This window comes from Chenopodium album, chromosome 18 (genome assembly GCF_948465745.1).
Source record: "Chenopodium album chromosome 18, dcCheAlbu1.1, whole genome shotgun sequence".
NCBI classification, from domain to species: Eukaryota; Viridiplantae; Streptophyta; class Magnoliopsida; order Caryophyllales; family Amaranthaceae; genus Chenopodium; species Chenopodium album.
In genome coordinates, this window is record NC_137851.1 from 38,544,616 (window position 1) to 38,616,704 (window position 72,089).

Sequence of the window (72,089 nt, forward strand, 5' to 3'; positions counted from 1 at the left end):
TCTAAAATTGCTTTTGTGATCTACTTATATCAATGTCATAAAACAAAATAACTCATATCTAGCAAAATGAAAACAATTTATTACCTTGGTCATGGATCAACACTTGTCCAAGCCAAGTAAAAACAAATCAGTATTCAAACTAACACTGAAAATTATCTCATCAAAACTGGAAAATGTTCTAAAATCATGATAAACTGATCAGAAAATAAAACTGTGAAGCTATCTCTGGCCACTCGAACACTTCTAGTGCACCTTCAAGCTCCATTTCCATGCTAGCCTCACTTGTTTGCAGTTCCTGCGCAACATTTATAATGTTATGCACTGCAACTTGGTATCACATACCTAAGTGAAAGTTAAAATGTTTATAACATAATACCTGAGGTTAATGCTCCATTCTTTTTGAGGAAGTCAAGGTATTTCTGGCAATTGCGTTTCCAATGCCCCTTCTTCTTGCAGTAAAAGCATTCACTTTCACTTTGCAGCTTTGGGTTTTGGATTCGCCTTAGGATTCTCAGGAGCCTTGGAAACTTGCTTACCCTTGCTCTTGGCACTAGCCTCTTGCCCCTTTTTCTTGAACCCCTTTCCCTTCTGAATTATAAGAACTTCCTTCTTAGGTTCCTTAGGGATTTGCTTTTCAGCACTAACCAGCATTGCGTGCAATTGATTCATAGTCTTTGCAGTCACAGTCATGTTAAAATTCATGATAAAATGGTTAAAACTTTCTGGAAGTGAGTGGAGAATGATGTCTGTTGCCATCTCATCACTGTATGGGTGCCTCAGTTTCACCATACTTTGAATAAGGCCGATCATTTTGAAAACATGATCATGAACTGTGGCACCCTTCTCCATCCTACAATCCAGAATCTCACGATGGAGCTCATACCTTTTGACTCTAACTTGTTTCTTAAACAAAGCTTTGAGTTCTTGCATGATTGTGTACGCATCCTGATCCTCAAAACGCTTTTGAAGACTAGGTTCCATGGTAGCAATCATCAAGCAAGTGATAGGTACAGCTCTATCATGAGCTTCCTTGTGCCTCTTGACTTCTGCCGTAGTTGCATTTTCTGGCAGAGGTCCTGGCAATGGGGTGTCAATGACATCCTCTCTACCTTCAGATTTCAGAACGAGTCTTAGCATTCTTTCCCAAGTGGAAAAGTTTTCTCCTATCAACTGATCCTTCTCAAGGAATGGTCGAAGATTGTAAATATTGTTGTCATTGTGATTAAGGCTACCCAGCTATGTCAAAATAAGGCAAAGTTTAATAATTATGTTTAATTTAACATTAAAGTACCATAAACGATTAAATTGGTAACTTTAAAGCACTTTATTCAACATTAATTGATCCCAATTGAATTTTAAGTAATTCCAAGATCCTTTATTTGTGTAATAGTTGACCGTACTGAGGCCCTACCATCAAGCATTACATTTTCAAGGTGAGTAAACTCTTTACTGATTACAACTCTTGTAACTCTTGGTTGAATAATTAACCATCACATGCTTAATTATTACCCTTTTCTTCAAGGTTCTACACGCTTTAGGTAACCTTGTTGAGCATAACCAATTAAATATGTAGAGCGTGATCTACCCCAAATTACCCAAGATAACAAGTGACACTCTCCTGAGACCGACCCATCACTCACGATCGAAGGATTGTTGGGTATCTAATTGGAAAAGCAATCTCAATAATACTGGGACCTAGATTCATTTATGTTGTGATTATTTAGTGAACTCTTGTGCATCATCAATCAACATAAATAAAACCTGACATGCATAATCTACTAATGCAATAAAACATGACATAGTATGGCCCCTTAGTCCTAAGAAAACTAGAAATGAAAACCTCTCACTTGAATCATCATGGATCTCCATCCACCTTGCTCCTTTGGGCCTTCACTTCATGGGCTTCTTTGGACTAACAGTATTTAAATAACTAATCTATATACTTTAAATAAAAGTTACAAAAAATACTTAACGGTACGCAGACCGTATTTGGATTACAAAAATACATCACGATGCGCAGATCGTATTTTAGAATCTATGGGCCATACTAGTCTATATATAGCAACATAATATCATATATTATATAAAATGCCATATAATAAATCACTCAACATGCTTGTCTAAACTACAACATCGAATGGTTCATAATTAAGGCAACGCATTTCCTAAAATATCTTATATTTTAATCATAATTAGATAATATCGTATATTATTCATGACCAATCATAAAATATCATATATTTTAATTTAGGCATGAGATAGAATCAAATCTTATTTTAATCTAGAAAGATAAATCATATTTAATCTTCCATGATTATCCTAACAACTTTAGGAGATTCTATCCTAATTATTAGTCAATTAAATAATTTTAAAATCAATTATCCTAATCTAATTATGGGATAATCACATTATTTAAATCAATTATTATCCTTTTGGAATATGCTCAAAATATCCTAATCAATCTTATCCAAAATTAACCACTTTAATCATGGATAATTACTAATTTAACAACTTTCAATATGGATAATATCAAATAAAACAACTTTTGAATATTTCATTTTATCCTAAAACAAAAGATTTTATCCAAAATAAAACCGATTTTATCCCAAAATAATTTTGTATTTATCTTGAAATATTTTTCAAAAAATAGAATTTTTTTTTTTTGAAAAACCGTACACCACCAACGCCGACCACCGTGGTTGGCTAGCCACGGTGGCTGGCTGCCAACAGCAACCACTGTCGCAAGGGCAGCAGCGTGGCAGCAGCACTGGCAGCCGTGGCAGCAGCCATGCAACGCTTGCACGCTGCTGCCCACAGCCACCACGGACCTCCGCCCTCCCTTCCCCTCTCTCTTAAACCGCCACCAGGTCGGCAGCCGCCGTGGCTGCGCCACCCAGCCGCGGCTGCCGGCCTTAAAACAATTTTTTTATTTTTTGGTTTTTAATTTAATTAAAATAACTTTTATAAAATTAAATCAAATCAATCCAAAAATTAAAATTAAATCATCGTTCAATATTAAAATTAGGGTTCATTATAAAATTAATCCCAATTTAATTCTAACTCTTAAAATTAAATCAATGATCATACACAAAACATTTTTTATGCATAAATCAATCCGATTAAAATCATGAATCATAAAACAAATCGAATTAAATCAAAAATCAAGCACAAAATCATATTTTAGGGCTATGAATTTTCGAAATAATTCGAATTAGGGTTAGGGTATTTCGAAAATTCGACACTGGGGTTCTAGGGTTCAAAAATTTCGAAAAAAAAACAAGGGCTTAATTCGGTCCTCTTCATGGCTATTTTGAGCATAATTAAATCACATTTAATTCAATTCCAAAAGTTTAATCACATTAAATATAATAATTGAACCATAATTAAATTAATTTCTCCTTCTTAATTGATTATAAAATTAACATGGACTTCAAATTAATCGTATTAATATGATCAAGCGCGTTCATGAAAGAGGCTAACTGATACCACTGTAGGAAATTATAGGTACTACGTAGCGGAAAAACATGAATCATATTCATAAAAGTACCTAATCCCAAGATCACATGCATAACACACAAGACACATAATCATACCTTTGAAGCGTGAATTCCACATAGCAATTTGATTGACAAATCAGGGAGAGAATAGAGCCCCAAGCGTTGCTCCTCTACTTAGTCCACGAGCTTTGAACGAGCCGTCCACCAATACTAGATTGGTCGAGTGATTGAGGAAAACCGCGATCACCACCTTTATTTGACTAACCGACCACCACGATCTACCACCACCATGAACCACCACACTGGCGCCAAGGGAGGAGGAGAGAGCCGTGAGATAAAGAGGGGTTGGTCTCGTGTTTGCTAATTAGGGTTTGATCACATTGATCAGATAATTGCATACTTCTAGCAAACCCTAGGCACCTAGTCTATTCATAATCCCATTAAAATTAGATTAGGGTTAGGAAGCCCAAAACCCTTCAATCCACTCCATGTGGCCGGCCATACTAGAGGATGAGGCCCATCATGGGCCTTGTCCTCTCGTGCCCGATCTAGACCCTTTGTGTGACCTTATAGGATCCGTCCAATTGAGCTTTGGGCTATTTTACTAGCCCAAAGATCGTTAGTACCTCTAGCTATGATAAAATGACGACCCAAATGTCCAAACTTAATTATCTCCATAATTTGATCCATTTATATATCTAGTAATTGCACACGACGAAGACATAAATCCTTCAGAGGGTGGGGTGGGATTCAGTTAAGGGGGTGGTGGTCAGGGGTCTGGGTGGCAATGGTTTCGAGTCTTGGTTGGGTGGTGGTTTAGGGGTCCGAGTTCGAGTAGGGTTGGGGATAGATGGTGGTGGCTGAAGTAGTGTGGCTTTGACGGTGATGGTTTTTATTTAATTAGATTTGAAAAATTTGTCAATTGCAGCCATTTAAAGTTTGTATTTTGCAAATTGCAGCCATTTAAAAAAAACAAATTGCAAATTGCAGCCCAAAAGTTCTTATAAATTTTAAATTGCAGCCCGTTTCAACTTTTTCACTGGTTTACGTGTCGAAAGATACTCAGTTGAGGTTTTAGGGGCCATTTAAGTCTTAGAGCAGCCACAACGGTGGGGAGCACCCTCCCCACAACTCTCTCTCTCTCCTCCATTTGAGCTACCTCACCATTGTAGGAGGTGACTCATGGGTAACCCATTTGATGGGGATGCCCTCTCTGGCAAGTCACCGATTGCCTCGGCCCACGTGAACTTTAACGCTGCGTTTCATATATTTTTTTTGCCATTTTGTTGTTTTAACGTTGCCGTTTTGATTTTTTTTTTAAAAAAAAAATCAGAAAGTTCTGACGCCCGTCACGGAGGACGCGGTCCGCTGGATTTTCGCCATGTGTCCACTTACCGTTGTGTTGATTTAATTGAAGCCATGGATTTTATTGCTATTGGAGCTTATATTTTCAAATGATTTTTATCTCTTAAAAAACTTTCAACAGTAATAAAAAAAAAATCTGCTATGAATTTTAAAAAAAAAAATTACCAACAGCTTTTTTATATTTTTGCCTATAAAATGAGACAAATATTGGCTATGTTATTCACACTTAAATTTTTTACCATCCCTCTACTAACCCACAAAAGCTAGTTATATATTATCTAAACCCAAAAAAATAATAATAGTCCTAATTATGGATCCTAATATTCCTAATAATCAAGGAAATAATTTCTACTCCCCACATAACCCAAACCCAAATAACCCAAATTACCAAATTAATTCCAATTCTCCAAATTTTCAAGCTAATCTCCACTTTGATCCAAATGGTCTTACTAATCCAAATGTTCAAAGAATGTTATATTATAACATTCCTAATCGACCAATAATAAATCTTAATCAATAGTTTCCTAACCAGTTTCAACAACAGTTTCCTAACCAATTCCAACAACAATTCATGAATCAAATTCTCCAAGAATTTTCTTCTGGTTTAATGTTCCCAATGTCTCAACACGTTGAAAACCAAGTGGAGAATAGTCCAACAACTCCCGGGGGAGATGGAAGTAGTAACAAAACTCCTCCTGAAAGAAATACCAATGATGATGAAAATGACGATGATGACGTTGATGGTGAAGATCCGCAAGATAGCAACTCCACCTCGTCAAATGCAAAGTGGGGTGCACAAGAAGACGACGCACTTGTCTCAGCTTGGATAGAATGTGCGATTGAAGATCCGGAGACAGCAACTGATCAGAGTTTGGCTATGATGTGGAAATCCATATATGAGTTGTATGAGCAAGCCAGGGAAGACAATTCTTCCACTATCCGCTGCAGAAACTTAAGAGCTATGAAAGGTCGTTGGGGTACAATAAACAAAGATGTGAACCTATGGGTTGGGTGCTATGCTGCGGCACAACGTAGAAATGCAAGTGGTACCAACACTTACAATGTCATGACTGAAGCTCAAGAAATGTATAGTGCATCATGTAACGGAGCCCGGTTCACTTTAGTCAGCATATGGGAAGTGTTGAGAAAATCTGATAAATGGAGGCCAACAAACAAGCAAGTGCCGAATACCAGTGAAAGTGATTGCTCCAAAAGATCAGAACCAGATACTCCAACAGAAGTAGGTCAGCGTGGACGTCCAGATGGGGTGAAAAAGGCAAAAAGAAAAGGTAAATCTGTAGCTAGTTCTGGAATTAATATTTTAGATTCGTTTACTCAAGCCCTATCAGAGATGAATGTGATGAAGGAGCAATACAAAAGTGTTGATGAGAAGCGAGCTGATGTAGCGCAACAAATGTTGGATTATCAAAAGGAACGAGATGTCATCAAGAGACATAGGAAAGAGGAGGAAAAGAGGTTCAAGTTATTTAGTGTTCTACTTGCAAAACCAAACCTCTTTGAAGACGACCAACAACTGTTTCGGAAATTGAAAGAGGAGTTCAGCCACCTTTTAGGCTAGTTATTTATGTTGTTAGTTGATATTATTTAAAGTTAGTTTAAGCTTCTTTAACGTTTGCCTTAATTTATGTTGTTGTTCATTTGGTATGATTTTACAATTGTTTTCTAAGCATATGTAAAACTTGTTTAATTAATGTTGTTTAAATATAATTGAAGTTATTGACTTGTCAATGAAGAAGCTCTTCAATCTCATCTTCTAGAGATGTGTGCACAAACATTGGTTTGCAATTGGATGGAAATCTGCAAACTTTATCAGAAATCTCATCTTCTAGAGTTGCGTGCCTATATAATAATTTGTAATTGGATAGTAATCTGGATATATCATCAGAAATATAATCATCTAGAGTTGTGTGCCAATACATGCATTGTTTTGTAATTGGATGGAAATCTCATCTTCTACAGTTTTGTGCCCATACATTAGATCATCTGTAATTATTTTTGAATCATTTACAAATTTCTATATAAGGCTTATTCACTTTGTAGTTTAACACACAAACAAAAATACCCTTTCTCACAAAAACAGTCTCACACTAAACACTACTCTTACCGTATATACCCAAAAATGAATTCTGATTCAAATTCATCAAGTTCTGGTATTTTCGATTATATGGTGAACGATTATGTTGAGTGGCACGAATCAATTACTCAAAGGCGTAAAGAAGAGGAATTAATTGAGGAAGCGATCAATTCAGCTATTGTCCCCCTTGTCACCTCTACTTTTCAGGTCCCATTCACTCCCGGTCCTGAGAAGCAAAGGTGGTACGTACCAAGAGATCGTGAAGATGCTGATACACAGTTATATAACGACTACTTCAGTCCCAAACCACTTTATAATGATGATATGTTTCGTTGAAGATTTCGCATGCGTAAACACGTTTTCACGCGCATTGTTGAAGAGCTAAGCGAAAGTAACGAGTACTTTCGAAAAAGGCCTGATGCCACTAGAAGACTTGGTGCTTCGGCTTTCCAAAAATGCACTGCAGCAATGAGGATGTTGGCTTATGGTACAGCAGCCGATGTAGTTGATGAATACCTCAAAATCGCGGCAAGTACAGCAAGAGATTGTCTCCAACACTTTGTTGAAGGGGTTATCACTAAATTTGGACAAGAGTACCTGAGGAGGGCAACACCTGCAGATGTAGAGCGACTTCTTCGTGAAAGTAATGTTCGTGGATTCCCCGGTATGTTGGGGAGCATTGACTGCATGCATTGGGAGTGGAAAAATTGTCCACGTGCATGGAAAGTAATGTACCAAGGAAGAAGTAAAACTGCGACCATAATTTTAGAAGTTGTTGCTTCCAAAGATTTGTGGATATGGCATGCTTTTTTTGGCACAGATATAAATGTCCTCCAACGGTCGCCAATGTTCGATGATATTTGTGAAGGTCGAGCCCCAGAGGTGAGTTTTAATGTGAATGGAAATAGATACAATATGGGATACTACCTTACAGATGGTATATATCCAAAATGGGCAGCATTTATCCCAGCCATCAAGCTTCCATAAACCGCTAAGCAAAGATTATTTACGAGGAAGCAAGAAAGTTATCGCAAAGATGTTGAACGTGCCTTCGAAGTGTTACAAGCTCGATTCGCAATAATACGGCAACCAGCTCTTGCATGGTCGACAGAAATCCTATGGAAAATTATAATGGCATGCATTATCATGCACAATATGATTGTTGAAGATGAGCGAGAAAACTATTTGCATTACGATGCATCTTAATTTATCACTGATCAACCTCAAAATATAGCAGGATCTTCAAACCAAGATATTAACCAACCATTCACTGTGAGAGAAGGACGACTACGTAATCCCTCAGTTTAGCAGGTTACATGGCAAACAGAAATAATGTCCGAGACAGGGAGACTCATGTGTCATTGAAAAAAGACTTGGTTGAGCACGTATGGAGTCGTTTTGGTAATGAATGACGATATCAAGTAGTCGGATAATTATTTTCTTATGTAATGTTTTTTTTCATTGCAATGTTTTCCCGTGTTGTGAAACCTCTTTTCAGTTTCATCTATAAATTAAATGTGATATTGTTATTTTAAGAGTAATAATAGTTAAGTCTTCAATTTTTTTTTAAATAATATTTAAATTAATCATGTCATTATTACGAATACTTTGATAATTAGTACAAATAATTATTACGTAAACTAAATTAATGACAAATTCAAGAACTTATAGATGTCATTAGTTCAACTAATATGCTTATTAGAAGAATAATTAAACATAAACTCCATTAGTAGGAGAGAGAAAACATGGTGGGGTATTGATAAAAGTAGGAGAGAGAATGGTGGGGTTACTCACTATTGTAGGAAAAATAAAGGGAGTGACTCAAGATAGTGGAATATGATGTGGAGGGGGAAAAGTAGGGAAGAGAAAGTTGTGAGCCACCCCACCATTGTGGGTGCTCTTAAGGGACCGAATTGAGCTCTTAATTAGCAAAAAAATAACGTAAGTGTCTTGTTTTGCGTAACAAAAATGTATTGATTTGTGAGCAACTATTTTTTGCTTTAAAAATGAGGCATTTAAGTTTTTTTTGCTAATTCTAAGTTCGATTCGGACTCTTAAGAGCTAAAGTGGCCTCTAAAACCTTAACCGAATATTTTTCGACACGTAAACCGATGAAAAATTTAAAACGGGCTGCAATTTATAATTTATAAGAACTTTTTTGTTGCAATTTGCAATTTTTTTAAATGGCTGCAATTTGCAAAATACTAACTTTAAATGGCTCCAATTTGCAAATTTTCCATTAGATTTTACTTTCTTTTTTTTATTTTGATCAATTTTTCTTTTTCTTTTTTTTTGTGAAATTTTGACCAATCACGTGGTGACACATGTAAATTAAATATAAGAAAAATTGCCTACTTAACCTGTTACAGGTCACTAGAAACCATTTGAAGAACATTACATTAAAGGTCAAATTATTAAAAAAATAATCGAAAGATGAGAATTATTTGGGCGGATGCGGCAAAGGTCAAATTATTCCAGGCAATTTTTCTTTAAATTAAAGGTAAAATTTTGGTCCAAACCCTCAATCGGCTCTACCTTTCACACCTTGGTTTAAGCAAAGAGCCTTGAGTGTAGTACGAACTCCTTAGAGTGCTTAAGAAAAGTATGGCGAAATTACAATAATTGTGCTTAGTGCATAGTAAGTATGCTTAGAAATGACGTATGTTAGGAGAAAATTATGTGTCTCCAAAACTTATAGAACAGGTCCCGTATTTATAGGCTAACTAGTGTAAGACCCGTGCTATGCACGGATACAATTGAATTATTATTATTAATCATGGTCATTATATAAGACCTTTTTGTAATGGATTTTATTTTCTTTTTTTTTTTTATGAAAAATTGTTATAGGGCTATATCCATCTATAAGAGATTGGTTTTTTTTTTTTTTACGAAGAATTATATTGGAAGTTAAATTAGTAAGTGTTAACCATTCTTATAATCATATACTTTAATACATATATAAACTAATGAATCTAAAGATATCGTCACAAGATTGTTCTTTTATATAAGTTAAACTTTTAGATTCATATATAAGGTCGTGGCAGGTACATACTCCCTCCGTCCCTTATTGATAGTCACTTATGACTAATTTTAAGTCCCAAAATGATAGTCCCATTTGCTTTTTTCAAGTACCATTAATATCATTTTTTTACCAAAATTTCCTCCAATTTGAAACAATATTTGTGCAAATTTAACTTTCCCATGTAAATTTCTCTTTTCCATGTTCTTTTATTACTTTGTCAATCATGCATAAAAGTAATATTTAATGGTAAATTTAAACTATATTTAGATAGTATGTATTTTGGAGTATAAAAATAATATTGGAAGTTTGAAAAGATTTTATACTGCCTTTTCACATTATTTCTATTTTGTGAACGATATGGTTGATATATTTACTATGTATATATTTTCTTATATTAGTTTAATAATAATATTATGCAATAGAATCATACATAAATATTATATTATAATAATATATAAGAATATAAGTATATAATAAAATATAATAAGAAAATAAGGATATAATAATATTATAAAATATAATAATAATTAAATACGGAAATAATGAAATTGGCGGGAAAATAATTAATAAAATTGTGCCAAGTGTCATTATAGGTTCGCTTTTAGTATAGGGTCATAGATATGTTGGACGGATGCCTGCAATGGTAAAATAGCGTCACGCCTAAGGTTGTACCGCGCTTCGTCACAAAGTACTGCAATACCGTGTCACGGTTCATATGACACTTCAGTTGTCACATAGAGATAAACACTTTTGTCACGGTTCATATGACACCTGAGTTGTCACAGTCATAATTCTCCTTTGATGAGTTGTCACATATAGATAATCTAGGAGATAAATGGGGACTATCTCACTCTACAAATTCTTAAATGGACCTGGTTCACACTAATTTATTGTGAACCCCCAACATTAGAGACAATATGATTGTTTTATTAAGAAAAAAAAAAAAGGTCTCTAAATTAATATGAAGGTTATTATGTTGAAATAAAGGTTATTATGTTGAAAAAAAAGTTAGTGTGACATTATAAAAGTTATAAGAGGTTAATTTTTTTAATGAAATTTTTAATATAATGGTCAATATGAATAATAAATATCGTTATGTTAAAATTAGGTCACTATTCAACATAATGTCGTATTTTAAATTCATAATAACATTAAAGGTCACACAAATTTTTAAAAATGTGACTATATTAAAAATAAGGTTACTATATTAAAATTAGGCATCACTATGTTGAATATAATGTCAGTTACATGGGTATAAACCTTAGGTCCACAATAATATTATTATGAACCAGGTCCATACAAGATTTTCTGACCTCACTATACTACTTCCCAGACCTTTCTAATAATAATATATCATAAGCCTAATTTCGAGTAAATGAAGGAGATATAAGCAAAATACTAAGTCGGGACCAAAACCGACATCCTCGAATTATGTTAGCCATATCTTAAAACCTTCAAAACACATTGGTCTAATTGATTTAGAAAGTAGACTTCTGGTGCTTTCCAACTATATATATTACATGTCTTATTACAAGTTCACAATCAAAAGTTACAAAGCTTTAAAATGCGGTAAATTCAAGGCACAACGTTAAGACGCTCTTCTTTTTTTTTTCCCCCATCTGATGCTTCCCTATAGGCTATAACACAAACCCCCTTCAAGGCTTCAACATGTCAAGCTAATTCTACACAGATCCCCCTTCAAATGTACCCGTATCAACACAAGCTGGTACCAAACCGTCTACCCCAAATGACTCTACACAGATCTTTGTAATTGAAAATGCAAAAGTTGGACACAGAGAAATGAACATGAACCAGAAGCAAAAGCAAGTAAAATGCACATATTTATGGATCTCAAACAGAAATCCAGTTGCGAGTATCAGAAATATAATCTGCTATGTAATGGTCAACAAGTAACAAGGCGTCAAGGCTTCACAACTCAATCATACATTTGAGACCATCGAGTAAGAAAATAGCATTTGATATCTGGTCACTCCTAAATCTGATGATTCAAACAGAACACGAAAATTTCGTTGAAGTTATGTGCACAGTGCTGTAAAATAACATAAGCCAATGCCCCAGAATAAATCATGAAATGAGATGGATAAAAATTGCGGGATATTTCCCCAGCTCTAGAAAACACCAAACTGGAATCTCGTATCAGATTTACATTTGCTTCACAGACATCTTTTGGTGAGCATTCCACTGCAATGCCATCCATGTTATAGAAGTACCTGAATAAAACAAAGGTCAATTCTCACAAAATGACCCACTTCATCTATTTAATATTTGTAATGCAAAAAAAAAAAAAAAAAAAAAAGCAATCACAAGTGTTGCAACAGGTGAGTTATGCATCTTCTAATCTAAGTCAAGCATGCACGAATGAACAATATGTACCACAGTATGTCAAGCATGAAATCTTCTAGTCTTCATACTTAAGGCAGGGTGACAACTATAAGTATGAGTGCCATCTGACCCTGAACTGTTCAGCCGTTTAGAATCTCGCCCTCTTATTAGTACAGGAGATATTTGTGGGATGAAGGCCATTGTATTAATACAGTTTTGTGGGTGTAACCAAGTGGTGGATACAGAAAGTAGACTGGAAAAAACACTAAAGTATCAAACATAGTCTTTTAAAACTCAACCCAACAAGAGAGACCAAATCAGGTTGCTTAATCAGAAATCGAAGTCTCTCAGCTTACAAAGTATATAAACATCACTGAGGGGCTTAGGGCCTCTTGGTCGTATACTCATATTGCAATAGTATTTATACTAGTGATTAGTAGGGGTGTTCAAAAATACAAGTGCGGTACAATCACTGATTAGCCATAGTACCGCACTATTAGTTGTTGTCTGTTAGAGATTAGCTCTTAAAATATTTATTTAACAAATGCTCGGTAAAACTAGTTGGTTAGTTACAGAACAAAGAGCTCTATTCATCCACTTCCACAGGAAACTATCCTATACTTTATATACTAATTTTCAACTTTAACAGATTCAGAGTAGGCCAAAAATGAAGAACCTACATGAAAAGTTGTTGCCTATCAGAGCCATATTATTAGGAAAGTATTATAGAAATTGTTTTATTCAAATTATTTCAGAAATTTAGACAAACTCAAATCAGACCAAATATATTCATATCAAATTAACTTATAGCTTTTATTTCATCTACTAAATTTATGAAAATCACAATGAGAAATTTAACAAGATCCCGCTTGACTATGTTTTTTCTCATACATTAGTGTAAAAATGAAGTCAAAGATTAGTCAAAACATTATATTAAATCAAATCAAACCATAGCAGAAAAATTCAAACCAAAATACTATATTAAATCAAATCAAACCATAGCAGAAAAATTCAAACCAAAACACCTAATGAGAACAAGTCTTTATAAGACCTGGAGCACAAAAAGTCTGAGGTGATTTGGTCTTGCAACCACCTAAAAATGGTGAGGAATCTAGTTCTTGAGTTGAACATACATTATCATGCTTGCCAACACAAAGGTTATACAAGCTTTTTTTTTTTTTTAATGATAAGAAAATTATTAAGCTTTCAGCCAAAATCAACACAAAATATTCCTAGTAGTAAATAAATTGTGATTCCATTTTAGCATGAATTGAAAATACATGAAGGGTAATGCTATATATAAGCATTTAATATACTTCCTTTTTTAGTATTAAGTTGGGAATTTATCGACAATTCACGAGTAAATCGGTGTAATAAATGTTTATTTATTGTCAATTCTTTCCATTTTTAGCTCCTTATATATACCTTTTTCCTACATGAAATTCACAGTTTCTTAAAGAGGAGAGCATCTTGCACCTGAAGTGCCTTGAGTTGCCCGAAGGCGATCACACTCTAAGGATTGCACCTCAGGCAGAAGTGTTCATTCACCATCAATAGCTTTCAGGCCCATAGCAATAAGTGTATTTCAAGCCTTCGAAGATCTTGTTGTATAAGTTTTATTATTTAGTTGCAATGGCAAATGACAGCCTTTTATGCATGTTCAAATACAGATATTCATACCCCTATGATCACTAATACACTTCCATCTAGTAATTTAATCGTTTCTCCCAGCACTTGTTTTGCCTAATCACAAAAAGTGATTGAAGGTCATAGCTTCAACTAGTATAAATGGTATTTTGCTTCACTATACTGTGGATAAACTTTTGGAGTTTGACTTCAATCATAAAAAGCAAATTTTAACCTAAAAGAGTGACCGACAAAACTACTAGTGAAACTACTTTGCACCATAGAGTAAAAAAGCTAAATAAAAGCACTGCTGCTTTGACTAAGATCTTGATGATTTTAAAGCAGATTTGGTAATCGAAAATATGACCTCAACTCAAACTCTTTCTGAGAGATAAAAAAAGTTTGTCAATGTTTCTATGCTTAATATCAAGCATGTCTCCCCATTTTGAGCAATCACAAACTCATACGTCATAGATTTTTTCAACAAGAAGAAAACAGAAATTAATACAAAATATATAGCCCAACTACATATATATGCCAGCAAAGCATCAAATCGCAATGCGAAGACTACTGCTTAAAATTTTTGAACAAAAATAAGAATTATAGAAACAAAGAGAAACCCTTTTTTTAAAAAACTTGAGTAGAAATAAGATTCATAAAGCCAAAGAAATGGGAAACACAGTTAGAGATACTTTGAGAGCAAAAAAGGGCTTAAATTATGAGGTAAGTACAAAATTCCAGCTAGACAAAATCAGCAGAGATCATCAAACAAAACCATATACAGCTTCATCCTTAACTAACAAATAATTCTGCTTTTACATATAGAAAGGTTGTCAACCATAAGTTTATTTTTCTCACAGTCAGATAAGCAAAATTAAATGGGTGCCAATCGAGTGGTCCTATGTATTATTATGTAGTTGTACAAAGCACAAGGACTTGAAGCTCCTTTGAAAAAGTAGTTCTATTATACTCTTGCGCCACACTAGTTCATACACCATTTAAGCTCTAGAAGTTCTTTTCTTAAAAGAAGTTTTGACTCTTGATAGCAAAGGCAAATAACAACAATCTCCCCAGCATGTTTTTAATGCTATTATACTTCGTATATTCCTATGATTCTACCTCCAGCTAGTAACTAAATCGTTTCTCCCAACACTTATTTTGTATATAGAATACGTACTGCTACAAAAGGTGATTGATGACCTTAAGCTTCAACTACTAAAGATAATTTGCTATGCCTCTACTGAGGAATCCTCCTTTGAGTAGGATAAACCATCATGACTTCAATCACAATATGCACAGTACATTTCATGTGCTTATTTTTAATCAACCTAAAAAAACAAAACCTAAGAAATTACTCATACTAAGGACTTAGACAGCTATAGTAAGGCTAAAACCTTACATATTCTTGAAGCATCGTTGGCAGTGGAAAAAATGACCTCAAAATCTTTCTTCCAATTCTGAGCATTCACAAAATGACAAACTCATCTAAGGCAACAAAGCACAAAATAACAATGTGAAGACAACTGCTTAAGAATCTAATAGAAACTACGAATCATACAAAGAGAGACGCCTTTTTGAAAAAAAAAATTGAGTTAAATAAAATTCATTTAGTAAAATGAACTTAATTTATAAAAAAAACATACTCCAGAGTCAGCAGACATTAAGTCAGTATGTGATCATTAAACAAAATAATTTTGTGTCCTTTCCTAACAAATAATTTTACCTAGAGACGTTTCTCACAATCAGGAATCTACATTAATGTCAATTGAGATGTCCTGCATCTTAATCGGTAAATGTCAAATGGGTATGGCAAGAGTGCTTGTTGAAAATTCTACCATTTTCCAGGATATGATATGAGTGTCACTTCTCGGCATGCTCGCTATACTTTAAAGTTAATAGTTAGCACACCAATGCTCTATATTACATAGGAGTGGAGAAATAGGAAAAGGAGGGATAAAAAAATAAAAGAAACCCCATTATGTGGGCTACTCTAGTCCCCAAACAATGTTAAAGGATCCAAAGTATACAAATCCTTATAGCAGGCTTTGTAAATGTATAGAGAGACCTCTCCTATATTACTGTATGTTAACATGGGTGCGGCAGCTGGCAGGCCATACAAAAAGTTATCTCTAAAAAGCCAATAACAATGAAAAACATATCAATATCACAATCAAGAACCTTACATCAAAGTTTAAAAAGTGAAGAGGTTGATTAGACAACTTTTTCTACAAACATAAGTGCATAGGAATGCTGCAAATACAGAGAAAAACCGAAATACAAGGATGTGTGGCCTGGATGAGAAAATTACCCATTTTAAATCATAAATGGAATAAAATGTCCAAGGCACTATTGTTCATTCTTGTTATGTACACAAAAAATGAAATAAAAGCAAAGAAAGACAAGGCTAAATCGAATTATACCTGCAAAGAAGCCAACAGTTGATAAATTTGCTATCGTCATTGTGTGATAGATTAGGTATTCAGTCACAAAATGACCAAGAGCATAAATGAACGATAAAAATGTTGCCAGGTAGAGAGGCTTGTTGTCAAGATTAAAAGCACAAAGAAAACAGAGTGTGCAAGTCAGAAGAGTCCAAACTCCAAAGGTCCTCCCATGAACTTCAGTCACTGCAAAACACAAGTTTGGAAAATAATTGATTCGGCTTTATATCTAGAATATTAATCAAAGAGCGAACAAAATGATGCATGATCAAGTATAGACAGATTTTCTCCCCCAAAAATGAATATGGATTTTGAGTTTTGAGGCTCTATTTGCAGGTGGCAACAACTTTGATGTTTGAAGTCTTCAAAGTTGCAACTCCCACATATATATACTTACAGACAGTTTAAGAATCCTTCTAAGTTTTCTCTTCTTCAATAACAGCGTAAGAATATCTTTCATGTTTTCCATCCATTTTAGAAACATGTCCATGATTTAACGTTTTTAGAATTGATCCTGGTTATGAATAGTGAATCCCACTATCCCTGTCAGTAAGGTAGCATAAGCCATTAGGCCTGAGTGCAAGGAATGAAGCTAGTGAGAAATTGATGAAAACTCATGAAGCACACACACAAGGTTGTCAACATATTCAATCCTCTGTTCTTATTCTTGAAACACCATTGTTTTATAAATACTGGGAGCACATGAAATAGGACCTTAACAGCATATTCAAATTTTGACCACTTACTCTCTCTTTGATCAGATTTGTTGGGCCCTGATCATCCAACTTGTTGGGTTGCATGCTTACCTTGACTCCCTCATTAGTATGATATTGTCTGCTTTGGGCGCACAAATTTGTTTTTGATCACCTTCCCAAAAGGCCTACTACTAATGAAGTAGGTGAGCACTAATAAGCAAGTCATCACTTTCTCATTTCTTTTCAAGTGGGACTTGGATTGCATACCCAACAAAGCCTCCCCTTGAAGTTATTACTAATTCAGAAATGTCTGGTTCTTGACCCCAAACTAATACATGTACCTCTATTTCATATTTTTAGGAAAGTAATGTCTCTAAAAAAAACAACAATTAAAGCCTCAATTTCAAAGATGGGGTCGGCTAACTAAGACTTAATCTCTTGTACTCATTTATAATGATCCTCTCCTTCCATTGCCTATGTCCAATGCTATATGCTCCTACAAACCCAACTTCTCCGTGTGTTTCTCAACTCCTTCGATCCACGTCATCTTTGGATTTATCCCAACCCTCTACTTTCCTTACTAGTAATGTCTTTAATCGAAAGAGAATAAAGAGAAGACACTATATGACTATAAAGAAAGCTCTCAAAAGATCGGCAACTATATTGTTTTTCAAAAGAAGCATAAGATAATTTCATTACATGAATGTCCATCAGCATGAGTGTAATAAGTGGCTTTGAACTACACCAACATTCCCTCTATAATAGTATAATGTCTCTAAATGATCATGTATCCTAAATTATCTATTAATCACTAATGCAAAGGAAACACCTCTAGAAATCATTTTGCAATAACTCTTGCTTCTTACAGTAGAAGAGCATCAACGAAACTGGGTCATTATTTCTATATTACTAATATTAGGAGCTGACTTAATAAGTATCTAAATAATGTCATTGTCACAAAAGATGTTGAGGAGCAAACTGATGTAATCTTATAAAGTGGACTTGCATTAACTGAACAATATGAAAGAAACACTGCATCCAACATGTCAATCCAAATTCAAAAGCAAATCAAATCTCTCGCAGCCCACAAATGTAAGCAAGATTTTGGGATGAAAACGAGACAAATATTCATCAGCAAAGCATTAACAACATCGCGGAAGATATTCGAAGACAAACTGATGTCATTTTGCAGGATATTAGTTATTATGTACATAAAGAGGGCTTGAATCAACTTGAACAACATGAAAGAAGCATTGCATCCAAACCAAATCAAGTCTTGCACAAGGCACGGATCACAAAAGCAAGGAAGATTGTGGTTATAAAAACGAGGTGATTCATTTAAAAAGCAAAGCATTAATAACCCATCAAAATGAAGATTAAGTCCAGCATGAGCATAACATGGTCAAACTGGTGATCATAAAAGAGGGAATCAAGTTAAATTCTGAACTTACATCACAATATTTATCAAACAAATAAAATGGAACTATTCTTTTAACAGCCGGCAAACAGATTTTACAGCCACAGGATTTCTGAAGTCAATCAAATAAGATAATCCGCAGTTTAAGCAATGCATAAACTTTGGGATCTCCACCACATTATAATTGAGTTAATTGGGTACTCCGTATATAATATCAGCAATAACAACCTCGATTAAAGCAATAATTTCTTGAAATTGCAATTAATATCAATTATACGAATAGTTCTAACACAACTTACATCAATAATGCAGTAAAAAATTGAAAAAAAAATAAATGGGTTGGGATCTCAAAAATGATTAGCTCTCAAAAGGGTCTGCATTTCAACCACAAATTTATAAAATTAATCAAACAGAACCCATGAAAATCGAGGGGTAAAATTTAAAATTGCATGAAACTAAAAGTCTGAAATCAGCAAAAAGAAAAACTTACTGTCAGATTGTGAGAAAACAGCAAGACGAAGAGCCCAAATATCAAAGAAACCGAACCAAACAGATGCTAAACGCAATGAACCCACCAACATTAACCACCAACTTAACGGCTTCATCACTCTCTAATCTCTGTGTTTGTGCGAAAGAGAGAGAGAGTGAAGCTCTGTAGGATTAATGATACGAGAATTCCCAGCAGCTGACTTCGAAGTTCGAAGTTACACTTGTAAACTACTGTAGATGATTTTTTTTTTTTTTTTTTTAATATATTCTGTCATTTGCACAGTTGCACTACCCTCCTGCCTAGTGGAAAAATATTACTCCCTCTGTTTCTCAATATCTAACATAGAAATTTGCACACATGTCAATATATTAGTTTTACTTTATTTTTATACTAATTTGGTGTCCCGTGTAATGTTCGGGGTGTTATTAAATTTTGAGATAAACTTTTTATTGATTAGTTAGAAATTGATGTAATTTTGTGACGATTCAAATTATGCATTAGGCATGCAGTGACTAATAATAATATTGTTGAAAGTGTTTGATTGAAAAAATTATTAAAAAAATAGCAAAATAAGCTTTAATCAATCAATCAATCAATCAATCAAAGCCTTAATCCCAAAAGTGGGGTCGGCTAACATGAACCAAATTTGATTATTCCGTGTAGTCATCAACATAAATCTTTCTCCTCCATCCCTTACGATCCAAAACTTCATCCTCACGTAAATCCATGCACTTCATATCCTTCCTCACTCCTTCCAACCAAGTCATCTTTGGTCTCCCTCTTCCTCGTTTAATCCCTCCATGGTCCCACTCTTCCACTCTTCGCACCGGTGCACCCTCGGGTCTCCGTCTTACATGTCCAAACCAACGCAGACGATTTTCCCTTAATTTATCTACAATGCCCGCCACACCTACTTTCTTGCGAATAACCTCATTTCTGATTCTATCTCTTAAAGTGTTTCCACACATCCACCTTAACATGCGCATTTCCGTAACCTCCATCTTTTTAATATGCTCTTTCTTAGAAGCCCAACATTCTGTACCATAGAGCAACACTGGTCTTATGGCAGTCCTGTAGAATTTTCCCTTCAACTTTAAGGGAATGCTGCGGTCGCATAGCACTCCCGTGGCCGCTCTCCATTTAAGCCACCCTGACTTAATCCTGTGGGTCACGTCTTGATCAATGTCACCATTCTTCTGGATGATCGACCCTAGGTACTTAAAACATTCACTCATGGTCAAATCCTTTCCATCCAAACTCACCACTTCATTGCTTGTCCCCCTCTGAGTGCCAAAACGACATACCAAATATTCAGTCTTACTCCGACTTAGCTTAAACCCTCTAGATTCCAACCTTTGCCTCCATTGCTCCAACTTGACATTAACCCCATCCTTAGTCTCATCCACCAAAACGATATCATCTGCGAACAGCATACACCATGGAACCTCATCTTGAATTGGTCTAGTTAATTCGTCTAGAACCGTTGCAAAAAGAAAAGGGCTTAATGCAGACCCTTGATGCAATCCGATTGTAATAGGGAAATCTTTTGTCAACCCTCCGCATGTCCTCACATTTGTTGACACATCCCGATACATATCCTTAACTAGGTCTACATACCTTCGTGGGATACCTTTCTTCAACATTGCCCACCAAAGTATCTCTCTTGGCACCTTGTCATATGCCTTCTCTAAATCAATAAAGACCATATGAAGATCTTTCTTCTTTACCCTATAAAACTCCATCATTTGTCTTATCAAATGGATTGCCTCCATAGTAGATCTCCCAGGCATAAAACCAAATTGGTTATCTGAAATGCTTGTGCATGCCCTCAACCTTTGTTCAATCACCCTTTCCCACAACTTCATAGTATGGCTCATAAGCTTAATTCCTCGATAGTTAGAACAATCTTGAGCGTCTCCTTTGTTTTTATAAACCGGGACCAAGGTGCTCTTCCTCCAATCTTGTGGGATCCTTGTAGCCGTCCATATCTTGTTGAAAAGGTTTGTTAACCAATCAATACCAATCTTACCCAAACACCTCCACACCTCTATCGGTACCCCATCAGGGCCAACCGCCTTCTTAGGTTTCATCTTCCTCAGTGCAATCTCCACCTCTACTCTCCTAATCCTTCGCACATACTCCATGTTGATTTCTTCATCACTCATAGAGGTATCTCCTATCACAACTCCATTACTTCCATTAAATAATTTCTAATTTAAAATAAGCTTTAAATATTAGAAATTTCTAATTTCTAAAAATTAGCCAAAAATTAAGTAAACAAAAAAAAATTGTTCTTAATCCATTGGGTTGACTCGAACCTGAAACTTTGGGCTAGTGTGAACATTTTTTGACCCGTAACTTGACCCGAAATGACTCTAAGCCAACCTTGACCCGAAATGACTCTAAGCCAACCAGATTGACAATTCTATATAAAGTATTAAAATCTTATTAGATTGTGAAGTATTTTATTTCAATCAATTAGAATATATTATAAATGAATATTGTACTTTTTGAGTTAATTCATTCGTTCCAAAAAAAATTATGATATAAAAATAAATTTATTTGATTATTTATTAATTTTTGTCTACGTGATGCGACATTTGGTGAAAAGTTGAAACGTCAAGTGTTGTTGTCTCGTGATCTAGCTAAACTTATAATTTATTTTATACCCGTAAAATATAGGTATTTCTTTGGAAATAAGCTTCTAAACAACAAATTTTATCCTATAAATCTATCCAACTTTTATTGTAAATAAAACTTTTAACTAACTTTTTTTTATCCTACAATGTCTATCCTAGTTTTTTTTATCCTATTAAAAAATATAACTTTTTTATTCATATAAAATATATCCTACGTGTCATACTAATATTTAATTGTTGTCTACATAGTGCGACACTTGGCGAAAAATTAAAACGCCAAGTGTCACTGTCTCGTGGCCTGGCTAAAAGTTTAGCTTTATATATTAGTTATATGATATAATTAAATATTAATAAAAATTATTTTAGATTATAATATGAAATTTTATATTAATACCTATTTAACAACATATTTTATGATAAAATATATTTTTTTTATTATGTTAGTAAAAAATATGCTCAAAGTGAATACATGAATATTAAAAAAAAAAAAAAAAAAAAAAAAGTTTAACGTCTTAGATATTCTAGGACCAAGAGAGTAATTTTCTTATAAAAAATTAAAAAAAAAAAAAAAAAACAAATATTTTGTAAAAAAAAATTATATATAACCCAAGTGTAAAATGCATTCAATGGTATTTTTCACAGTTCCACTAATTTAATATTTTTTGTTCATTTTAAAACTACCCCTTATAGTTGCTACCCCTTGCTGCATTGTGATCTAGGAGGTTAAATATCGGCAACAAAATTTATCATCACCGTCAACATTTCGATTAATGGACTTTCATACCCTTAGTACTTCACCACTATCTTCCCTCTTGTCACCAATCACCACCACCTTGACACCACCATCTTTTTTGACTAGCAACAACACCTCTCCCTCACCAGCAACCCACCACATCCCCCTCAATAGTGACCCATTACCTTTCCTCACCGCGGGGGAAGGTTGTGGGGTTTTTTTTTAATCGGCGACCAACAAAACTGGCAGCCAAGGCCAAAACCGGTTGGGCCACCAGTTGACCGGTTTGGTCTCTTTTTTTGTAACTCTTAAAAAATGTTTGGGACATTTACCTCCAAAAAATATTTTTGTCCATATTATCCCTCATTAACGCTACTAACAACTAAATTTGTGACATGTGGTCAAATCAAAAAGGCTACATAGATATGTCGTCTAACCATGGCGCACGTGTTATCCGCCATAATATAGCAAAAGTAGTGGACCACTCATTTGATTTGTAGCCTTGTAAGACTACAAATAAAGGTTTTAAAAACTAACTCGACCTGACTTGAAAGCAAGCGTGGCTCAAACTCAAATTAGATTCAATTCGATTCGATTTGATCTGACCTAATCCAACTTAGATGAATCCAACCCGTTTAATCAAATTGACACCTATAACTCCGATCCATGTATTTGCTACGTTTGGTGAGCACGTCAAGCACACAAAGCCCAGTGAATCACATGCTCCATTTCTTTATCACAAAGCACACAAAGCCCAAACGAGTCACACACCACACAAATTTTAAGATGCATCATGGTGCACCTAGAAATAGGTGCACCACGCCTATATTTTTGAACATTTAGTAAAAATATCTGAACAATTGCAAGTTTTGAACATGTAGTAAAAAAAATTGAACAATCGCAATGCACCACGCCAATACTTTTGAACATTTAGTAAAAAAAATATGAACAATAACAAATTTTGAACATTTAGTAAAAAAATTTGAACAATTGCAAATTTTGAATTATTACGAGTCAGACAAATTTTGAAAGAAGTTTGTCAGACTCGTAATAATTCAATAGTTTTGTAATATAAATTGAACAATTTACTGTATACAAAATGAACATTTCTTTATAAAATATGAACATAAAAATTGCATGTTTATGTTCAGTTTTTGTGACGTGTTCATATTTTTTTACTAAATGTTCATTTTTTTTGGAAAATGTTTAATTTTTTTTACTAAATGTTCAAAAGTATAGACGTGGTGTACCTATTTCTAAGTGCACCATGGTGCACATAATACTAATTGAAATAATATCACATGCTCCATTTCTTTATCACAAAGTACACAAAGCCCAAATGAGTCACACACCCTATGTAATAATAATTACTACCTCCATTTCATATTATTTGCAACGATTAGACATTTTTCCTCTCTACTTTATGTCAAATCGTTGCAAATAATATGAAACGGAGGTAGTATACAAAACTCTTAAACTTGTACTCCGTAAGTAAAAAGTACTTTGTATAATTTAGTACTCTCTCCATTTTTTTTTTTATTATTTACATCACTTTTCTTTTATGGGTGTTTTTTTTTAAATGTATCATTTATATAATTGGTAACTTTATACTATTTTTTATCATTTCTCTCTCTTACTTTAGACTCCACTCAAATTATTTTATCATTTCTCTCTCTTTCATGGTCCCCACTTAAATAATAAAAATATCTATTTTCTCTCACATAGCTTCTCTTTCATGATTATCATCTTACTTTTATTATAATAATTTATTTATCCACTCATAATATTTTATTACTCTTCTACGGAGTAAAACTTTATGCATTCTCTAGTGACGTAAATAAAAAAAAAATAAAAAAAAAAAAAAAAAAAAAAAAAAAAAAAAAAAACAAAAGAGAGAGTAATTTATTACTTAGGAAATATAAGTACACATTTTGCATTAAAAAAATGGATAGACAGCAGATTACAGCTATCATCCACATCTCTCGCTTTCAAACAAGTACTCCATTACTACTAACTTTGAAGCTACAAATTCAACTCAAGCTTTTCTTTAGACGTGCACGCACCTCCCTTTACCCAATCCCCAACATACGAAACAAAAATATATTTTGGGCCATGTAATTCAGTTTTTAATTCAATTCAATTATTTTTAAATGGCTCCAAACAAGAAGAATATAAAAAAATAATAAGGTCTATATTTATCGACCGAATCTGAGCCTTTTGGGCGCACTCCTTTGCTACTCTAGTCGTATGAGTTGTCGACAACAACTCCTATCCTTTTAATTGACCTATCGAGCTAATGTTTCTATTTTTGTCCTGATTGTATTATAGATGATTTTTTGTTGTTATTACTTTCGCTTTAAATACCATAAGTCTAGTGAGGCGCTCGAGAATACATCTATTGTACTCCGTATACAAATAACAATTGTATATCATGCAATATTTAGGTATATTTTGTTAATTCTTTAACGGAGTTTCTATGGAGGGACAAATATTAAATGACAAATGTTGCATATTTTAAACCAAATGTTGTACGAAGTATATTCGATATAGGGTTTGCTCTCATTGAGTGAAATGAGCTGAACTGAACTTATTAGAGCTAAACTGAACTTATTAGAGCTGAACTGAACTGAACTAAAATGAATATTTTATAAGAGAAGGAAATTAAGAGCTGAACTGAACTGAACTTATTAGAGCTGAACTGAACTTATTAGATCTGAACTGAACTGAACTGAACTGAACTGAACAGAACTAATTAGAGCTGAACTGAACTAAACTGAAAATAATCGTATGAAAACAGTCCCATAATAACATCAAAAATTCCAAAAACAATTAACTTATTTACAAATTTGTCATTCATATACGCTAATAGACAATTATGTATTTGTAAACACATGGACATGACCATGGAGCATGATGATCACTCTAAAGTCTAAAAGCATGCCTAGAATGCTAGAAATATGAGAGGAAAATTTAGTGAAGGAAAATTTCTAACATACTTACATGCTTTAGATTGAATATAAAATTGTGAAGAGACTCCCCTTCAAAATAGTGGTAATAGTTAATATAACTCTCCTAACATAGCTTTTTACTCTTGAACAAATTACTCGACTTCTTTCTCTTTCATGACGTCATTTAATCTCACTACTAGGGCCACCATTGCCACATTCACCACCATCACCCCTCTCCTCATTGGCCAACAAAAAAAATCAGAATGCTTATTGTCAATTGTATAGTTACTCACCTCAAAATAGACTATCTAGTTACCTGTAGTGTTGCACCACTTTTGCAAAAAACACATAATCTTGTATGTGAGTCTTTGATTCAAGACTCACCAGTAAACTCACCAAGATGCTTTGTTATGGCGGTTTGTGAGCAGGGGCGGATCTATGTAGGTGCATGGGGAGTCACGTGACTCACCAGCAAAAAAAAAAAAAAATTGATTTTTTTTTTTAAAAAAAAAAATATCAAAGTATTCCCCTATTATAGATAGGCGGTCTCTTTTCTGCTATTGCTGCCTAACACTTTGTCAGAGTTTTATAAATAACAAAGAGACCTGTTATTTAGATAACTGGTCTGTTTTTTGCTGACATTGAATATGAATCTTTGTTGCGCTGATTTCTTTTTTTCATTAAAGAGACCTGTTATATTTAATAACAGGTCTCTTTAAGTTATCTCACTATTTTATTTTTTTGTACTCCGTATAATTTTTTAATAATTCTTATTTCTATTTATACTATATTTTCGCAACCAATTTTAATATTTTTCCACAAAGCTTATCAATTAAGTAAAAAATCATAAAGTTAATTTAATGTAATAATTTCATAGTACTATTTGTTTGTAACATGTTATTTATTTAGAGTACGTACTTTCGACTTGTAAGATTGAATTTTTAAATACTTTGTAATATGGATTTTTATTTCCTATTTTTGAATTGAAATCATTTTGGTGAAATATATATATATAATTTTTGGATTGAAACAAGTGATCAGTTATTGATGGTGACTCACCAGTTCGAAAATCCTGGATCCGCCACTGTTTGTGAGGTGTTGTTGGTAATAAAGATTGATGGTTGCATCTTTTATGCCCTCTCTCTTTCTCCATTGTAGACAACTTTTGTTCATTAACCCTGAAATAAGGTCTAATTTGAGCAAATGAAATTATAATCCCTTTAATTGATCCTCTTGTAATATTTATCCTATTAAAATTACCCCTTATTTTTTAAGAATCTTAAATGGCAAATTACCTTTTATTCTAACGCTAGTTATCTCTTGGTCAACCATCAACAAAGTTTTCACTAAGTTGCACTATTTGCCCTTGCACAGGCACAACAAACACTAGTGCAAAGATTAATTAGCTTGTGACTTGCGAGTTACTCTTATATGCACGAGTTTTTTGAAGGAAATATGCACGAGTTGCTCAACCCAAATTCATACTTCATGCTTCATTTCTTATTTTTTAGAGCATCAACAATGGTGAGTATAAATATATTCTTTCTAATTTTCTTTCTTTTTTTCTCCAATTGACACATCATGTTCTCCTTCCTCTACATTACTTTCCACCATCTCCGTCTTTTTTTCTCATTCTCCTCTAATTTTTCTACCATCAATGATGATCCTTTTCCTTTTTTTTTTTTCCTATTTACATATACCCCATTATTTATATTCTCAGTCTTATTAATATAATTATTTATTAATATAGTAGTTTAAAAAACACAAAAACTAAAAATAATACTAGTAATGCTTTTTGCACAAGAGGCAGGGAAAAGAATCCTTTCCACTAAGAGGAACCTACCATTTCCTTCTTCTTAAGAGGATCCTCTCCCCCTCTTGCATATCAATGAGGATCCTTTTAGCCAACAAAAAAGTGAGCTAAAAGGATATAAATCCTCATAGCTGTTGGTGCTCTTACAGAGTTATAGCCTTTGACAAGATACCTGAGAAAGAAGAGAGAAAATGTACTACCTATCCACTAGTCACGACCAAAGCTCAGATGATTGACAACCGAAATCTCTCCATCCCGGACCAACCACATCCCACCGTTCTAACCACCACAACCATCCCATCGTCTTCATCCTAGAAACACCAGCATCCCATCATCCCCACGTAATCACCATAAATTATACGCTTAAATAAACAGGTTAAGAATGAAGATTGAGAAACCAGCATTAAGCTTGCTTTAGAAAAAAAAATCTTCCAAATCTCTGTCTTCCTCTATTAATTTTGTTAGTGTGGTGTGCGCAGGGGTTATGATGAGAACATGTAGATAATTATGGAAATCATTAGCCTTATAATTAAGAACATTCTATTAATTGTATATATCAAGAATTATCATATTTTTCATATTAGGAAAGTCATGAATTTTCAATCTTGTTATAAAATAAGTACTACCTTCGATTTTTTTAGTTGTAACTTTGGAATATTTTATGCCTCACAAATAATACCCAAAGTTGCAACTAAAAAAAAAAATCAGAGACACGAGTAGTATTTTATTTTAAAGTGGAAAATTAGAGATCACTTGCAACGCTTGATAATGAAACTCCTCTAACAAAGTGGAAAAGGGGCTTTCAACCATTAAACCAGACTCGGTTCTTAACAAAATTAATATATGCGACCATATATACATTTATGTAAGAACACAAAAGGCAACATAAGTTTAAACATTGCTCAAAAGAGAGAAGATACGGAGTACTAAAGTAAATTAAAACCGATGGTGTTTAGGGTAAAAATACCCCAAGTACGTGGCCCAATCTCATAGTGACACGTAGCCCAATAAGAAGGCGACGCGTGGCATTATGAGAGGGTGACACGTGTCCTCCTGACAGGGTGACACATGTCAGCTACCTTTAAATACACAATACAACATCAGAAAGAGAAAAAGGCTTTGATTACATCAGGCCCAAATCCCGAGAAAAACCTTGAATGCCGTAAAACGGCGCGCCCCCATGACACGTGGCGACCCCTGATTGCGCAGCCAATCACGTCACGAAATTCTAGGGTATAAACCCTAGAGGGGCACATGTTCCCACCCCTATAAATACCCCAATCATTTATGATGGGAGGGGTGGATTACGACATAACATAAATATAGAGCATTAAAAAGCTCTAACTTCTCTTTACTTTCTTTCTCTAGCTTTTCCGATTTCCGATCTCTAACTTGATCGTCGGAGGTGAATATTCCGATAAACGGAATATTCGTTGTTTTGCAGGTGTCCAAGTCTCATTGTCAGAAGAACGCGACCAGTATCCGAGGAGTTCACAAAAAACCCCGATTATTAGGAAAGTCATGAATTTTCAATCTTGTTATAAAATAAGTACTACCTCCGATTTTTTTAGTTGTAACTTTGGAATATTTTATGCCTCACAAATAATACCCAAAGTTGCAACTAAAAAAAACAGAGACACGAGTAGTATTTTATTTTAAAGTGGAAAATTAGAGATCACTTGCAACGCTTGATAATGAAACTCCTCTAACAAAGTGGAAAAGGGGCCTTCAACCATTAAACCAGACTCGGTTCTTAACAAAATTAATATATGCGACCATATATACATTTATGTAAGAACACAAAAGGCAACATAAGTTTAAACATTGCTCAAAAGAGAGAAGATACGGAGTACTAAAGTAAATTAAAACCGATGGTACTTTCCTCCAAAAAAAACATAAAGATCTTAATCAAGCCACACACAAATCAAAGAAGGAAAATATATATTTTTTTTTTACCTTGTTTAATCTCCTAAAATCTACTCCCTACTATGCACATTTCTCCCACAACCAGTCAGTAGTTGCTGATAATAATCAGCCAGTAATTAATTACGTACTTAACCATCTAAAAAGTCGATGGAGTACAAATTCCATCACTTAGTAAAAATTACTCAAAACTTTAAAAATAGTAAATTGAAAAACACCCAAGCCAAGACTAGAGTGTCAGCTACCCATATCATTAGTATGGCAAAGCTCCTTCCTAAGCTTTTGAGAGAAAAGCCTACAAGCGTCAATACTAAGATCAACCGCCGCCGCGAGCGCGACGTAGGCAGCTGCATCCTCCGTGCAGGTGACGTGCTGCACGCTCACCTCCACGGTCGGCTTACTACATTTCCCTTCCCCTTCCACTCTCGCCGCCATCACAAACCCTCTATACGCGCTATACGGCCACAACCCCATTCCAAAATCCCCACTCCCTCTCCTTGGACTACACCCGGGCGAACTTGACCGTTGATTACCCCGATTCGAACCATTCCCATTACTACCGGCATTGACCTGACTACACCCACCCAAGTCAATCGTAAACGTCCCACCTTTTGCCGTATTAAGAGTTGACTCAGCTAACACCACCCCAGAGTTGGCGCTCATATCAGGCATCAACTCAAACCGATACCCAAGCCCATCATGAGCCCCTCGCTCTCTCCACGCCTCGAGACGGCCCCACGGCTTCCAAGTACCCTCACCCGGCCTAAGAATAAGCCACGAACCCGGGTTAGACCGGCTAACTCGGTCCGAACCAGGGGATGCCACAAATGGTGTCACCATTGACGCAGCCGCAACCGGTGAACCTGATAAATCATGAACCGTAATTGACCACCCTTTCCTCTCTTTCCCCGGTCTTTCTCTCTCACTTCCAAACGAACTCAACCATCCTCTTCCACTTCCTTGCTCCGATGATCTGAACAACATCACAAATTTAACAAAATCCAATTCAATTATTTCATACTACATAATATATAAATTTATCATTAATATTATATATTATCATACAAAAATGGAATTTCTATAAATTCTTCTCGGACAAACTGAATCATCCATTTTCGACCATACGAAAAGAAAAAAAAAAAAAAAAAAAAAAAAAAAAAAAAAAAAAAAAGAGTTACCTGGAACGTTGATGACGGTCAGAGTTGGTGGAGCGGAAGCTAAAATTACAAGTAAAAACAGGCTGACGAATATTCCCTTTAATCTGAAAAACTTGAGGACTACACTCAGGTTCACCATCAAACTGAAAAACGAACCTAGGATCAGGATCAGCTCTAACATTAACATGAAACTGCGAAACACCAGATTCTTTCCCAACAGATGTCCAACCATTATGAAAAACCACAGCCCTTGATTCCGCCCCTTTAAGATCCAACGGTACAGACACTTTCCCCAACAATCTTCCAGAGTTTTTCACCCCACAAGTTGCCCCTGTTCTTCCAGTAAAGATTGATATCTTCAAAAACAGTTTTCCGACGAAGATCGATTTTCCGGCGAGTTTGTTCAGATCATCTTTGCTCAAATGGAAAGTTGCGGCGGCGATGAAACCGGTTTGCGGGTAGTGGTTTCCGTCGGAAACGCTGGTTTCCGACGGATTGTAGGGGATAACAGCGGTTTGAACGGGAAAACCTTTGAGTTTGATTTTACAAAAACAGGGAGAGGAAGTTGGGTGGATTACAGTGCGCGCTGGTTTTGCTGGTACCGGAACTTTTAGCGCGAGGTTACCGACGGTTAGACGAACAAATGGACAAGGATCCATGCTCACTTTCTCTCTCCTCAAAACGACCCCGTTTTACAGAGTAGTAGTAGTTCACTACAACCAGAAAAACAAAGAAGAAAAATGGTATATAATGAGGAAGAAGGCGGAGGTTAGGAAATCGGCCTAGGAATAGGTGAGGTTTTAGGGATGCGCATTGCGAATACTGTTAAGAGATGAACTACAACAACAATGCCAGAATTTCTTCATGAATTCTTAAACCCTGAAATATTTTTATTTTTATTTTTATTTTCTTAAAAGCATGAAAATCTGTGGGTTGAAGAAGTTTAAGGAGTAGTAAATGTTTTGCTTTTGTGGAAAAAGGGGAAAAGAGAAGAGGAAGTAGAAGGGGGGCGCATTTAGTTGCAGAGGGAGGGGGGGTGGGGTTAGATGGAGTACAGCTGTATACAGGTTGTCACTAAAACCCAACCTCAACCCCCCAAGGATATCTGAAAGAAAAATCCTCTTTAGTGGGGTCCACTGTTTTTCCTTTTTTTTCAAAAAAAAATTACGGAATAGTTTGTAAGTACATTTTCTGGGTTGTAAAATGGCCAATTAGGGTGCGGCACGTGGAATAAGAGGGAATTCGAAAAAAAGAAGAAGGGGTTTGAATGAATGAACAGGAGAGGGAAGGAGGAGGACGAGGACCCCACTATATTGAGCTGTTGCGTTAAACTAACTCTTGTGTTTGTATGGGTGGGATTTGGGATTCACTGTCAGCCGTTTATTGAACCAGAGAGTGTGGATAATCATACGACTGTTAAACATTTATTTATTTATTTATTTTTTTTTTTGGAAAAATTATAAATAATAATCCTAACTTTACTCCATTTTCTTTAAATAATCCCAATTTTGGATTATTTTGAAATAATCTTAACTTTCGGGGTTATTTACTTTCTTTAATCCCTTTTTCCGGTTACCAGTTGATTTTTTTTTTTTCCCTTCAAAAATATCATGTGTTGAGATCTAATAAGGCAAAAAATAAAAAAAAAATAAAATAAATAAAAAAATAAATTTATAAAATTCAGAAATCTCAGTCCCACCCCTTCCTTGACCACCACAGTCCCCACCGCCCATCAGAACCCTAGTAGTCCTAATCCCCTCCTGCCGCTTTGCCACCATTCCTCCTGTCTCATCGCCCCTCCCCCTCCTTCCCCTTGAACCACCATGTCCATCCACGTAAACCACTAAACCCCCTCTCTCTCCTCGATACAAGCACTTAAAACCTCCCTTGTGGCTTCAAAAGCCCATGAAACCCCTCCCCCCGCCCACGAAACACCTGTCCTAGACGGGAAGGGAGGAGGTGGTGGCTGGCCGACAAGAGGGTTGGGGTGGGTTTTCGCTGGTGGGGTAAATGGGAATTGGGTAGGTTTTTCGGTGGGTTAAGGGGTATTGGAGCGGCTGGGGCTTTGGGATTCCGGTGGGCGGTGGAGGAGGGACTGGCTGGGGGTTTAAGTTTTTTAAAAGTTTTTTTTTATTTTTTCTTTTTTGGACCAATCACAATGTGACATGTGTCACGTAACTTGTGATAGCAGGTCATTGATTTTTTTTGACCGGTTTGGGATTGAAGAATGTAAACAGCCCCTAGAGTTGGGATTATTCCAGAAAAATCCAAAGTTGGGATTATTAAAAGAAAATGGAACAAAGTTGGGATTATTATTTACAATTTTCCTTTTTTTTTTCCTTCTTCTTATTATTATTATTATTTTTTATTATTATTATTATTTTTTTTTTTTTGCAATTTACCATACATAAGTCTTGATTTCTTTTTCCCAAAAAAAAAATAAATTTATTGAACTTATTTAAACTTAACTTACTACCTCCATTACATATTACGAGTAGTTGCAACTTTTACCAAAAAAAATTGCTACAAATTAGTTGCAACTTTCAATTTTTTTTCCTTTTTAGTAAGTTTTTTAAATGAAATTACAAAAATACCCTTACTAAATATTTTATAAACACAATTAGTTACCTAAATTAGATTTCATTAAATTTGTGATCTAACTTAATTAACAAAATATTGTCACCCAAGTAAATCAACAATCAATTCAGAAAATCATTCACATCCATCATCATCTCCCACAAAATTATCAAACCACCACTTTGGCGTTGCCGTCACTACTTCAAACCACCACCTTCAAAGTTGTCGCTCCTCCCCCAGTGTTCTTTCCTTCTTCTTCTTCTTCTTCTTCTTCTTCTTCTCCTCCTCCTCCTTCTCCTCCTTAAAAATTGCTTAGATCTGATGCTTTGAGGGATGCGTTGTCACAGCTACCTCAAACCACCATCGTCAACGTCGTCGTTGCATCTAACCACCACCATCAACATCGTCGCTGATTGAGGTCGCCGCTCAAGATTTGATTTCAGTGCTCGAGGTCGTTTTGTTGCTTAAGGTCGCTGCTCGAGATTAGATGTCGGTGGTGCTCGAGGTCGTTTAGACCTGATTTTTTTAAAAAAAATCAAGTTGACAGGGGGTGGTTTTGGTGATGTTTTGGGTTGAGAGGGGGTGATTTTAGGGTTGTTCGGGCTGTAGGGGTGGTTTTGGGGTTGTTCGGGATGCTTATGGGTGGTTTCTGGGTGGTCAGCCTAAGAAGGGATGGTTTTGGGCTAAGAGGTGGTGGTTTTGGTGTTGTTCGTGGTGTGTTTGGGTGGTTTGTGGGTGGTTCATTCAGGCTGTGAGGTTCGTGGTTTCGGGTGGCTGTTGTTGGGTAATGGTTGCTTGTGTGGCTGTTGTTGTTGGTGTTGATCGATTTATTAATTACCTTCACTTTCTTTCCTACCCTTAATTTACTATTCTTTAATTCATTAATCAACCATTATGAAATTTTGTCTTAAAATCCGTGTCGAAGTCAAAGTTGCAGCTAAATTGAAACGGAGGTAGTATAGATTTTAATTTGATTTGATTATCGTCATTATGTGATCGCTTACTTGAACTGATCAACTATATTTAAATTTGATTACCCTTAAAACTTTTTTTAAAGTTAACGGAACTTACCTTAACACTAACCACTAGACCAACACCTTCTTACTACCTCCTTTTCAAAATAAATGTTCATGTTAATAGATTACTGTTACATATATAAGAATTTCATATATGTGGCTGGTCACATGGTGGTTATTAGGTTAGTGTTATATGGGTTACTCCAGCTCAATCAGTGTTACAAAGATTACTCAATCAGTATTATAGAGATTACTCAGTCAATGTTAGAGGGGTTACTTTGTTTTCTACAAGTGGAGACATGGTCATACCTGGATATATAATATTTGTAATTTCATATATATCACAAGCCCGTAAAGATAGTCTCACTATTGGAAAATTATATATCACATGAATTTCTAAATTGAGAAGTGGGTTGGGTGACAGACTAAAGTCGTATCACTTAATCAAAAGTATTACCTAAGTCCTCTAACTAAAGTAGATAAGGAAGTATGGTTGAATCCACAGGGAAACAAGTCTTTCTATTCCTAATTAATTAATATAATCTAAACTATTAAGTAACCAAATTATTTTTTGGAATTAAACTAAGAAGAATAACTAAAGAAAAATTAATAATAAAAAGCCTAGGGTCACAGGTTCACCAATAGTTAATACTCCGGGATAAAACATAACAATCAACAATTAATATTGCAAACATAACATGATTAATCGGCTCTCGCAATTTATTAATCAACATAGATCTAACAGGCTCTCGCAATTTATTAATCAACATAGATCTAACATGCTCTCGCAATTTACTAGATCTAAGTTCCTATTGAAAATAGCTTTTAATATCAAATTAACATCTGCTCGATTCATCAATTCAATATTGCTATACTTTTACAATTAAATCGCATATGCTCGATTCATAATCCAATTGTAAATAATTAAAACAATTCAATAAAAAATTATTATGCAATATCAATAATCAACAATAACAAATTATCCATTCATGTTAATCATGGATCCCCCAAGAACCCTAGAATAAAACTAGTCACACATAATTAAATCTAAACTAATCAAAGAATATATGAACGACATGATTAAAATCAAAACACAAATTAACAAAACAATTAAAATCAAAGCGATAAAAGAAGAGAAAATTAATACAGAATGATGAAAATATGAAATTGCACTAAAAGAGGAAAACTTGAGTTTAACAATAATCCACAACTAAGAATCTCTCTAAAAGTTTAAGTATGAAAGAAGTAATAATGAAAAACGTAGCTAATAAAAATTACAAAAAGAGTTTAAATGCTAAGATAAAAGTTAGCAAAAATGATGACTCTAAAACCATCGACTTTTTTCTCTTCTCCGTAATCTGGGTATCTGCCCGATCGGGCCTTAGGCCGCCCAATCAGGCTCGGTCTTTTCTTGGCCGAGTTCTCTTGCTTCTCTTCTCCTTTGGGCTTCAACTCTTATGTCGCCCAATTCTTCCTCTTCCTTGGTTCTTTGCTCGGACCAATTCCACGAACCAAGCCCTTAATCATCGATATGATCGGTCTTGGGCTACAATCAACGGTCATGAATGTGACAAAAGTTTTGATAGCTCGTAGTGGCCGGAAAACCATAGAAATTACCGACAAATCCGAGAAATTCCTACAAGACAAATGCCAAATCTAAAAAACACTCAAAACGACGCATTAATATTAAAAGTAGCTCCGAAGAGCTCAAATATGCATACAAATGACCGTGGAACAGGGGATAAAATAGCTTATAAAATACATATATCAAACGCCCCCAAGTAGAGATGGCAATTTCACCCAAACCCGCGGATAACTGATCCACCTGACCCGAAAATATGGATAAAAACCCTATCAAAGGCGGATTATAAATGGACGACGGGTGGATCGGTGACGGATCAGGTCAGATTGGGTGGACCTTCATCTAACCTGTCACCCGATCCATCACTCGATCCACCCATCCATCCACATATATATATTATTAACCATTTAATAAATATAAACAAATATTAAAATAAATAAAAATATATATAGTATTTACTACATCTTGAAGCTATTGATAGAATAGAAAATCAAATACAATCTACTGTTTAATTCATGGGTGTTGATATTAGTGGACTACTTTTCCAAATCTGAATATTATTTTTAATAGAATGCAAATAAAACTTGAATTTCACCCATTTATCACTCGATCCACCCGATTCATCCGTGGATGATGGATGGATCGGATATGGATGAAGTTTGAATAGGGTGACGGATGGTTCGGGTGATGGATGGCATAGGCGGATGGATGCGAATGGAGCATAATCCAACCCATATCCGATCCATTGCCCGCCTTACCCCCAAGCCAAACCTTTGCTTGTCCCTAAGCAAGGCAATGAAATAAACAACTCATAACTTCACCCCAATTCAATTACAAAACCATGATACAACTCAAAGTCAATCCAACAAACGTGCATCATAATCAATCACTTAAATCCATCCAATTACCAATCTTCCCTAACATTTGTCAAGTAGAACAAACCACAAGAGCATATATAATTCAATATTAATGCTCACACACTCAACTCTCATTTATGTGGCGAGTAAAAGATGTACTCGATCGCTCTCCATCCTAAACCCCTTTATATGTGAACAATGCCCTCCCAACTCACGCACTCGTGTGTTTAAAAGACATACACTCAACCTAGTAGTCGACTCGGAATATATCAAGTCATTCTTCGCATTGATAAACAATTATTTTCACATTCACACAACTCTATGCACAAAGGTCGAAAAGTCTTCAAAGCTTGTAATGTAAGGCTAGGGTAAAAAGGTAGGAAATATTTGGGAAAATGTGAGAGTAAAACCATGCTTAAGGGAGCCAAAATCCTAGTAAATAAAACCAAGGTCAAAAATAAATAATGACCAAATCATCTCTAACGCAACTCAACTCCACAAAAATTCACAAACAACTAATTATATCAAAAATTCCCAACACTTACAGCTCCACTCATAAAAATATAAAAATGTAGAACTTGAGTGAATAAATAAAATTTGAACTCTTTTTTTTTTTTTTTTTTTTTTTTTTTTTTAAGCTCGAATTTTTTTCTTTGAAACTTATCTTTTTTTTTTATTCTTTTCTTTTGAGCAACCTTCATTAGAACACTTGAAAATAGAGACAATTTTTTTTTCTTTTGCTCTTTTTTTTTCTTTTTATCTCACATTGGAATTTTTTTAACTTTGAACAACAAATTTCTCATCTTTTCCAATCACAATATCAAAAGAACAAACTACCCCTCTTATTTACCCACATTGTGCAAATTATGTGCACACTACAACTCCCTCACCTCACTAACTATTAGCTTTCCCAAGCCAAGCTTGGGACTAGTAACCAATGGGGCTTAAATCGGCTTGTAATGTGGCTAAATAAACAATAAAAAGGGCACAAGCAACAACATGGATAGCGAGAAGGGAACAAATGTATCTAATTTCGTCTGAAGGCCGCCTAAAAGAACGAACGTCTTCGTCCTCCTCCTTGTGCATAATAATGAATCATATAAACATTACTCATAGTTGCAAACCAATACTCAAATTCATTGATATACCAGGAACTAACACACTTTCCTTACCAAATCAACTAGTCAAGCACTATATTCACAAGTAGTCGGGCAAAATTGACGCATTTTAAAATTTCAAGGCAATCAAACATCAAATCATGACCAACTAATCTACAATGTTCATTATCAATAAACAACAGTCAAAACAATTTTCATCAAGGGGCACAGTGAAGCATGATTCATCTTTTTTATTGGAACGTATTTTTGCATTTTCTTTAAAAGCAATAAAAAACCTAACCTATAAAGCAATAAAATCTATACTGAGCACACCAAACAAAAAAAAATAAAATAAAATAAAAAGAGAGAGAGTGAAAGATATACCATGCGAACACGAGAAGCTCCCCCCAATCTAAGTCAGACAATGTCCTCATTGTCTTAAAGGGAAGCTAGTAGTCAAGGTGACTACTCCTTATCATAACCGCATCAATATCACCAAAGCCTCAAGGATCGCAATGCATCTCTTTGAAACAAATTTGGGCAAGAATGAAACAAAGTGTTAGTGGGAAAAAGATAAAAAAATAAATCAAGTGCACTATTCTGATCATAACTTTTGATGTATGAATTTTAATGCAGTGATTCCAATTGCATTGGAAATCAGACTTGAATATCTTTCTAACGATAGGTCACAAGCCAAAATCCAATAAGAAATGCAAAAGTTATGGCTTGTCGAAGTTGAAAAATTTTGCTGACCCGTACGCGCGCCCGATCGGGCGAGCTCTGCCCGATCGAATACGAGTGCAGTCTAGTGTATTCTTCTCCTTTCGATTCTTCTCCTTTTAAATCAACCTTATAGATCAAAATCTATACAAAAAGAAACTCCCACAAGCATAAGATATACTCTCTTTACCTCACTAAAACAAAACAAAAAGAAAACACACAAAAATAAATAAAAAACTAAATAAAAAGCAACAAAATACGGGTTGCCTTCTGCAAAGCGCTAGTTTATCAAGGTCCCGCTCAACCATACTCCTCTCAATCGGAAGAATTCAATGCCTTGAGTAACTTATCAAACACTCCTGCAAACATTTCATTAAGCACTGGATAGGGCTTAATTGCAAGCACACTTATCTTTAGATAGAAAAAATTAGGAGCACATAAAGAGAACACAAAGTAGAAGGAAAAATCAAAAGAAAGAGATGAAAATACACTACAACCTTCTACTTCTTCCGTTTAAAATTTAGAATTAATAGAATGAACATGGAGGTAGTCATTGTCTTTATCATCCAATAATGACTTGAATATTTTACCCTCACGAATAACCTCATCATCAACAAAGGAATTTTCAACCACCGTTTCTACAACTAATGATTTTGTCAATCACCGATTCATCAACCAATTATTTTTCAACTACAAATTCTATAACCGATGGTTTTTCATCCTCAATAACATTCGTATTATAATGTCCATAGACTTTTTCATCAAGAACCTTCCAATAACTTTCATTTGCAACCAATTGTTTATGAATATGATCATATGTAAATGGAAACACTAGTAGAAAAACACAAATGCGCACCGAGAAATTGGCACCGGTTCTTAAAAACCGATGGGAAAAAAACAAGGCAGGATTTAGTTTAATAGAAATACCACCGGTTCAAACCAAACCGGTGGCATTTAAAATAAAAAACTGGCCCTTTTTTTTCCCCTTCCCATATTCATTCTCTTAATCTCTTTCCCTTTCTTTTTTCATTTTCATTCTCTCTCCTCATATGTCGCTCCTCCTTTCTCTCTCTCTTGTCTCTCCCCTCTCTCTCCTTAACCAAACCCATTGAAGCTCCAACCAGATGTCCAACCCCCATTCTTTTTAGCTGCACTAACAGCGAGTGTGATCGACATTCTCCCCGGAGTTGACGCGATCTGCCAGAAATACGACAAATACGACGTCGAAAAGCAGCGCAACTCCAATGTCTCCGGCGACGACGCTTTTGCTCGTCTCTACTCTTCCGTCGAATTCGACATTGAAATTGTGTATCAGGTTATCTGCTCTTTCTTCTCTCGTTGTTTGGTTGCTTGATTTAGGGTTTTATTGAATTTATGGTTATTGAATTGGGGGATTTTTGTTTTTTCAGAAAGCTGAAATAACTACAAATTAAATGAGTTGAATAGGGCGTCGGTTGTGGCATTGAATGCTGAGATTTGTTGAATTAAAGGTCGATTACTTGAAGAAGTGCTTAAGTTGCATCGATTGACTTAAAAAAGGGTGTGTAATTTTCTTCAGTTTTGGTTTGTGATACTGATTAATTTGATTTTATGCCGAATTTTGATTGTTTTGTTGCCAATTTTTCCCTAATTTTGCTGGATCTATGTCAACTTGGAACTTTGAAATGTCGGTAGTTTCTACTAGTAAATACAGTTGAAGAACTAAATAGGTAGAAAGACAATGAATTATACTTTCTTATTTTGTAAATGAATTGGTCTTATGAATTTAGTCTTGTTGCCTTTTGAGGTTCTGTTGATATCGGGAAGTATTTTGACTATGTGTATGTGATGCAAAGTTATTTGAGGTTGAATGCATAGGTTTTGAGGCAGGGTTCTCTTCTGATTTGAATCCAGATCTACCCCTTGTTTTCACACCATTATTATAATCAGCTTTGAGGTAGGGTTCTCTTCTAATTTGAAGATGTTAATTTTTGGTTAAGATTTGGTTGTTTTGATTTGAAATTAGGGTATTGTTTGATTGTGGCTGTTTTGGTTGTAGTGATGATGACTTTGCTACTTGGATTTAAAAATGATTTTACATAGATGCGATTGATTTGGTTATAGTGATGATTTTGCTGCTCGGATTTGAAATTAGGGTATTGTTTGATTGTGGTTATGACAATTTAAGGAATTTTTTACTCTCGCTGTTGCTAATCTGCTCTACGCTACTGTTGTAATATTATTACAGTCAGTCAGTTTAATATATAAAACTATATTCTGCTATTTTTTTTTGAATTAAAATTGTAATGTTACAACTTTATATTAATGAAAATTATAAGTTTATATATATGTAAGTGTTTATATATCAATTTAAGTAAAAAAAAAAATGCAAAAAAAAAAAAAAAAAAAAAAAAAAATTCTGTGGCATTAAGGGAATCGATTCTGAACCTAACCGGTGCTAATAACTATGTTATTGGGGGTTTTTAAACCGATGCTCTTTTACATTTTTCTACTAGTGAAATACTCTAAAATCATCTAGAGCACGTACGAAAAACACACTATAAGGGCATTCAAGATTTTCATGACAAAGACGATATTGACAACAACAGTAGTTAGGTGCTGCATAAAATGAATATAATTCTTGTAGTGGCGTAAGCATGGATATTTTCAACTCATAAGGAAAAAAGAAAAAAAATCTAGACTCTAATAACAACTAGAAATAAAAATAAAACTGCTTCCCCGGCCACGTCGTCAAATTTTGACAGGCTAAAGTCGTATCACCTAATCAAAAGTATTACCTAAGTCGTCTAACTAAAGTAGATAGGGAAGTAGGGTCGAATCCATAGGAAAACAAGTCTTTCTATTCTTAATTAATTAATATAATCTAAGATATTAAGTAACCAAATTAATTTTTGGAATTAAACTAAGAAGAATAATTAGGGAAAAATCAATAATAAAAAGTCTAGGGTCAAAGGTTCACCAATAATTAATACTCCGGGATAAAACATAACAATCAACAATTAATACTGCAAACATAACATGATTAACAGGATCTCGCAATTTATTAATCAACATAGAAATAACAGGCTCTAACAATTTACTAGATATAAGTTCCTATTGAAAATAGCCTTTAATATCAAATTAACATCTGATCGATTCATCAATTCAATATTGCTATACTTTTACAATCAAATCACATCTACTCGATTCATAATCCAATTACAAATAATTAAAGCAATTCAATAAGAAATTATCATGCAATATCAATAATCAACAATAACAAATTATCCCTTCATATTAATCATGGATCCCCCAAGAACCCTAGAATAAAACTAGTCACACATAATTAAATCTAAACTAATCAAAGCATATATGAACGACATGATTAAAATCCAAACACAAATTAACAAAGCAATTAAAATCAAAGCAATAAAATAAAGCGATAAAAGAAGAGAGAATTAATATTGAATGAAGAAAATATGAAATTGCACAAAAAGGGAAAAACTTGAGTTTAACAATAATTCACAACTAAGAATCTCTCTAAAAGTTTAAGTGTGAAAGAAGTAATAATGAAAAACGTAGCTAAAATTTAGCCAAAACGACGACTTTTAAACCGCCCGCCTTTTTTCTCCTCTCCGTAATCTAGGCATCTGCCCGATCGGGCCTTAGGCCGCCCGATCAGGCCCGGTCTTTTCTTGGCCGAGTTTTCATACATGCTTTTCTTCTCCTTTGGGCTTCAAATTTTATGAGGCCCAATTCTTCCTCTTCCTTGATCCATTGCTCGGACCAATTCCACGAACCAAACCCTTAATCACTGATATGATCGATCTTGGGCTACGATCAACGATCATGAATGTGACAAGAGCTTCGATATCTCGTAGAGGCCGGAAAATCATAGAAATTACCAACAAATCCGGGAAATTCCTACAACACAAATGCCAACTCTACAAAACACTCGAAACGACACATTAGTACTAAAAGTAGCTCCGAAGAGCTCAAATATGCATAAAAATGACTGTGGGACGGGGGATAAAATTGAAAGGAATGGTGTCCTTCGAACAAGTGTATTATTCTGATAGCGGGTTCAGAATTATTAGAAAGCTAATATATTCAGTAAGGTCAAGTGATCGGAATGCCTGGGTGGAGGCCGCTTCCGATCAGTAATATTAATATAATTAGTATTACAGCTTAATCTTGACTGAACCCTTCGGGTCACACCCAAGCAAATATATGCGAACCAACTCGACGAATTAATTCGGAAGAAATTAATTCGTCGCCTGAGTGTTAAATATTTAGACGTCGGTAATTCGAGCTTAGAGCGTCGAAACCGATCGTCGGAAGTCGAGTCTAAAATGATAAAAGACGAGACGCGCAAAATAATAATAAATCGACCATATTCCCGAAAATACCCCTAGCATCGGTGTGCCCCGAGCATCCGAATGCTAGGGGCAAGACGAGCTAGCACACCGTGCTAGCAGCCCCGGCTAGGCACAGCAGCAGCCGCGCCGTGCCACGGTAGCAGCCGCACCAAACCGCAGCAGCAGCCGCACAGCAGCAGCTGGTGCGGGCTGGCTGCGGGCCACGTGCGGGCCGGGCTGCGGGCTTGGCTCGTGGCTTGGCTCGGGTCATAGGGCCATGAATAAGGGGAAGCTTGGAATATGGGAGTAAGTGGGAGAGGACATGTGGCACAAGGAGAGTATTGAGTGGGGAGCAAGTATGGTCCCCTACTCTCCATGTGGTCCTCACCAACCCATCTCACATGGTAATGCCACTTGTAGATTTATTATTAGTTTGCAATTTTAATTTAATTTAGCTTTAAATTAATTTATGGAATTTCATGATCCCACATTGATGGGATAGAAATTCCCACTCATATTTTCCTCTATAAATACCAAGCTTGGGATTTGGAGTAAAGTGCTTGAGTGGGAGTTAAAAAGAGCATTCCATAATTTTTGGGAAAACTCTTAAACTCACATAACACTCGGGTTTGGGTCGGACCTTGCTAACCCCAAGGTAGTAGACCTTAAAGTTGTGTTCGCCCATTTGTGGGTGGATACCGTCGGAGGCGCGGTGCTTGACGTGCTAGTAGCTTTCAAGTAAGAGCCCCGGGTTTTGGGCGAAGCTCGCTTCGAGAATAAGATTCATTATCTTTTCTTTGTGAATATTTATTTATGCTTTGTGATTTTAATTATTGCGAGTGGTTCCTCGGGAAGGGGTTGTTTCCGCGGTGAGTCGGACTCACCAAACCCCAACAAAAATAGCATATAAAATACATATATCATTGGGTATTATCATTAGGTATAAATAACAACTCTGTTTGTATTTCAATGTCTAAATTTGAGTCTCACCATTGGAGATGGTCTTATATCCCACTACCAATAAATTTAATAAATTTAATTAACTTTCTTAAATACCGTAAAAATCAAAACGTTTCACTTATTTAAACACAAAGAGAATAAAACATAAGGAGTTTATCTTATAAGAAGGATCTCCTAATATTTTCATTAAAAAAAATAATTACTCCGTACGGAGTAATAAACTAAAAAGATGAATACTCCTCTGGTCCAATAATATTATAACAATGAGACTTTTACACTATTCATCACTTTTGTTTGACCATATAGTAATATGATATATACGTTATTATTATGTGGAATTTTGTTAGATTCGTCTCATTTAATACTTTAACATTATCAACTTTTTATAACTTTTACTCTTATATAATTATAGATATTTTAACATGAATGTGCTTTAAAATGCGTGATTTCATCTTCGCTTGTTATAATATTATTAGAACATAGGAAGTATATAGTTGTAATTTGGGGTGAGTAAACCGAATACCCGGTCAAAATTTTAAAATCAGACCCAGAATTGGTTGGAGCCGGGTTTTAAAATTGAAATTGGAATTGGAACCAGTTCAATCGGGTCCTAAAATTTAGGAATTGTAATTAGAACTACCGAATACCGGTTCTGATTACCCACTTGTAGTCACCTGATTGTGTCTCCCCAAAAACCAAACCCAATGATGAGTATATTTCACATCATTAATTATCGAGTAAGGTGAAATGTTGAAGAGTCTCGTAAATTTCTCTTTTTCTATAATGTTTTAAATCAAAATAATTCATATCGTATTTCTAAAATCATTCGTATTTCTAAAATCATTCATTTCGTGTCCTATTTATGAAAACATCCAATCCATTTTATTTTGGTTCATTATTTGGGTCCAATATTTGTGTAGTTGGATGGGGCTTGAACAGAGCTGTACAACTATATATTATAAGCCAAAATACGTCCAATATATGCGGACCCAATGATCATGTGGAGGAGCCATTAATAATAACTATATTTTTTTAGAACCATTAGGATTTATCTTAATTTTTTAGAATTATTTAGAAGGTTGTTTTGAAGTTTTAAAGGCATTAGGATTGATTATTAGCTTCTAGAATCTTCTAAAATGTTCTAATTTATCCTATTTTTGAAAAGATAATGATTAAGAATTTTATATCAGATAAAACAAGTGTATTTAATAGATTTAACTCTGATTTAATAAGGATAAGTACGGATATTCGACTAACCCAATTTGATTGGAAGTTGGATTCCGCACGAATCCTATTTTTCGAAATTCAACGTGCTGCGATAGATCCATCGCGACACGATGAAGCCATCGCCCCTGCGATGAAACCTGTTTTACTCCGAGTCGGATTCTGACTCGTTTTCTGATCTTTTCGATCGTTTTTCTCTATAAATAGAGACGATTTTCTCCGTTTTCATTCACCAACAACAATCATCAATCCTCATCTTTCTCTCTCTCTCTAATCTAAAGCTTATTATTTCTTTCTCTTTCTCTTGATTTTCTAAACTTTTTCCTAAAAACACACCATACATCCTTTGAAAGACACTAATACACCTAGCCAAGCTCAAAGTTGGCTTAGACCTCGACGTGAAAGGTTGATAGTTCTGAGGGTTTGGTCCCAAATCCATATTTCAATTAATATTATTTTCATTGTTTGATTTAATATTTTATTGAAGTTTACTAACGTGTATATTGTTTAGATAGAAAGAGGTACGGGGCTTCAAAGTGAATAATTCAATTGCTCTATTTCTTTTGGAATCATGCTTAGATTATTTTATTAATTTCTAGTATCATGTTAGGATGCTTTTATTACTTTATAGTATCATGTTTAGGATAAAGCTTTGATTTTTAGGGCATGCTTGGATTGAGGGAGATGCATTACTAGGGTAATAAAAGTCAAACTAAGCAAAATGAAAGTGAATATAGGGAAGGAGGAGATAGTTATGGTGTGATTGTAAGTTAAATTATGTAGTAATGGTGTGGTATGAGATGAAGAAAGAGGAACTAATACCCTCATTTTGGGGATAATGGTTACACTAGGGGGAGGGTGGGTACCTATTACCCTCATTATGAGGATAATAATATCTCCATCTCTCTCTTTTCTTCATGACACAACTATATTATTTCAATTGTAAACACCTTGTCTCCTACAACAATACCACTAATTATATATGTTTTTTCAAGTTTGACTTTTATTACCCCTTTAACATATTACCTCCAATCCAAGCATGCCCTTATTTTTTAGTGACATACTAGGATTTGTTATTAATCATGTTAGTATGATGCCTAGGATCTTGCTAATATTATGCTTTGAGAATATTATGATGATGAAGATTGTTGTGTCAATATTATGTTGCTTGATATTTTATTGTTATTGCTTGATCACGCCCTCTCTTGCAGGATTAAAGAGAATTTGTACTTGAAATCATGCCTAATAAGATAATTAATAATTTGATTTTAGATGTGATTTTAATTCAAGTGATCACCAATAATAGATTTTTATTTGTGCGTTAATAATCAACTAACATAGATTAAACATGCTTATGATTAATTTGTTGATTATATATTAATTAGAAAATGCACATGAATATGATGAGAATAAAGTAGAGACCTATTTAGGACGGGTTCAATCTCTTTTAGGTTGGATTCGTACCATCATCCCCGAATATCCAGTCATGGTTCAGGACCACTATAGAGTTAGCGATCTCTATGATCGTGAATGGGGTGTAACTTTCATACCCATGGACGGTTTACAAGTTCCTAAAACTTGTTGGCGACTTTTTTTGCTCTAGCTTCCTTCCTTTTGGACGCCGCCATGCTTAAATGCATGATCACAATGAAACTCAAAGGTGATGCTTGAAATATTCCCCACACCACTTATGTGCATAATTGTTAAAATTTAATACAATTATAATATTTATTTTGATCCATTTCCATTTTTGGCGTTTAATACTTATATTTATTTATGCATGAAGCTATTTTATTTATGTTAGGTACTAATAATATATATATTTATATATATATATATTTACTAACTAGATACATTCAACCTATTTTTGGTTTTTTTTTTTAATAAAAAAATATAGTCTAATATATTGGGTAACCGGATACCTAACCGGTTTTTGGTCTAAAAAATTGAGAATGGGAATTGGAACTGGTGACAACTGGTTCCTTATTTATTTACACAAAATTGGAATCACTAGGTCCAATTCCGAATTCGGACCCACCAATTCCTAATCGGTTTCAATTCCAATTTCGATTCCGGTTGTTAAGATCACAAAAGGGGTCCAACTTTTTAGAAAATACTGTGTTTGGGAACTAACTTTTTTTTAGTTTGTGTTTGGGGTTTAGAATAGTTTTCCGGTGAGATTTAATTAATTGTGTGCAAAAAAGTTAGACCCTTAATTAGTTAAAAAACTTGAACCCTTCTAGTTAACCAATAAAGAAATTTCTTTTTAAAACAACCAATTAGAAAAATCGAAAACTTGAACCCTTTTAGTATTCTTTTTTTTTTGTTTGAATAATCTAGTATTTATTTTTTAGTTATAGTAATACCATTTTCTATATTATACTTTTTTATTATTAATAATAATTCAACCTTTTTTTTAATATAGTGTAAGCACACTTTTAAAATATATATTTAGCTAATTAGTTCTTTAATAATAATTCAAGCTTCATTTCATTGAATATGTAATTTAGAAGAAAATAAATAAATTTTGTTGTATCAAACAATTTTTTAAGACTATTTTTCACTAATTAAAAGTGTAAAATAGATAATAATACTAAGAATTAAATTATTAATAAACTACTTGTCAAAAATAATAATAGTAATAATAATAATAGTAAAATAAGAATTTAATGAAATATGAATCTTATTTTATAAACTTAGATTTCAATAGTTAATGAATAATTGACATACCCAGTTATTGTGAAAAATTTTAGAGAATTTTATCGCACCCTTATTTTAGAGAATTCAGGTATAACAAAAAAATTAAAAATTATTTTATAAATAATTATGATATTAATATTTTTTTTCATAAATTATTAAAACTAACAAAGTATTACTAAAATAATTTATTCTTTAAAATAAAATCATATATTTCTTTTGGTCAAAAAAAAAAAAAAAATTTATCAATGATTTTAGTTTAATAAAAATGTTTTTTTCATTACTCACAAAAAAAAAAAGTTTTTATCACCCATTTCTATAAAAGGTCTAAATTTATAAGATTAGGGGTCTAATTTTTTATTTTTTTTATTTTTTTTTATCTTAAGTTAACGATGAGTTAAATTAAGATTAACTCACCGGAATTTCTAACTACATCCCAAATACAAAGTAAAAAAAAGTTGGTCCCCAAACACAATATTTATCAAAAAATTGGAACCCATTTGTTACCTTAACTCCAATTCAGAATATCTAAATTTTTCGCTCACCCTAGTTTTAATTATTTTTTTTTTTACAACAGCAACTAAACAAAAGCACTAGTTCGAAAAGCTATGTAAATTAACCCTACACGTATTAGCAATCTCGTGGGCTTGTGTGTTCTGGTCCTTTCCCTAATTTCCAAATGATACAGTTCTTCAACTTCCCTGTTTGTATCAAATCTTGAATAGTCCAAAGAATCCTTACTTCTCTTCTATTCGGATGTTATATCAGTTGTATAAGAGCTAGCGAGTCTATTAACAAAACAAGTCGTTGGTTCGCCCATTGAATAACTTTTAAGCAAGCCAAAAGTTCTGCATGAATAGAAGAAAGTCTTTTTCCAAAGGTGCCTCCACCTTCCAAAAAAGTTGTCTGGTCAAAGGAGTAAGCCCAGTCCATGCCTGCATTCCCCGTACTCTTTTGCCAAGAACCATCCACCATTACAGTCACCTCTAATCTGTCATCTCGAGGGTCATTGATAAGATCTTCTTTACTACCAATGTTAACTCTAGCAAACCCCGGCGGTGCACCATTATCCCCTATGCCCTTAGCTGTAAGAGAAATTCTTTCATCCACTCTTTGCCAAACAGATAAATTCCGCATTGCAGTGCTGCAGAATCTGAATAAGTCCACCAGATATCCTCCCTTATTGTTAAAAACCCTACCATTCCTTGTTAGCCAAAGGCTCCAAAGCACCCCAGTGAACATATTAATCCGTTCACTATTATTCCCATCCTCACTAGGATATATTTTTTAATCCAGTGTCACATAGGAGTAGATTCATCAATTTCATATGAAATACGTAGTGGACAATTTTGCCAAATAACCTGTAAATTAGTGGTAAGGAGAAAAGTGACGGCGACAGATAGTAAATGAAGGGGAGTGTGGTAAAAAAGGAGGTAGTGGCTAGGGGGAGGGTCTAAGGGGTGTTGGAAGTTCTTGATATAAAACAAGAGAGTTGGGAAAAACAAAGAGAGAGAGAAAAACAATTGAGAGGGAAAGTCCCACATTGGTTGGGGAATGAGGTTTTTCCTTGTTTATATATTGTAGTGCTTTAACACTACTTAGTTGGGTGAGTGGGAGGTGTGTGTTACTCCACACACACACGCGCGCGCGCGCCGAGCCGAGCCGGGTCGGGTCGGGCTCGGGCCTCGGGTCTTGGGGAATGCGATGCGCATGCGTGGGTCCTTGTTATCTTTTTGGAGAAATTTTATTTCCCTTTCTTTGTTAAACAGAATATTCTTTTTTGTCTGTTGGGATTATTCTTTTCTGACTGTTGGGATTACGGAATTAAATCAGTCATTGATTGTAGCTGACTGATTCAATTCCTTGTTTTTTGCCTCTGTTGTTGACTGGCCGAATTAATCTGGTCATTTTCTTAGCCAGATTCTTCCCACGTTTTATGCTTCCCATTTTCCCTTTACTACCTTTAAATACTCGTTGCTTTTTCCAGTTAGAATATACAACAATTCGTACCTTTCTCTCTTCTCTAAAAAATATTAAACACTGTTCTTGATTTCTGGGCAAATATTCTGAATTCTAGTCGGGTTTGTGAGTGCACATAAACTCTGGCGTCGTGCTTATCCTGGAGGGCGACCACTTCTAGTCTACTGCACCGGGAGGTAGCGCGGAATCGTCTTTTAGGTCAGTGGTTCTCCACGACGCGACTATTGTCAGTTTGGTTCACACATCAAGAGATAAGTCATTTTTGTTTTATTGCTTATTAGAATAACAATCTAAAAGACGATTATGGCTTCCAAATTCCTTGTTCCTGATATGTCTAAACTAGAACCTCTTGATGGAAAGAATTATAAACGTTGGGCTGTTAGGATGCATTTTTATTTAGAGCAGATTGATGTTGCATATGTTCTTGATGCTATTGTTGAACCTGTTGATAAAGATGATTTGTCTGAATCTGAGATTAAGTTTTCTAAGGATGATAGAACCTGTAAGGGCATGTTGTTGCATTATATGTCGAATAGTCTGTTGGATATTTATATGGGTTTTTATCATGCTAAGGATATTTGGGATGCTTTAGAGAAAAAATATGGGACTGATGATGCTGGTACTAAACGTTATTATGTTAGTAAGTGGTTAAGTTTTCAAGTTGTTGATGATAAGCCTATTATTGATCAGATTCATGCTTATGAGAGTGTATGTATTAATATGGCTGCTGAAGGTCTGTCTATTTGTGATACTACCCTTGCTATTGTTCTGATTGAGAAACTCCCTGCCTCTTGGAAGGATTTTCGTAACCAACTCATGCACAAAAAGAAAGACCTAACCTTAGAGGAACTTGCTGCACACCTCAAAATTGAGGAGGAAAACCGTATCAAAGACAAAGCCCCTTCTGTTTTTCCTTCCTCTTCTTCTGCCAAAGCCAACCTTGTTGAACCCAAATCAAACAACCAGTCCAAAGCCAAAAACAGTCACCTCAAGCCTAATGGGAAGGTTTAAAAGTACAAGTATAAGGGAATCTGTTATGAGTGTGGTTTGACTGGTCACAAGGCTAAAGATTGCAGGGTCAAGAAGAAGAATGGGCAAAGTTAAGCAAATCTTATTGAGGATTCTGACGTTATTATTGCTGTTGTTTTAGAAGCCAACTTTACAGGTAATGCTGCTGAGTGGATTGTTGACACTGGAGCTACCAGGCACATCTGCGCCAACAAGGACATGTTCACTACCTATGACAAGGTTGAAGGTGAAAATGTCTTCATGGGCAACTCAGCTTCTGCTTCTATCCAAGGAAAAGGGAAGATCGTTCTCACTCTCACTTTTGGAAAATTGCTTACTCTCACTAATGTTTTGCATGTTCCAGAAATGCGCAGGAATTTAATTTCTGGCAGTTTGCTCATGAAAGCTGGACTGAAGCTCTCCTTTGATTCTGATAGATTAGTTCTTACTCACAATGGGGAATTTGTGGGGAAGGGCTTTTGTAATGGGGGGCTTTTTACTCTTGATGTTAAAGTTGACACTATGAATAAGAATGCTAATACTTCTTCTGCTTATATTGCTGAGTCTATTGATTTATGGCATGCTAGATTAGGTCACGTTAATATTGATTCAATTAAAAGGCTTAAACACTTAAATTTGATTCCAAGTTTTTCTAACACTGATTTTTCGAAATGTCAAGTTTGTGTTGAAGCCAAATTTACTAAGAAGCCCTTTAAATCAGTAGATAGACAAACAGAAGTACTAGAACTTGTTCATAGTGACTTAGGTGAATTTAATAATCGCGAAAGTAGAGGGGGTAAAAAGTATTATATTACTTTTGTTGATGATTGTTCACGTTTTTGCATGGTTTATCTTCTCAGGTCTAAGGATGAAGCTGAGGAAATGTTCCTCAAATATAAAGCTGAGGTAGAAAACCAGTTGGACAAAAAGATAAAGAGGGTTAGGAGTGACAGGGGTGGTGAGTACAGCCCTGACACTCTTAAGGAATTTTGTGAGCAACTTGGCATTGTTCATGAGACGACGACTCCTTATTCACCGGAACAAAACGGTATAGCTGAAAGGAAAAATAGAACTTTAAAGAATATGATGAATTCTATGCTTATTAGTTCTGGGCTTCCTAATAACATGTGGGGGGAGGCTGTTCTTTCTACTTGTCATGTTTTGAACAGGGTTCCTCACAAGAAGCTTGACAAGACTCCATACGAAATATGGAAGGGTCGAGCACCTAACTTGAAATATTTGAAAGTGTGGGGGTGCCTAGCAAAAGTAGGCATACCTAGTTTCAAGAGGGATAAAATTGGTCCCAAAACTGTTGATGCTATTTTTATTGGCTATGCTTATCAAAGTGCAGCTTATCGTTTTCTTGTTAAAGGTGCTAACAACTCTTATGCAGGTGGTCATATCATTGAAGCAAGAGATGCTGATTTCTTTGAGAACATTTTTCCTTTGAAAATGTCTCCTTCTAATGATAGTGAATTACATGCTAGTAGTTCTGTTAGTTTACCTATTGCTAATGCTCCTGTTACTAACAATGATTCTGTTTTGGAGCCAAGGAGAAGCAAAAGAGCAAGAAAGGAAAACAGTTTTGGTCCTGATTTTATTACTTCCTATTTATCTGAATCTTCCTTAATTGATGATGATTTTGTGCATATTTTTGTTTTGGAAGATGATCCAAGAACCTATGATGAGGCAATGAGGTCAGTTGATGTTGTTTTTTGGAAAGAAGCAATTGATAGTGAATTACAATCAATTCTCAATAATAACTCTTGGGAATTGGTTGAACTTCCTAGAGGTTGTAAGCCCATTACTTGTAAATGGATTTTTCGGAAAAAATTAAAGGCCGATGGATCCATAGACAAGTATAAGGCAAGGATAGTGGTAAGGGGTTTTACTCAAAAGTTTGGCATTGATTATTTTGATACTTACTCCCCTGTTACTAAAATTACAACTATTAGGACTTTAATTGCTCTTGCTTGCATTTTTGATCTTGTTGTTCATCAAATGGATGTCAAAACTGCATTTTTGAATGGTGACTTGGATGAGGAGATTTACATGGTCCAACCTGAAGGGTTCGTTGTTCTAGGCCAAGAGAACAAGGTTTGTAAATTAGTCAAGTCATTGTATGGGCTTAAGCAAGCTCCAAAGCAATGGCATGACAAATTCGATAAGACTATGACCGGTAATGGTTTTCATGTTAATGAAGGTGACTCTTGTGTTTATTTTAAGCATGATAGTCATAGTTGTGTAATTATTTGTCTTTATGTGGATGATATGTTGATTTTTGGGACTAACTTGGATCGCGTAAATGAGATAAAACAGTTTTTGAGTTCGAATTTTGAAATGAAAGACATGGGTGAGGCAGATGTGATTTTGGGAGTAAAGATCAAAAGGACTCCAAATGGCATCTGTCTTAATCAGTCACACTATGTTGAAAAACTTCTTAAAAAGTTTGACTCATTTAATGTTGATCCAGTTAAGACTCCCCATGACCCAAGTTTTCACCTAAAGAAAAATAATGGTAATCTAGTTAATCAGTCTGAATATGCTAGAATTATTGGTAGTGTTATGTTTCTTATGAACTACACTAGACCTTACATTGCTTATTCTGTTAGTAGGTTGAGAAAGTACACTCATAATCCAAGCAGTGATCATTGGGTTGCTCTAAGGAGGTTGCTTAGGTACCTTAAGGGTACTATGGATTGGGGTTTACACTACTCCAAATTTCCTAGAGTTTTGGAGGGTTTTTGTGATGCCAACTGGGTATCGGATAATGATGAAGTTAACTCCACTAGTGGCTATGTCTTCACCCTTGGGGGTGGAGCCGTATCCTGGAAATCTTGTAAGCAATCTTGTACTGCTATGTCTACTATGGAATATGAGTTTATTGCTCTTGAATTAGCAGGTCATGAGGCAGAATGGTTGAGGAACATGCTTGCAGATATTCCACTGTGGGGGAAGCCAGCTCCTTCAGTTGCACTTCATTGTGATTCGCAAGCTGCTATTGCTGTTGCACACAACCATGCCTATAATGGGAAGAAGAGACACATTCGTCTGAGGCATAAAGCCGTCAGAAATTTGTTGTCTGAAGGGGTGATATCACTGGACTATGTTAAGTCCGAAAAGAACATTGCGGATCCGTTAACTAAAGGCCTATGTAAAAAACTAGTTTTGGAAACATCGGAAGAGATGGGGCTAAAGCCCGTTGTATGAATTGTGAAATAATGAAATCCTACTCACTATGAGTTCAAAGGGGAACATTATGTAATAATTCGGAAGCACATTTTTTATTTGTCCATCTCTAGATGTTTGTTTTGTGCTTAGCTACAAATGAGAAGGAGGTTGAGCATACGGCTCTTAATGAACCCATATCCATATTTTTGGAGGTGTGTTGTAGCTCACACTTGATGGAGTTCACCTACTTAGGTGTGGAAGTGTGGCCGCTTCCTATGAGTATTTCGTGGGCTTATACTCTAGAGCACCTATGAGCATCCAGGCTAGACGTATGGCCAGTATAATGCGTCACCTTTATTCGCGGAATTTCAGAATATTATACATGTTCAATTGTGTGGCTCAAAGTGACGGGTCCCTAAATCCCTATTGAGTTCAAGACGAAGGTCACTTGGTAGGTGAGGGATCATAGCTTGATGTCCACTATGTGTTAATTTAAGTCGCGAGACATTGACACTTATGCAATTGTTTTGTTATGCCCAGAATTCATTTTTCCTTTCTTCCTTTTTCATATCTTCGAACCTGTGGGGGATTGTTGGAAGTTCTTGATATAAAACAAGAGAGTTGGGAAAAACAAAGAGAGAGAGAAAAACAATTGAGAGGGAAAGTCCCACATTGGTTGGGGAATGAGGTTTTTCCTTGTTTATATATTGTAGTGCTTTAACACTACTTAGTTGGGTGAGTGGGAGGTGTGTGTTACTCCACACGCGCGCGCGCGCCGAGTCGGGTCGGGTCGGGCTCGGGCCTCGGGCCTCGGGTCTTGGGGAATGCGATGCGCGGGTGTGGGTCCTTGTTATCTTTTTGGAGAAATTTTATTAACAATTCGTACCTTTCTCTCTTCTCTAAAAAATACTAAACACTGTTCTTGATTTCTGGGCAAATATTCTGAATACCAGTCGGGTTTGTGAGTGCACATAAACTCCGGCGCCGTGCTTATCCTGGAGGGCGACCGCTTCTAGTCTACTGCACCAGGAGGTAGCGCGGAATCGTCTTTTAGGTCAATAGTTCTCCACGACGCGGCTATTGTCAGTTTGGTTCACGCATGAAGAGATAAGCCATTTCTGTTTTATTACTTATTAGAATAACAAGGGGCTAGTGGAATTAGACTGTTTGCTGCAGAAGTGCAGTAGCTGGTGTTGGGTTGATACAACACACGTGGATTTACAGGCTCTATATTTCTTGCCCGTGACGATTCACGATCACAGACGAAACTCTAAAGCAAACAAACAACAGCATAAAGCCACGAGATCTGCTACAGTACAACTCTAATTACTGAACCAAACTTAATTAAAAAATTTTTTTGGGGTATCTTTTGAGTTTTTTCAATTCTAAATTTATTTATTGTTTGACAATTTGACCAGGTTGTTACTATGTTCTACGTCATTCTGGCCTCACTCTTCCAAGTTCCAAATTTACCACACCATTGGCTTCACTTCATGCGAGGTCAAAATCATCATGGTCTCTTTATTTTTTACTTCCTGTTTTTTTTTTTTTTTTTTTTTTTTTTTTTTTTTTTTTTTTTTTTAATATTTGTAACATATCTTTTATTACGCTTTTTGAGGGTGTGATTAAAATAGGTAAACGAATGAACTATGAAATTTAAATCGTAGCATCTTATCCCTTTCTTCTTATAAGTGGTAAGATTTTATAAATTAATTTACCCGTTTACATAGTCTAATATCTTCCTTAAAATACGTGTCGAAGGAGTGTGTTACAACTAAATAAAAACGGAGGAAGTATTTATTTTATTTTATTTTATTTTTGGTTTTTTCAAGTGGAAAAAAATCACCATGCATTTGAACTTTTCACACATTTTTGTTGTACTTCCCCACCTTTTTTTTGTTCATTACTCCATTCATTCGAGAAAAGGGTTAGGTTTAATTCATTTTACTATTGCTTATTTGATATGATTTGGTTAACAATTAATTTTATACTTCCGCTATTTCTTTAGTTTTGCTTGCCACTGCACAAATTAAATCATTAATATCTTTAATTACCGATAAGCAAAAGTTATAAAAAGTTAATATTATGAAAATATGCATTGTGACGAATCTAACAAGATCTCACTTGACTATATTTTTCCTTATATATAAATCACAAAACATAGTCAAAGAAAGGTGTGTGAATAGTGCTAAAGTCAAAACGTGTCAACTAATAAAAAAACGAAGGTAGTATATACATATATCAAATGAAATCTGTGTTAGATTTGTATTAATATATACATTCCAATTATGTAGTTTTAAAGTTTTTTTACAATTATGAAATTAAAGATATTCGGGGATTAAAAGTCACACACGATTAAGGGTGATTGAACTTAATTTTTCTGATTTAATATGGTTTGAACTTAATTTTTCTAATTTGAATACATTTTTCTAGTCTAATACGAAATAATTGAATAAGTTATTTAAAACAAGTGAACTTAATTAATATAGCCTTAACAAAATTGAGTATATATACTTTGATAATTTATTTTTACTTGAAACACTTTAAGTTAAGCACTACTCCCTCCATTTCAAAATATCTAACACGTTTGACATTTATCATAACTTTAATTACCAATATATTTAATTTATGTAATTTGTGTATATTAATAAATCCTACAATATATTGCTTATTAACAATTTATTTTCTATAGTAGCAAGAAAAAAAAAGTCAAAATTGTTCCACAAGTCAAATCGAGTTAGATTTTCTGGAACAATAGAACTATACATGTATTTTACTATGACTAGATTAGACGATTTATAATAATATTTTCATTTTTTGTCATGTAACGTTTTATTGGATAATTCACCTTGATTTATACTTACATAATATTAATTTTAATACATTAGTAATCAAAGATATTATTGATTGAAATAGTAAATTGACAAACTTGAAATGAGAAGTATATAGGGTAGTTCCTATTGAACTATCTCCCGCTATTTGCCCCTCCAGGGATGGAGCGCCTGGACTACCTTTGTGAAACCAATGAGTGTAAAGGTCACCTAAGTCGGCTCCCACTGGCCATTGTGGCTCCGGCTGAGGGCTCGACCAAGGAGAGTCGATCACATGCTCCAGATGCCAGCTTGACTAGATAGGATTTGGCTGCCAGCTCGACCAGGGTGAGTCAATAACAGGCTCTAGCTGCCAGCTCGACCAGGGTGAGTCAATAACAGGCTCCGGCTGCCAGCTCGAATTGGATGAGTCGGTCACTGGCTCCGAGTGCCAGCTCGACTAGATAGGCTCCGGCTGCCAGCTCGACCAAGGTGAGTCGGTCACAAGCTCTGGCTGCCAGCTCGACCAGATAGCCTCCGGCTATCAGCTAGGCTAGGGTAAGTCGGCCACAGGCTGACCACTAAAAGTAGGGTTATCATACAGTATAAATACCCCCACATATGCCACATAAAGGGGGTTGATCAATCTCTCTCTCTCTCTCTCTCTCTCTCTCTCTCTCTCTCTCTCTCTCTCTCTCTCTCTCTCAGCATATTAAGCTTCCTACTCTCACAAAAGGCAAACACTTACTTAGCCATTGGAGGGGGGTTCCTCAAAACCACCCCCGAGGGCAGTTTACGTTCTCTCTCTCTTGCAGGTCCTCTAGTGGTGCTGACCGACACCCCAGCAGGCAGCCTGATACTCCAGCAGTCTAGATCAATGGTTTAGATATTTCCATTGGAGTACATTCGAAACAAGAAGTAATGTAATTAAAAATACATCATTCACTATAGACATGTTTGTGAATGAATAATTTCAAATAATTATAATTACTTTAATCACATATAAGCAAATTAAACATGGTAGAAAAAAAAGTTGATATTTAAAAGTGCAAATCTATACTTAGTATTTAAAAACACAAACCAAAATTGACACATGTCATCATTCTTTCTCACCTTTCTTTATTCATTCTTCCTCCTTATGTTTTCAAAGAAATTCTCTCTTCATCTCCCCCTTTATTTCTCAATAACTTTTATATTTTGTAATCTTTATTTTAATTCAATAACAAATTAAATTTCCTAAACCTTCTCCTCTTCTCATTATTCCATCTATCAATTCAATTTATTCACATTCATAATTCATTTCTTTAATTTGACCCCTTATCTTCTCCCTCTTCTTATATAAATACAAATTTTCAATAAAGATTTTTTCACACTCATTAAGTTTCAAAAACTAAAAAAATTAGAGAAACGTCTCTCAAAATTCTATGTGAAATTTCTACAACAATGAGGATGATGATTGAAAAGGAAAATATTGAGGTGGCAAGAATACTATGGAAATTCCATAGGATGACATTTTTTGCGTGTCATGGGGCTTTAATTTTGAAGATATTAAGCGCAATATAAGAGACATATATTGGTAAAGACTAAAGAAGAATATCATGCCTTCACATTTGATGTAAAAATTGTAAAATTATATTAAGTGTTTGGTATTTACAAAGTAGTTTTTTATACAAATTGTTGATTAATATATCATGCGATAGAGATATGATTTTACGATTTTAAGCCATTTTTTCTACAACTATTAGTCTATTACCACTAATTCATAAAATATTATAATATGTCAAAAGACGATAAAATAAATTCATTCAAATAATTTGTAAAGGGGTTTTTTTTTTTTTTTTTGGTGACAAGATAATTTGTAAAGTTTCAAATAAATTTATAATTTAAGCATAACCCGTGTGTAGAACGGGTCCAATAGCTAGTTTATTTTTAATATACATTATGATCAATTTGTGTGAGCAAATTACCTTATTTGTAACTTGTAAGAAGGAAGTTAGGAACCAACGTACTTTTAATGTCAAAGTTATTAGTGCACTGCGTTAATTTGGGCCGTTGGGCATATGCAAAAAGATGTTGCAAAGGTTCTACCGTTCTATTAGTGCACCATGCTAATGTAAGAATGCAATTAGTTAGACCCAATGTGAAATTTAGTGAAAGTGTATGGTACATTGTCGGGTTTGGGCTGGGACAGGCCAAGAAATCGGCTGAAAATGCTCCCTAAACCAGAAAAATTTAATTGGGCCTAATGGGCTTTGCTAGCTTTTTTTTGAGCCAAATACAATATTAAAAAACTTTATAAATTTTTACCAATACCCCAGAGTAGGTAGAACTGCCTGCACCCCCACTCTTTCCTAATAACGCCATCTTGACTGTTTTTTCAGTTCTGAATTACCTATAAAATGTTCATTTTTATCACTGTAAATGTCCACTTCTATATTATTAAATGTTCATTTTTTTAAATAATTATTATATGTTCAATTATGCTAATATATGACATGAAATATTCAAATTATTATATTTTTGTATTTGTGTTTCTAGATTACTATTTATAGTAGCACTTAGGAAAAAGAAAATTTTCATTTCATTCTTAATAAAATCAAAATGAAATTGTATACCACCAAAAATTGAACAATTGGATATGAAATTATATAATACAATTCCACATATATTATCAAACACCATGAACTTTCGATCCAAATTCGAAAATTTCAAGCTTTTGTTAGGGCTTGTTATGATTTTTTGAACTGAGCTGAACTGAACTGATTGGAGCTGAACTGAGCTGAATATTTTATGAGGGAAGGAAATTATGAACTGAACTGAACTGAAATGAACTGATTGAAGTTAAACAGAACAAACTGAACTGAATTGAACTGAAAATAAGCTGAAGAGAACAGGCCCTTACTGGTTCTTGTTGATTGGTGACTCCATGCCTTCTTGGTTTCTTTCTTTTTGTCATCTTCCTTACTTTTTTCCTTGCTATTATGTGGTATAACTCACTATATGCACGATTCTTGTTTAACTAATAAAAAAAAACCGTATTATTAGATTTGAGCAAAAATAAATGTTGAAATGAACTCATTTTCATATGAATATAAACATGGATGAGTATAAATTTTATATGATTGATATGAAAATTAACATCTATTAGAATATAAATGAACCTACAAGAAATCAGCAGTTTTGCGACAGCCAAAATTTGTCGCAAAAATAGCTAAAACCGTCGCAAAAATAGTTACGATAGCCAACTGTCGTAATGGGTTTGTCGTTACCAAACATGTCGCAAAATTTCATTTTTACGAACGTTTGACTGTCGTAAAAAATAATTACGACGGTTTTACTAATTTCAGCGACAATTTTAAATTTTGTCGCAAAAAATAAGCTTATGACAACCAATAATTGTCACAATTTACGACGGCCTGGAAAACTGTCGCAAAAAAGCCGTTGCAAAAAATAAAAAAGGAGAAAAAAAACCCCAACCCAACACTACAGCAGCCTTTCACTTCACGGCTTCACCCACAAAAACCCATAATCACCATCCCCGCCCACCACAAACCACCCAAAACCACAAATTAAACCCAAAAATCACAAATACCCACAAACAAACTTTAAAAGTGAAATTAAAATAAAAAATAACAAAAACTATGACCATAAAAATCAAGAAAATTGAAATTAAACGGAAAATAACATCAATCAAATAAAATTAAAATAACATATATAGAAATTAAACGAAAATAACATAAACCAAGAAATCAAAATTAAACCAAAATAAAATAACTAAACCACAGTAAGAAAAACTGAAATTAATTGAAATTAACAAAAACTAAATCAAAATCAAGAAATATCGAAGTTAAACGAAAATTAACAAAATAAAAAAGCAGTTAAAACCCTAAATAACGAAAATAAACGGGCATAATACCAAAAATACACCAAAGAAACAAATACAAACATAAACTACAACAATAAAAACTAAAATTACACAAATATCAACATACCTATCTCACATTTCATCTTCTATGGGCTTACTTGGTCAAATTCAATCATGAAAACTCCAGATCTGGAATTTTCGTGGTCGAATTTGACCTTCGAAACCATGATCGATTATATGGTGAAATTCATAGAGTAGGTTGAATTTTAAGTTAAACTCTTCAAAAAAGAAAAACAAAATAAGGAAAAGCTTATACCATGAAAAATCTGGGAATGAAAGAAAAAGGAGATGGAAAGGAGATAGAGAATAAGAGGAGAATAGGAGGAGACGAAGGAGATAAAGAAAAAGCAGAGAATGAAAGAAAAAGGAGAGGAAAGGAGATGGAAGCAAATAGACAATAGGAGGAGACTGAAGCAGAGAGAGGAGAGAGAAAGATAATGGGAGTGAAGAGAAGATAGGAGAGCCACAAGGTAGAGCTGATCACACTGAGCCCGACCCTATTTTGGGCGGGTTTTGGGCAGAATTTTCCGGCCTGAAATTGGGTCGGGCCTGGTCCGGCCCGATTTTAAAAAAGGTTTGGACGGGTTTGGGAAATGGATTTTATGCATTTTTAGTTGATTTTTTCAATTGGTGGTTCGTACACCCGGGTGTACCATGCGCATGATACACCTAGATTAAAGCGGAATGAACATCGTATATAGTTATAACGAACATCATGAATTTATAAAAGAACATATCACTGAAATATAAAGAACATAGTAATTTGTGATAAATGGTATTTAAAAAAAGGTAAAAGATAATTAGTAATTGAGTTTTACCAAATATTTAATGTCAAATCATTTCAAAATACGTAGATATCAAGAATTTCTCTATCCAAAATTATTTTCACCCAAATATAATTCAAATTTTCATTTTTAAATTTCAAAATTCAAAAAAATTTAAGAACATATTATTCAAGTAAAAAGAACATACTTTCAATATTTATAAAAGAACATATTATTCACCTTAAAGAACATTGTTTGTAATTTAAAGAACATATAGTTAGGACTCAAAAAACATATTGATTAGACTCCAAAACATATTTCAATCCATTTAATATGATAAAAGAACATTTATCAGGATATGAAGAACATCATTTTCAACCTTTGAAAATATTACCAAAATAGAAAAATTAATCAAAAAAAAAAAAAAAAAAGAAAAGGAAAATACCTTCTCTTCAACATCGAATTCGTCAATTACACCTTTCAATTAAAAGATTCATGGAAATGATAAACTCAACTCCGTAATAACATTAAATCATTTCGAAATCCAAAATTTATCATGGCTTCTCTCTATAAAAACTTCATTTCACTCTTTTAACAAAAAAAATGAAATTCTATACACCAAAAGTAATAAATGTAAATAATAAATCAATTTCATAAATCAAGGAATATAAATAACAAATCATTCCCTTAAATCTAGGAGAGAATCATTTTGATTTTTTTTTTCACTCGTGTACTTTGTATTTGCACACGATGTTCTTTCCGTGTTTATATAACTCTTGTATTCTAAGTGGGTTTACCATGAACATGGTACACCCGGGTGTATGATGAAAATTTCAGATTTTTTGGCCCGGCTGGAAACTGGCCTAAAAAGCTCGCACGGCCAGACTAGTTTGGGTGGGTTTGGGCACACGTTTTTCGGCCCGAAGCTTGGCCCGACCCGGCCCAGCCCTTGAAATGGGTAAATTTTTTGACCCCGACCTAACTCAGCCCGCCCATTGATCACCTCTACCACAAAGTGAGAAAAACATATCAGAAGTGGCTGCTTAAAAAATACTTAGGGGTAGGGTGGGAGGAAGGGATGGGTTTTATACTTGTTTTTATTTTATTTTTCTTGTAAATAGTTGTAATGTAACATATTTACGATAGCTTTAAACCGTCGCAGTTATTTCAATTTTATAGCGACAGTTTAAATGGCCCAAAACCGTTGTAATTTTGCGATAGAGTAAAAACTGTCGTAAAGTTACGACAACTAGTAAAACTGTCGTAAATTTCAAATTTTGCGACAGTTTTATGGGCCGTCGTAATAAAACTGTCGTTGTTTGCCCAGATTCTAGTAGTGCATGGAAATGACCATCTATTAATATCAAAATAAACAACTAATAATACATAAATGAACATATTTACGTAATTAAATATAGATGTGAACATCTATTAATATATAAGTAAACATATATTAGTTTGAAAATGACCATGAAAGATAATGATCAATGAATTTACACATAAAATAGATACGTAAATAAACACTCTTAGCTTGAAGCTATCAAAAAGGAAATGAATATCGATGAATGAACATTTAATTATATTAATCATCTATTAATATGTGAATGACTGTATACTAACATATAAATGAACATTTATCAAAATGGAAATAATTGAATTTTTTTTTTAAAAAATCACTATGAACTAAATTTCTTGCTACTAACATTTCTCCAAAATCTTTGTTTTTAACATCTGAAATTGTTTCCTTCAAAAAAAAGAAAAAAAAAAATACTAACTTCTGAACAAAATTTACTAGAACTATAGTATTATACCTACGTTGATACATTTTCCATGGTTGATGTTTCGATGTTCCTGAAGTACAATTGCAACAAAACATTAGTAAAAACCTAGTGTTTATACTCTTTTTCGTTCTAAATTTGAACGAAATAACTTACTATATTTAAATTTTACCTTTGTTTTGTTGAATTTCGAAGTGATTGAACAATTTCTTGTGATGATTTGTGATAATTTTGTAACGATTTTGCCATTAAAGCTAAAATGGTTGAGAAATGGGTGAGGAGAGAGAAAATGGCTGAGAAATAGAGGTCTTGATTTTTTTTTTTTCATTTTTTTTTGTATATATAGTGGGTAAAAGAAGTTAGTATGCTCTGGGTATGGAGGTAGGGGGATTAACTAGTGTTTTGATGGGGGTGTAGGTAGAGTTCCCTACTCTAGGGTGTAGGGATAAATAATTAAAAAAAAACACTTAGTAGTGAGGCCAGCGGGAAAAATAAAAAATTTGGATTGAGTCGGACATGACCTAAGTTCGATTTTGAAAATTTCCACCCAAAGTCCGCCCAAAATTAAGCCGGGCCATTGGACCGCGCCTAAAATGATATTGAAGGAGAATGTATATAGTCAATACAAATATTATTCTTGTTGAAATTCTGTCATTGGTACATGTATGTTTCTTATCTTATGCATATGACATTTAATTTATGAATATTTCAAAAGTACATATATTTCTTTTATGAATTATTTGTATACATAACAAGCATGAGGAATGTGTTCAAATTAGTATGTATACATATTTTTTTGCTGAACGTAATTATATAGCACTTATAAGATAATCTTTATTCAAGCTAGATAAAATTCTACGTGACACACAACCTAAATTACTATTTAAATTTGAGAAATTAACTCGATCATTTCATTGTGAGGCTTAAACTTGGCTTGCAAAGGCTTGGCTTTCCACATACTAACTCCAACCTTTTCTTCAAAGTCTACTTCTTCCTCACCACTCTCCCATTCAAAGCATTGTATTAACGACCCCAATGTAAATCCAACGACTCGTGTTGCCATGTTCTCACCGGGACAAGCTCTCCGCCCAGAGCCAAAGGGCATGAACTGATATCCAACTCGATCACCTTCGACATTTTCAAATCTCTCAGGCTTAAATTTACTTGGTTCATCCCACACTCTAGGGTCATTTTGAATGGCCCATAAATTCAAAGTTAGCATGGTGCCTTTAGGAATGTGATACCCTCCAACAACACAATCTTCCGAGGACTCGTGTGGTGGTAGAATGGGTGCGACAGGGTACATTCGTAGTGTCTCGTTTATTATGCAATGAAGATAAGGAAGATGTTGAATGTCTTGCTCCTCAATCAAGCGATCACGTCCTACGTGCTCATCAATTTCTTTCTTTGCTTTGTTGTAACATTCAGGGTGTTTTAGTAACAATGCTACTGCCCATTCAATTGTGCTTGATGATGTTTCTGTCCCGGTTAGCAATAATATCTGATAAAGCGGAGAAAATTAATATTAAGATGTTGGGAAAAGTTGCATATTGCCTTGTGTGATGTAATTTTCACTAGTATGTCAAAATAAGATGGTCAAGGTTTTATACTCAGTATACTCAATAAGATGGTCAAAATCTATACTTACATTATATATTAAAAAGCGTTCATAAGATCGTTATGTGTCACGTCATTCCCTCCCTAACAAGCTTGAAAGATTAATATAAAAAAAGTCTATCACAGGTATCGAACACTAAACCTTAGAAAAATAAGATCAAACTCCTTATCATCTTAGCCAATTATAAATCAAGTCATCTTTATAAATAAATACAATTTATATATTGAAAAACGTTCATAAAATCGGATATGTGCCACGTCATTCACCCTTCCTAACAAGCATTGTGCTATGTCATCACTTAACAACACGTCATCACCACTTAACAAAGCATTCCCACCATTATTGAAAGATTAATGTAAAAAAGCCTATCATAGGTTTTAAATACTAAACCTTAGGAAAATAAGATCAAACTTCTTATCAATTTAGCCAATTATAAATCATGTCATCTTTATAAATAAATACAAATATAAATGACAATGTAAAATAAAAAGGAAAACTAGATATGCAACTTGGGAAAAAAATTAAACATTTTTCAAATAATGGAGAATTAAAAGTTGTCTTCCTCAACTCTTTATTAATTTGTAGAATTTTTTAACAATGTTAACTAGTAACATTATGTTTAACATTTGTGCACAGTACAACATACTCAACAAGCTATGGTTTATTAATTCATAAATCATAATACCACAATTATAATACATATTTGACAAAATGAAAAAAATGATGATATAAAAAAAAAATTCTTAAAAAGAAAAAAGTTAATCAAAGCAGTAACTCGGTGTAACGTCCGAGCCCCACACTATTCTATTTTCAAACTTGTGTAATATTCATCTATATAAACAATTTCCATTTTAAAAATTAAATAAGTTAATTATTGTATTTGTATTTGCTACATAAAAATTGGAACTCTACTAAATACCGATATACCAATTAACTAACTAATAAATGACATCATCTAATCGGTTGTTTCATCTATTACCCTGTAATTTGGTCTAATTTATCCATTCACATCATATTTACTAGTATCTATATTATATGGACTCACATGTCCGATACAAGTATGTGTTCAAGCATCCAACTCGTCTATTTTGTGAAAAACTTTCATAATTTTGAATTAAAAATGAACTACATTAGTACCCGTGCGATGCACGGATTTAACCAAAAAATTTAATTTTTCATAAATTAAAGTTGTACTCCCTCCTTTTTTTTTTTTTTTTTTTTTTTTTTTTTTTTTTTTTTTTTAATTTGCATCACTTTGGATTGCATAAAGTTTTAGGAGAGTAATATAATACTGTGTGTAAGTGAATAAATTATTATAGTAAAAGTAAGATGGGGACCATGAAAGAGAAAGTATGTGAGAGAGGATAGATATTTTTATTATTTTAGTGGGGACCATGGAAGAGAGAGAAATGATAAAATATAGTATAAAGTTACCCAAAATAGAAGTAATGCATTTAAAAAAAAACACCCCAAAAAGGAAAGTGATGCAAATAAAAAAAAACGAAGGGAGTATATTATTGATATAGTTTGAAAATCAATGCGTGACTTACTACAACAATAATAATAACGTTTGATACTCTAGTCCTTAATTCAATGGTACATACGAAGTGAAAAAGAAAAACAAACAAAATAGGGATGTGATATGGTAAAATGAGATTAAATAGAGGAAATGGAGTTTAGCTGATAGTCAAAGTGATCTTGCAATTTTTTGGAGAAAAGAAAATAGTCACATTAGTTTATTTTTCCCGACACAATATAAAATGCATCTCATTGTATAAAAAAGTATGATTTCCCAAAAAAATAACCAAATAGAAAATCGATTATATTATACAAATATTATTTTAAAAGATTTTGGTAATAAAAGATACGAATTATAATATTTAGAATAAAATTTTAGTTAATTGTGTATACATAGAAGATATAAGAAAACCAATAAATATATTCTCTAAAACATTTTTGGCAAGACAAGATGTAAGATAGTTTTGGAGGAAAAATGACAACATCAAGAAATAACACGTGTCATTCTCGGTGTCTATTTTAATATTATATTATTGATTATACCAGTATCATTAAACCTATATTCGAGTGTCGAGTATCCAATATGAGTACTTGAAGTATAATAAAGAGTCGATTTAACGTAGATTTTCATATTATTGCCGAACAGTGGCTTATTAATTGAAGGAATGGGTCTACCTATTTATAATACACCCAGATAAGGCCTATACTATAAGTCCAATAATTATTTTAATAAGCCCAAATATGACCCCACGTAATAATGATACTCAACACTTTAGAATTTTCAAAAGTAGGCATAAAAAATTAACAAAATAGTCACAGACTCATACCTGAACAAGACCTTTGATGATATCATTAGTAAAATAAGAAGGATCAGTACTCTGAAGTCCAAGCAAAACCTGAATCAAATTCTTTTTCTTCTTGTTCATCTTACTATCATCATCATTATCATTTTCCTCCATTAATTTACCTCGTTGTTCATCCACCAAATCCTGTAAAAACTTGTCAAATTTAACAAACACAGCCTTACATCTTTTCTCAGCTGGCTTATTCAACCCCAAATACTTAAAAAACGGGAAAAGATCTCCTGCACTAAACGCACCACCAATAGCCAACAACTCCTTCAACAACATCTTGAATCTCTTCCCTTCTTCGGTCTCTACCGCCTCGCCGTATATCCTTTTTCCTGCAATCATCCTCATCATGATGTTATTCGTAAGCTCGAGGAGTGCCGGTTTAATCTCTATTGTTTTATCCCGGCCTTCGGCTGCATGATCGTTGATACGTTTAACGAGTGATCGTACTTCCTCAGCTCGTATATCAGCTAACAAATGAAGCCGATGAGGGGATAAGATTTCAGTGGCCGCGATCCTACGGTGGTTACGCCACAGTGGACCGTATGGGGCCCACAGAATGGTGGTGTAGTCATACCCTAGGATCTTGGCACCTATGAGGCGAGGACGGTTGGCAAAGATGATGTCGTTGTGCTGAAGACAGTCCTCGGCAGCTGATGCTGACGAGACTAGGAGAGTTCGGCGAAAGCCGAGCCAGAGTTGGACCACCGGACCGTAGCGGTCCGAGACCTTAACTAGGGTCCGGTGGATTTGGGCAGGGTTCTTTAGGAGGTAGAGATGGCCTAAGATTGGTATGGTTGGAAAGGGTGTGGGTGGATGTTTCTGAAACTTGTGTAAAATTTTTTTTGTTAATATGTATGAGACTAAGAATATAGCAGCGTAAAATAGCAAACTTTCATCCATTTTTAAGATATGTGTTGTTTCAATTTGGTAAGTAATTTGATGGTATGTATAATACTGTTTTGATGAAGATCATATTATTATTATTATTATTATTATTATTATTATTATTATATATATATATAAAGCCAATAAAGGTGCCATAATACAATTTGGCGAGCTTGGTCGTGGTCAACAAAGACTTTTCTACCCGGCTATTGTGACCCGCAACGTTGATAATTTGAATCAAATCATGAATACTTGTAAAAGGGGATAGAGTGTGTAACTTCTCTACGTATACTCTCATATCCAAATGTTCTTCCCATTCTTACTGTTTATCTATATAAAATGTTAACCTTAAATATTCTTAGTTGCTCGTTAATGAAAAATATAATAATTGAATATTAGTAAATTATTCATTAAAACGAATTAAATAAAACCTAATATGCATGATTATATTATATTTTAGATATTAAAAGTAATTTAGAAGATTCTATCACCTTATAAATAGTGTCAAAATAATAAATGGGAAGAATAAAAAGGGACGAAGTGAGACAGTAGTATTTCATGTTGGTAAAATTAAATAAAGAATTGAAGTATTTTGCCATGGATAGTTTGTACGTAGTTTTCTTTGCATAGCTTCATCAATGATATTGCGACTAACCAAGCTTGTTTAGCGGAGATGGTGGTAAATTTGCTTTGTGATTACGAGGACATAAGTTTGATTTAAGCACCCATGTCTTCATATATTCATGAGTATGAGAATTTTGTATATCCTCCCTCTATTATGAAGTATTAACTCATGTAGTTGGGTGACTTGGGTCGGTTGATATGTGTGAGTTGATGATTCTACAGGGTGTTTTGATCGAATGGTAAAAAAAAATAAAATTCAACCTTGAGATAAGGTGTTAAAGTCCTTTAACAATTGGAGGTTTTATTACGAAAATATCGTCAAGAACTACCCACGCACTGAATATATTATTTTGTTAACATCACTTAAAAATTTTATGAAAAGAAACTACCATTAAATTTTAAAACTTTTATTAGAATATACTATGATATATTCTGATTTGTATAGTTGTTATATTTGTTAAGTGTATATTTAGCCTTGATCTTAGCCCTTAATTGTAGCTAGTTAGTTTAGCCTAACATTATGCTAATACTCTTGTATATAACCGAAAGGTTGCTTAATGAATGACTCACGGAAAACATTTCCTTCATGGTATCAGCAGTCTAGGGTTATTTTCCGCTGCACCCTAGTGTTCCGCCCCTCCTTCTCTTCTTCATCTCCTTCTCTTCTTCCCTCTGTTCTTCAATAGTCATGTCGGACTCCAGAATCCATCTAACCATGACTGTTTCGAACATCAAAAGCAGCATTCCCATCACTCTCGAAATGGAGAATGTTCAATACTCCACATGGGCGAAGCTATTCAAGGTTCACGCACGTTCTCATAAGGTCCTTCACCATATTATCGCTCCGAAAAAGAAGGTTGTCGCACCTTCTACTGATGAGGAAAAGGAGCTAAGGTTGACGTTGGATGCGGTTGTCCTTTCGTGGATTTATTCCACGATTTCTCATGACCTTTTGAACACTATAATTGAACCAGACTCAATGGCAATGGAGGCTTGGGATAGGTTATGTGACATATTCAAGGACAATCAAAACTCCCGTGTCGTTACCCTTGAACATGAGTTCTCAAACACTCAAATAGAGGACTTCCCTTGCGGGCCTGTTCAATCAGTCACGGCCCACTTGCGGGCTACCCACACAGCTAGCCCAAGTGCTCCCTTATCTCCCCCTAGCTAACACATTCACGTCCCACAGCCACCCCCACCTTCTACTATTGTTACGAAAAGCAGAAATGGTATTGTAAAGCCAAACCCAAAATATAAAAATTTCAATGCTATGGTGACTAATGTTAAGAAGTCCCCCCTTCCTCGTAACCCAGTTTCTGCCCTTCATGACCCGAATTGGAAATTGGCTATGTAGGATGAATTTAATGTTCTTATTAAAAATAAGATGTGGGAGTTGGTGCCCCGTTAATGTTATTCGTTGTATGTGGATTTTTACTCATAAGGTGAAATCTAACGGTGCTTTTGAGAGGCATAAAGCCTGTCTTGTAGGTGATGGTAAAACACAACAGGTTGGCATTGACTGTGGGGAGACTTTTAGTCCGGTGGTCAAACCGGCTACCATCCGAACTGTGCTTAGGTAGGCATTATCCAAAACTTGGCAAATTCATCAGCTTGATGTTAAGAATGCTTTTTTTCATGGTGAGCTTAATGAGACAGTCTATATGCATCAACCTCTTAGTTTCCGTGATCGGACTCATCCTGATTATGTATGTTTGCTACGTAAATTGTTATATGGTCTTAACCAGGCACCTAGAGCTTGGTACAAGTGATTTGCTAATTTTGTTACATCTATTGGTTTTACTATAGTAAGAGTGACAATTCCCTCTTTATTTATCGTGTTGGCTCGAATGTGGCTTACTTGTTACTGTATATTGATGACATTATTCTTACAGCTTCTTCTGATGCTCTAAGGTGTTCTATTATGTCCCTTCTTAGCTCGAAGTTTTCTATGAAGGACTTGGGTCCTCTGAATTATTTTCTTGGCATTGTTGTGACAAGACATAAGAGTGGATTACTTTTGTCACAACAGAAATATGCAGAGGAAATCATTGAAAGGGCAGGGATGAGCTCTGGCAAGTCTTCAGCCGCTCCGATTGAGGCAAAGCCAAAGGTCAGTGCTTCGGGTTCCCCTTTTGCAGATCCGACCTTGTATCGCAGCCTTGCTAGGGCGCTACAATATCTTACTTTTATGAGGCCGGATATATTTTATGCCGTGCAACAGGTATGCTTAAACATGCATGATCCGAAAGATACTTATATGGCTGATCTTAAGTGCATCATTCGGTACATACAAGGTACTCCTGAGCATGGTTTGCATCTTTATCCATCATTTACTTCTACACTTATATCATAAAGAGATTCTGATTGGGGTGGGTGTCCCTCTACGAGATGTTCCACGTCCGGATATTGTATATTTTTGGGTGATAATTTGATATCTTGGTCATCAAAACGCCAAGCTACTCTTTCCAAGTCTAGTGCTGAGGAAGAGTACAAGGGTGTGGCCAATGTGGTTTTTGAGTCATGTTGGCTTCGTAATTTATTATTGGAGTTACATCGTCCGATTAAAAAGGCAACCTTGGTAAATTGTGATAATGTGAGTGCTATTTACCTTTCGAGTAATCTGGTACACCATCAATGTACCAAGCATATTGAGATGGACATTTTTTTCGTTCGTGAGAAGGTGACTAGGGGTGAAGTTCGAGTCCTTCATGTTCCATCTAGGCACCAAATTGCGGATATCTTTACAAAATGACTGCCACGAGTGTTTTTGAAGATTTTTGAGATAGTCTAAGCTAAGCGTCCGTCTTTTGGTATTGTTTTGTGCTTTCTTCATGCTCTTAGTTTCTTTTGGTATGGTCCTGTTTGAAGTTTCTAAATTAAAGTAAATTTAACATTCTTAAAATTATATTTCTGAGTTACTAAGCATGATTATGTTTAGTTGTATGGTGCTAATGCTGATTAGTGGTATCAGCTTTAGTTGATTATGTTATAGAACTCTAAGAACCGAGCTTGATTACTGAACCTGAATAAGACTACACTTGGTTATTCTGGACTTGATAGTGTGCCACAGAAACTGGACTTCATTTTGAAATTATATTTTAAGAATAATAATCTACTTTAAATGGTGGTGATCATTGTTGTTAATTCCATTTTGCTGTGAATTAAGATATTCTTTGTTCTATCTAATTCCTGGTTTTTCCCTAAACAGTTGTTAAATGGTTCTTTTGGATTTATAATTTAGATCAACGTTAGAATTTTGTCTGTTAAGGTGTATTTCTTTCACTTTGTCAAGTATCTTCTATGTTAAGGAGTATTATTTTTCCTTTTAATTTTTGAGGAGAATAAAGTAAGGAGAGTGCTAATTGGTATATTTATAGAGTGCTTATATTTACTTTAGTGATAATGTAAACATTAGTGTGTAAATTTATCGTTCTGTTTACTAATTGGCATAGCTACAGAGCCAGATTATAGCTGTTAATCTATTATATTGTTTTGTTCTTGTTAAAAACTGGTTATTGTAGGTTGGATTTTTCATACCTATGTGATGGTTACTTGTTGTATATAGAGAACATCATTTATTTTGCTACATTTGATTAGTATATGTGTGTTTGCTCTTTGTTGTAGTAATCACCACTTACTTTGTTTGACTTGATCACGTTCTTAGGTTCTAATTGTTGTTTTCCTTTGTACATGTAGCTCTCTGATAGGGTATAGTTGATTACAACCAGGTTGATCGTCTGCGTGCTGAATTTGCTGGTATCCTATTACTTTAGAATTTATTTCTATTGTATGATGGTTATAGTATGATGAATATCTATAAAATCTGTGTTGGTCGTAGATTATTTGTTATCTTTGTTTAGAATGGTATGCTATTAAGTTA

The 72,089-nt window shown here is 34.5% G+C and overlaps 4 protein-coding genes across 4 annotated transcripts; 1 reads left to right on the forward strand and 3 right to left on the reverse strand.

The window, feature by feature from the left end:
* Positions 1-7,302: 7,302 nt before the first annotated feature.
* LOC145592120 (uncharacterized) lies at positions 7,303-7,944 on the forward strand. Its single transcript, XM_081648585.1, has one exon. The coding sequence runs from the start codon at positions 7,303-7,305 to the stop codon at positions 7,942-7,944; it is 642 nt and encodes a 213-aa protein (XP_081504711.1).
* A 3,842-nt stretch (positions 7,945-11,786) lies between these two features.
* Positions 11,787-19,207, reverse strand: LOC145590853 (ergosterol biosynthetic protein 28-like). The gene is made up of 3 exons (XM_081647242.1): positions 18,992-19,207; positions 16,369-16,575; positions 11,787-12,210 (listed from the first exon to the last, which is right to left on the reverse strand). The coding sequence occupies exons 1-3, from the start codon at positions 19,104-19,106 to the stop codon at positions 12,143-12,145; spliced, it is 390 nt and encodes a 129-aa protein (XP_081503368.1). The 5' UTR covers positions 19,107-19,207; the 3' UTR covers positions 11,787-12,142.
* A 9,841-nt stretch (positions 19,208-29,048) lies between these two features.
* On the reverse strand, positions 29,049-31,218 carry LOC145592399 (uncharacterized). The gene is made up of 2 exons (XM_081648847.1): positions 30,226-31,218; positions 29,049-30,020 (listed from the first exon to the last, which is right to left on the reverse strand). The coding sequence occupies exons 1-2, from the start codon at positions 30,861-30,863 to the stop codon at positions 29,285-29,287; spliced, it is 1,374 nt and encodes a 457-aa protein (XP_081504973.1). The 5' UTR covers positions 30,864-31,218; the 3' UTR covers positions 29,049-29,284.
* A 32,308-nt stretch (positions 31,219-63,526) lies between these two features.
* Positions 63,527-67,627, reverse strand: LOC145590854 (cytochrome P450 81Q32-like). The gene is made up of 2 exons (XM_081647243.1): positions 66,671-67,627; positions 63,527-64,208 (listed from the first exon to the last, which is right to left on the reverse strand). The coding sequence occupies exons 1-2, from the start codon at positions 67,595-67,597 to the stop codon at positions 63,591-63,593; spliced, it is 1,545 nt and encodes a 514-aa protein (XP_081503369.1). The 5' UTR covers positions 67,598-67,627; the 3' UTR covers positions 63,527-63,590.
* Between the last annotated feature and the right edge of the window lie 4,462 nt (positions 67,628-72,089).

Excerpts from the sequence above, each read along its gene's own strand:
- LOC145590854 (XM_081647243.1), bottom strand. The coding sequence starts at position 67,597 with ATGGATGAAAGTTTGCTATTTTACGCTGCTATATTCTTAGTCTCATAC. Across the intron at positions 64,209-66,670 it reads TCATCAAAGGTCTTGTTCAG|ATATTATTGCTAACCGGGAC; the intron begins GTATGAGTCTGT and ends CCGCTTTATCAG.
- LOC145590853 (XM_081647242.1), bottom strand. The coding sequence starts at position 19,106 with ATGAAGCCGTTAAGTTGGTGGTTAATGTTGGTGGGTTCATTGCGTTTA. Across the intron at positions 16,576-18,991 it reads TGTTTTCTCACAATCTGACA|TGACTGAAGTTCATGGGAGG; the intron begins GTAAGTTTTTCT and ends TGTGTTTTGCAG. Across the intron at positions 12,211-16,368 it reads AACTGTTGGCTTCTTTGCAG|GTACTTCTATAACATGGATG; the intron begins GTATAATTCGAT and ends TGTTTTATTCAG.
- LOC145592399 (XM_081648847.1), bottom strand. The coding sequence starts at position 30,863 with ATGGATCCTTGTCCATTTGTTCGTCTAACCGTCGGTAACCTCGCGCTA. Across the intron at positions 30,021-30,225 it reads GACCGTCATCAACGTTCCAG|ATCATCGGAGCAAGGAAGTG; the intron begins GTAACTCTTTTT and ends GATGTTGTTCAG.
- LOC145592120 (XM_081648585.1), top strand. The coding sequence starts at position 7,303 with ATGCGTAAACACGTTTTCACGCGCATTGTTGAAGAGCTAAGCGAAAGT.